This window comes from Myotis daubentonii, chromosome 1 (genome assembly GCF_963259705.1).
Source record: "Myotis daubentonii chromosome 1, mMyoDau2.1, whole genome shotgun sequence".
Lineage (NCBI taxonomy): Eukaryota > Metazoa > Chordata > Mammalia > Chiroptera > Vespertilionidae > Myotis > Myotis daubentonii.
The window spans coordinates 179,497,632-179,568,992 of record NC_081840.1 but is presented as its reverse complement, the minus strand read 5'-3'; the positions used below and the strand labels follow the sequence as shown (position 1 = coordinate 179,568,992).

General features: G+C 43.1%; 2 protein-coding genes across 6 annotated transcripts; one reads left to right on the top strand and one right to left on the bottom strand.

The window, feature by feature from the left end:
* Positions 1-30,111: 30,111 nt before the first annotated feature.
* On the bottom strand, positions 30,112-35,438 carry HNRNPDL (heterogeneous nuclear ribonucleoprotein D like). 3 transcript variants are annotated; one of them, XR_009448867.1, is made up of 9 exons: positions 34,811-35,432; positions 33,848-34,016; positions 33,585-33,746; positions 32,984-33,115; positions 32,771-32,885; positions 31,900-32,070; positions 31,518-31,610; positions 31,045-31,149; positions 30,112-30,370 (listed from the first exon to the last, which is right to left on the bottom strand). XR_009448867.1 is itself a non-coding variant. In XM_059667270.1 (8 exons), exons 1-7 carry the CDS (start codon positions 35,248-35,250, stop codon positions 31,540-31,542), a joined length of 1,260 nt encoding a protein of 419 aa, XP_059523253.1. In that variant the 5' UTR covers positions 35,251-35,432; the 3' UTR covers positions 30,112-30,370; positions 31,518-31,539. The 3 variants fall into 3 exon arrangements, 2 of the variants coding, with proteins under 2 accessions (XP_059523253.1, XP_059523257.1); XM_059667270.1 differs by lacking the exon at positions 31,045-31,149; XM_059667274.1 differs by lacking the exons at positions 31,045-31,149; positions 33,585-33,746 and having other exon boundaries at positions 34,811-35,438.
* A 229-nt stretch (positions 35,439-35,667) lies between these two features.
* On the top strand, positions 35,668-69,123 carry ENOPH1 (enolase-phosphatase 1). 3 transcript variants are annotated; one of them, XM_059667293.1, is made up of 6 exons: positions 35,668-35,810; positions 54,945-55,046; positions 56,268-56,470; positions 57,482-57,614; positions 59,002-59,125; positions 68,049-69,123. In XM_059667293.1, exons 3-6 carry the CDS (start codon positions 56,346-56,348, stop codon positions 68,186-68,188), a joined length of 522 nt encoding a protein of 173 aa, XP_059523276.1. In that variant the 5' UTR covers positions 35,668-35,810; positions 54,945-55,046; positions 56,268-56,345; the 3' UTR covers positions 68,189-69,123. The 3 variants fall into 3 exon arrangements, with proteins under 3 accessions (XP_059523276.1, XP_059523270.1, XP_059523262.1); XM_059667287.1 differs by having other exon boundaries at positions 35,686-35,821; XM_059667279.1 differs by lacking the exon at positions 35,668-35,810 and adding an exon at positions 36,086-36,454.
* The last annotated feature ends 2,238 nt before the right edge of the window (positions 69,124-71,361 follow it).

The window sequence follows — 71,361 nt, the reverse complement described above, 5'->3', positions numbered from 1 at the left end:
TACCCGTGTCCAGCGGGAGTCAAGTACAGAGGGTGCCCAGGGAAGAGCTTGACAGGAAGGGCCAGGACACCCCCTCTCTGGGCCATGCTTGGCTACTGCTTGGCTGCTGGCCTCAGTTTATGGAACATAAAGGAGAGGACTCTGCAGGCACCCCCCGCCCTGCCCCCTGTCTGGAGTCAGGATGAAGGAAACTGTGAGGTGTAAGGAGTGGCCTTCACTGGGCAGTCAATAGCAGGGACCAGCGTGGCACAGGGACTTGCCTGAGGTCACACCACAGAGCTGGGCGATGTTCGCCCCGACTCCCCAAGCTGCTTTTCCTTCGTTGCATGCACACTGGCCGGAGGGGTTTATTTTGTTTTAACTGATTCCTGCCCTTACTGTTTTGGCTGCTGTAGTAAACATTTGCAATTTAGGGTCCTCCAACATCGAGTTTTTCCTCTCTTAGTGATAACATAGGAGAAGCCGACTGGGCTGGCACAGGGAATAGGGACAGCAAGTCAACTAATCAGTTAATTCATCACCCCTGGTCACATCTTTTGGTTTGGGAAGGGCACTAGGCCCAAGTCAGCCAATCACGTTGAAGAGCTTCTCTGACATTTGAGTGAAGAAATATTCTCCTACAGATCGATCATTCGCGAACTGAGACGCATGTAGCTGAGGGAACCACTCAACGGCGGTCGTTTTGCAACAGAAAGATGCCTATGAAATTAGGGATCAAACAGCAATGAGGAGCTACCAAGACATGACGGACAGGATACCAGGTCCTGGTCACATTCCTTAAACTACCAAGTCAATTTCTGCCCACAGTGCTCCCTACCTCGACACAGTTGACTCAGTAAATTCCTTTTATTAGTTAAACCAGTTTGACTTGCCAGTATGTTGCTGATTTTTTATGTGTTTTTATTGACTTTAGAAACAGGAGGGGAGAGAGAGAGAAGTGTCAATCAGTTGCCTCCAGCTCGCACACTGACGGGATCAAACCCATGACCTTTCTGTGCACAGGATGACCCTCAACCAACTGAGCCACACTGGCCAGGGCTTGACTTGCCAATTTATCTCTCAAAATCAAAAGTATTCTATGCTGAATGCTGGTTGTCAGCTTTGCATTACAACCACCCACTTGTACCCTCTTTGCTTTGTACAAAAGAAGCTAGGAACATTTCCCAGAACCCCTTTCCTTTATGGTTCCGAGTTAGACTTTGCCAGTGAGAGGTACTCACAGATTGGGAAGAGAAAAAAAATGTTTTTATTCTCAAGACGTGGCCATGTCACACACTTCTCTTCCCCCAGGAGACTGTGGCCGTTTCCAGCTTGTCAGATCTCGCGACAAGCTCTCTCATTGCAATTGTGACAGCCAAACACAATGGCTTCTGACACTTCTGTGTAAACTCCTGCTTTGTGGTCAAGGTGAGCATAAATGGCAGCTTCTCTGAGTCCTCCACACGCTCTGGCTTCTTATATTTTCCCATGAGTTCTGGCTTCTTCAGTCGGCTCTAGGGCTTCAAGCCAATCATTGTGAATGTGCTCTAAATCTACTGCAGCCCCCAGACCTTTATGCTTCCAGTTTCTCTACATTCACTTAATCCTCAGTCCCTGCATTAAATCTCTTTATTCCAGAATACTTGCAATGGCTTTGATTTCCTCACTAGTCATTGGTGATGGAACTAGTTTCCAGGAAACAGAACTTTAAGGATGGGAATTGGCTCTCTGATCCCATTTGACTTAAAGGACCCTATTGCCAGTGATAATGGTATTAGTAGCCCATGGAATACAGTGGTAAATGATTAATTATCACCGTGGACTACCAAGAAATTGCTGCAATATGATAACATAATGGGAATAAAGGGTACAAGGACTGTGGAGTGGGATGGCTATTTCAGATTACACTAGAGAATTTAGAGAAAGAAAATGATAAACTCATTGTGTAAATTCCTACTTCGCTGTCTAAATAAGGAACCAGAAAGTTTCTTACCTGCCTGGGGGGAGTGAGCGAGATGATTATCCTTACCTGATGTGATCACTGGGTCAAGATTTCTGACAATAAAATCCAAAAAATGAGAACCCCAGAAGTTTGCTTAGTCGTCTTTGCCAGCAAAAACAGCTTTTCCTCTACTGTGGTAGGTACAATAATGGCCCCCAAAGATTCCACATCCTAATCACCCAAGACTGACTATATTACCGTACATGCCAAAAGGGATTGTGCAATTGTGATTAAATTAATGTTTTTTTTTTAATTAAATCTTTATTGTTCAGATTATTACATTTGTTCCTTTCCCCCCCCCCCCATAACTCCCCTCCTCCCAGTTCCCGCCCCACCCTCCGCCCTCACTCCCCACCCACTGTCTTCATCCATAGGTGCACGATTTTTGTCCAGTCTCTTCCCACATCTCCCACACCCCTTTCCCCCCCAAGAATAGTCAGTCCATTCCCTTTCTATGTCCCTGATTCTATTATAATCAACAGTTCATTCTGTTCATCAGATTATTTATTCACTTGATTCTTAGATTCACTTGTTGATAGGTGCATATTTGTTGTTCATAATTTGTATCTTTACCTTTTTCTTCCTCTTCCTCTTCTTAAAGGATACCTTTCAGCATTTCATATAATCCTGGTTTGGTGGTGATGAACTCCTTTAGCTTTTCCTTATCTGTGAAGCTCTTTATCTGACCTTCAATTCTGAATGATAGCTTTGCTGGATAAAGTAATCTTGGTTGTAGGTTCTTGGTATTCATCACTTTGAATATTTCTTGCCACTCCCTTCTGGCCTGCAAAGTTTCTGTTGAGAAATCAGCTGACAGTCGTATGGGTATTCCCTTGTAGGTAACTGAGTTTCTTTCTCTTGCTGTTTTTAAGATTCTCTCTTTATCTTTTGCTCTTGGCATTTTAATTATGATGTGTCTTGGTGTGGTCCTCTTTGGATTCCTTTTGTTTGGGGTTCTCTGAGCTTCTTGGACCTGTAAGTCCATTTCTTTCACCAGGTGGGGGAAGTTTTCTGTCATTATTTCTTCAAATAGGTTTTCAATATCTTGCTCTCTCTCATCTTCTGGCACCCCTATAATTCTGATGTTGGTACGCTTGAAGCTGTCCCAGAGGCTCCTTACACTATCCTCGCATTTTTGGATTCTTTTTTCATTTTGCTTTTCCGGTTGGATGTTTTTTGCTTCCTCGCATTTCAAATCATTGACTTGATTCTTGCGCTTCTCTGGTCTGCTGTCGGGCGTCTGTATAATATTCGTTATTTCAGTCTGTGTGTGCTTAATTTCTAGTTGGTTCCCCAATATAAGATTGAGGGTCTTACTAGTTTTCGTGTAGATCTCATTAAGTTTATCGGCAGCTTCTAAATAGTTCTTGAGAGACCTTAAAAGTGTGGTTCTGAACTCTATTTCTTCCATTGACAATTTTGTCCTGTTTCTTTGTCTCCGCATTTTGTTATGCTTCCTTGGTGCACCCCCTAGTGGTCTTTGTTCGCAGTCTTATAGATAAATCTTGATTGTTGTAGCTAATTCCAGGGAGGGTTTGACCTCCAGGCCAAGTGGCTATGAGAATCAGCTGTGTCAGCAGTGAGAGAACTTCTGTCCTCTAGGGAGGTGCTAATCTAGCCTTTGCCTGAGGCTATCCGGCAAATGCTTTTGCCTGAGGCTATCCGGCAAATGCCTTTGCCTGAGGCTATCCGGCAAATGCCTCTGTGCAGGGCTTGGGCGGGGCGGGTCGCACAGGATCAACAGGGTGGGCCGGAGAGAGCAGTTATGGCGGCTCTCAGTCCTGTCCCAAGGGGCTCTGCCTCTCTGAGTCCCAGCACCCGCTGCAAAGCTCGGAGAGAAAGCTGCACTCGCTCTGACCGAAGCCAGACAGTCCCGCTTCTCCCGTTTGAGTCTGGGTCCCTAAAGACTCGCCCGGATCTGGTGCTCAGAGTCTGCGACTCCCTCCCGATTGAAAACAACAACCGCGCCCTCCGCTGCCAGCCCGCTCCGCGCACTCCGCACCTCAGAATTTGACTTCAGCACTGCGCCTCCTCTGAGTGTCCTTATGCGTTTCTCTTTCCTCCTAGTTGTAGGACTTCCACTCAGCCAGCGTTCCTGTGGTTCTGGGTGATGTCCCTTCCGTTTTTTGGTTTCACTTTTGAAGTAGTTGTTCAAAGCAGCAAACTCCGGCGTTAACCTATGCCGCCATCTTGGTTCTCCCCTCAAATTAATGTTTTTTAAATGGAAAAATTATCCTGGATTATCAGTGTCATCACAAGGGTCCTCGTATGAGGGAGGCAGGAGGGTCAGAGTCAGAAAGAGATTTGGAGGTGATAACCACTGGCTTTGAAGATGAAGAAAGGGGCCCCACACCAAGGAATGAGTGCATGTGGCCTCTAAAGGCAGAAAAAGAAAATAAATTCTCCCTTAGAATCTTCAGAAGGATCACAGGCCTGCTGATGCCTTAAGTTAGCATAATGAGACCTCCAGAACTGTAAGATAATAAATTTGTGTTGTTTTAAGTCTACTAATTTAAATTTCTACTAATTTGTTATAGCAACAATAGGAATCTGGTCCATCTACTTTCTGGAGATTAGCCTACCCTCGCCTGAAGACCCCAACAGAACAAGTACATTGCATAATATTCTGTGGTGTTTACCATAGTTTATCAAATGTGGAAAGCTATTTGTAAAGATTGCTACAACATTTCTCAAAGGTGATACAATACTTGTTCAGTGGATAGAGCATCCACCTACGGACTGAAGGGTCCTGGGTTCGATGCCTGGGTTGTGGGTTCAATCCCCAGTGGGGGGCATGCAGGAGACAACCTACCAATGATTCTCTCTCATCATAGATGTTTCTATCTCTCTCTCCCTCTCGCTTCCTCTCTGAAGTCAATAAAAATATATTTTAAAAAGATAACACTACAGTCATTATCTAGTACCCTCTGGTTTCAAATTCTAAAAAGAAGTTCCTAACTTGGTGAATATGGCTATTTTAAAAAATATATACTTTATTGATTTTTTTTTTTTTTTTTTACAGAGAGGAAGGAAGAGGGATAGAGAGTTAGAAACATCGATGAGAGAGAAACATCGATCCGCTGCCTCCTGAACACCCCCCCACTGGGGATGTGCTCGAAACGAAGGTACATGACCTTGACCGCAATTGAACTTGGGACCTTCCAGTCCGCAGGCCGATGCTCTATCCACTGAGCCAAACGGGTTAGGGCAAATATGGCTATTTTTATTTTTAAAGAGAGTTTCTTTTTTGTAGGGTTGGAAATAATCAGACTTTACCATTTCCTGCATCCCTCAATATTACCATTCAACTTTTTCTTGGACCTATTCTGCATCAATCGCCATTTAATTAATAATTCAGCCTCATAGTTACCCTCATATGAGGAAGGTGTTATTCTTCGTGGTAGCCATAAATGTTAAGGTCACTGGAAAGGAAACATTCCTCAGTCCCTAAAATTGTACATAGCCCAGCTGATGTGGGTCATTGGTTGAGCATCGACACATGCAGTAGGAGGTCACTATTTGATTCCCAGTCAGGGCACATGCCCAAGTTGTAGGCTTGATCCTCAGTAGGGGGTGTGCAGGAGGCAGCAGATCAACTGATTCTCTCTCATCATTGATGTTTCTATCTCCCTGCCTTGCTCTAGATAAAATTATACATGAATACATTAATAACTTGGCATTTGGGTGTATGGTTGTTTTGTGTGTGTGTGTGTGTGTGTGTGTGTTTTTTTTAATAATCCTCGCCTGGGGAACTTTTTTTTATTATTATTATTTTTATTTTAGAGAGAGAGAGAGAAACATTGATTAACTACCTCCCCTACACGCCTTAACCAGGGATCAAACCTGCACCCTTTTTTGTATATGGCCAGACACTCCAACCAACTAAGCCACCCAGCCAGGGTAGCATTTTGGTTTTTGCAGTGGCATTTTGTGTGTTTATACAGTGGCAGAATCTGTACCTAAAAATCTGAAAATCAGATCTTGGTCTGTGGGGGAAATACTAAAGTACTGCAGGCCAACGCTCTTATCCACTGAGCCAAACAGGCCAGGGCTGTACTATCTTCTTCTTTTCAGTTTAAAGCAATATTAAAATGCACAAGTAATATGTGCATACAGCTTCACTTTTAAAATCTAGATAAACAGAAGTATATGCAGTAAAAAAAGAAAGTCCTCTTTAACTCTAACCCACTCCCACTTTCCAAAAATAGACATAAACTTTAGAGTGATACCACCATTCTGTGCCCTTTGGGCATGTCACCCTCAACATGTTGATGTATTCACCAACCAGGAAGCTCCCACTGAGGTTCAGTGTTCAAAGTTTTTCTTTTTTTTTTTTAAATATATATTTTATTGATTTTTTTTACAGAGAGGAAGGGAGAGGGATAGAGAGTTAGAAACATCGATGAGAGAGAAGGATTGATCAGCTGCCTCCTGCACACCCCCCACTGGGGATGTGCCCGCAACCAAGGTACATGCCCTTGACCAGAATCGAACCCAGGACCCTTGAGTCCGCAGGCCGATGCTCCATCCACTGAGCCAAACCAGCTAGGGCAGTGTTCAAAGTTCTTATTGGGGTTTCATTATATAGTCATGATTGAATCATTAGCCAAGTGCAAGAACTCAATTTCCAGCTTCCCTCCCCTCCTCAGATGCCAGAAGTTTGGGCTAATATCACATAGCTCAAAGCCCCAACCCTCTAAGCACATGGCTAGGCACCATCCTGAAGCTATCTACCCATCTACCATGAGTCACCTCTTAGCATAAAATCAGTTGTGATCCAAGGGGCTAATGAAAAACAAAGACACCCTCCCAGGGTCAAAAGCCAATCTTATTAAATAACTAGAGGCCCGGTGCATGGAATTCGTGTACTGTGGGGTGGGGGACTCCCTCAACCCGGCCTGTGCCCTCTCACAGAATGGGACCCCTCGCTCCTTACCGCCTGCCTGCTTGCTGTTCCTTACCGCTCAGCTCACTGCTCCTTAGTGCCGCTGTGGAGACAGGAGAGGCTCCTGCCACCGCCACTGCGCTCCCAGCTGTGAGCTTGGCTTCTGGCTAAGTGGTGCTCCCCCTGTGGGAGCGCACTGACTACCAGGGGGCAGCTCCTGCATTAGCGTCTGCCCCCTGGTGGTCAGTTTGCATCATAGCAACCATTCGTTCTGGTTGTTCTGCCATAACAGTTGCTTAGAATTTTATTATATAGACGAGGGGCCCGGTGCACGAAATTCGTGCACTGGGTGTGTGTGGGGGGGGGTGTCCCTCAGCCCAGCCTTCCCCCTCTCACATACTGGGAGTCCTCAGGCGTTGACCCCCATCACCCTCCAATCGCAGGATCGGCCCCTTGCCCAGGCCTGACGCCTCTGACAGAGGTGTCAGGCCTGGGCAGGGGACCCCCAGACCCCTCCGATTGCTGGCTCTGCCCCTTGCCCAGGCCTGATGCCTCGGCCAGAGGCGTAGACCCCCATCACCCTCCGATCACCTGATCGGCCCCTTGCCCAGGCCTGACGCCTCCGCCAGAGGTCTCAGGCTTGGACAGGGGACCCTCATCTCCCCCTGATCACTGGCTCTGACCCCCGCCAAGGCCTGAGGCCTCTGGCCCAGGAATCATGCCTGGGCAGGAGACTCCCATCTCCTTCTGATCGCTTGCTCCACCCCCCGCCCAAGCCTGACGCCTCTGACCCAGGCTTCAGGCCTGGGCAAGGGGACCATCATATCCCCCCAATCCCCGGCTCCGCCCCGCACCCAGGCCTGATGCCTCTGGCCCAGGAATCATGCCTGGGCAGGGGACCCCCATCTCCCTCTGATCGCTTGCTCCACCCCCCGCCCAAGCCTGATGCCTCTGACCCAGGCTTCAGGCCTGGGCAAGGGGACCATCATATCCCCCCAAACCCCGGCTCCGCCCCCCACCCAGGCCTGATGCCTCGGACAGAGGAGTTGACCCTCATCACCCTCCGATCACCAATCACCGGATCGGCCCCTTGACCAGGCCTGAGGCCTCCGGCAGAGGTGTCAGGCCTGGGCAGGGGATCCCCAGCTCCCCGCGGTTGCAGGCTCTGCCCCTGCCCAGGCCTAACGCCTCTGGCTGAGGCATTAGGCCTGGGCAGGGGACTCCCAGCTCCCCGCGATCTCCCGCTCTGCCCCTGCCCAGGCCTAACACCTCTGGCTGAGGCGTCCGGCTTGGGCAGGGAGGACCCGCAGCTGCAGCGGCCCCGCGATCGTGGGCTCCGCGTTAGGCCCAGGCAAGGGACCCCTAGCTCCCAGGACTGCCAGCTTCGACCCTGCCCAGCTCCCATCGCTGGCTCCACCCCTACTTCCTGCTATCACTGGCCAGGGCGGCAAAGGCGCCTGATTCTCTGATCATGGCTGGGTGGCAGGGCAAAGGCGGCACCAGGGCCGCCTTTGCCCTGCCCCCCAGCTCTTAGCTCCCCCCTGGGTTTCTGATCACTGTCAGTGGCAGGGGGCTTCTTCCTGCTTTCCCTTTCGCCTCCCTGCATTGTGCCTACATATGCAAATTAACCACCATCTTGTTGGCAGTTAACTGCCAATCTTAGTTGGCAGTTAATTTGCATATAGCCCTGATTAGCCAATGAAAAGGGTAGCGCCATATGCCAATTACCATTTTTCTCTTTTATTAGTGTAGACTAGTGGCCCGGTGCACGGATTCATGCACATTGAAAGGAAATTAATTAGAAGAAATATTTTAATATTGCTTATTCACCCTTTCTCTATAATAGCAGTGTCCACCAGATTCATGATCGACAATGACAGATTGAAACACACTCAGGCGATTGGTGCCAGCGAGAGCTTTATATGTATCACGCATGTGCGAGTAAACCTAGCCTTTTATATATATACTAGAGGCCCGGTGCACAAAAATTTGTGCACTCAGCGGGGAGGAGGAGTCCCTCAGCCCGGCCTGTGCCCTCTCGCAGTCTGGGACCCCTCAGGAGATAACGACCTGCTGGCTTAGGCCTGCTCCCGGGTGGCAGAGGGCAGGCCCAATCCCTAGGTGCAGCCCCTGGTCGGGCTCAGAGCAGTGCCGATTGGGGAGTTGGGGTGCCACCCCCTGTCATGCACAGAGCAGGGCGGATTGGGAGGTTGCGATGCCAACCTCACTCACGCTCACGGTACGGCCGATTGGGGGGTTGGGGCACCGCCCCCTGTCATGCACAGAGCAGGGCCCATCAGGGGGGTTGGGGCTCCGTACCCTGTCACGCACAGAGCAGGGCCCATCAGGGGGTTGGGGAGCTCCCCCCTGTCACTCACAGAGTAGGGCCGATAGGGGAGTTGGGGCACCGCCCCCTGTCACACACAGAGCAGGGCAGATCAGGGGGTTGGGACGCCGCACCCTGTCACACTCAGGGCAGGGCCGATGGGGAGGTTATGGCTCTACCCCGTCACACACAGAACAGGGCCCGTGGCAGGAGAGGGAGGTTGGAGCGCCGCCCTCTATCACCCACAGAGCAGGGCCGATCAGTGGGTTGGGGCGCCACCACTGTCACACTCAGGGCAGGGCCGATGGGGAGGTTATGGCTCTACCCTGTCACACACAGAGCAGGGCCGATCAGGGGGGTGGGGCACTGCAGCCTGTCACACACAGAGCTGCAGGGCAATCGGGGTTGGGAAGCTCCCCACTATCAGGCACAGGCACAGAGCTGCAGGGCAATCAGGGGGGTTGGGGCGCCTTCCCCTGTCATGAACAGAGCAGGGCAGATAGGGAGGTTGTGGCCCTGCCCCCTGTCACACACAGAGCCGCAGGGCGATCAGGGGGTTTGGGCGCTGCTCCCTGTCACACTGATCCCGGTGCCGGGAGGCCTCTCGGCTCCGCTGATCCCAGTGCTGGGAGGCATATTACCCTTTTACTATATAGGATAGAGGCCTGGTGCACGGGTGGGGGCCGGCTGGTTTGGCCTGAAGGGTGTCCTGGATCAGGGTGGGGGTCCCCACTGGGGTGCCTGGCCAGCCTGGGTGAGGGGATGATGGCTGTTTGCAGCTGGTCACACACCCTTCAGGGTGGGGGTCCCTACTGGGGTGCATGGCCAGTCTGGGTGAGGGGCTGAGGGCTGTTTTCAGGCTGGGACTGAAGCTCCCAACTGCTCCTTTTTTTCTTTTTCTTTTTTTATTCTGGGCCAGCTTTAGCTCTGAGGCTTGGCTCCAGCAGGTATCTGGTTTGTTTGGGTTCTATAATCGAAACACTGTTTCAACTCCAGCTCTGAGATCCCGGCTGGCTGAAAGCAGGTTTCTGGGGTTTTGTTTAGCTTCTATATTTGTAACAATGTTTCAAGCTGAAGCTCAGAGGCCGGCAGCTGCAGGCAGGGAACTTTGGAGTCCTCCGTCACTGAAGCAAGCAAGCTTCATGTTCGCTTCAAGCTGCCTGGCTGCCAGCCGCGATCTTGACTGGCAGTTAATTTGCATATTGCCCTGATTAACCAATGGGAAGGGTAGCAGATGTACGGCTAATTACCATGTTTCTCTTTTATTAGGTAGGATATATATATTAGGGAAATATACTAATTAACCAGGACGCCGCAATGGGTTGACTGCACAGGAGGAGGTTTCATGCGCAGTGTCAGGGACAGGGTGGCACGCCTGCGCTGGGGGAGGGCCTGATGAGCAGCCACTGGGGCTGCTTCAAGGGCCAGAGAGGGAGGCAGGGCCAGACTGGCAGCAGCCGCGGCTGCTGGGGGGTCTGGGGAGCGAGGCAGGGCCAGACCAGTGACTTGAGTGTGGGAAGTACCGTGTAATTTTGAATTGCGCGCTGGGCTCCTAGTATATATAGAATAAACTTGCTTAATTAAACCTGCTTTCTGATTTAGCTAAACTTTGTCCAGCCCAGTGAAGCACCCCAACTTCTCTTTCAGGTAATTGTCAGCAACACAGCAGTAAATATCAACATGAAGCAGATTATTATTGTAGATCATGAAGTGAGAACAAAGGGTGAAATATTTTATTGCAGCAGTGTTTGGCTATATTCTGCAACAGTGAGAAAACCTGAAGTCATTTTCAAAGCCCACCATTTCTTACTTCTTTTCAATCTGGTCAAGTTTCAAACCTTCCTAAATCTCCATTTTCTGGCTAATGAAAAGAAAATAGGACTCCACCGAATCTCTTATCTATCTACTCTAGGACTTCTGTGAGGGTCAAATGAGATGAGGCACAGGAAAACGCTTCATAGACATTTGGTTAAAGTGTAAAATATTTGCACCTGGCTATAAAGCAAGTCGTGTTCCTGGGCTAAAGAAATGTCAAGGAGGCTAGTTGCTAGCGAGAGGAAGCCTGGCATTGCTATGTGACATCATTACCCGTCGCCCACAGCCACCGTTTGTGGACTGTGCTATGCTGTGGGCTGCATTTTGCACCATGGGGTCTCTCAGTAGTGTCGGCTGCGATTTGGTGGGCTGTTGCTCTGGGGTGGTGGCAGGGCCTGTTTCCCACTTGGGGGAAGCCAAGTGAGTGTTGCTTCTTTGTAAATGGCCAGTGCACATCACAGAAGCTCCTGCATTGAGCATCTGCCCCCTGGTGGTCAGTGGACGTCATGCAACTGATCAGATGGTTGGAGGGACACTTAGCATATTATATATATAGCATTTTATATATATATATATATATATATATATATATATATATACATATACATATATATATAATAACCAAGAAAAAGTAAAACATAAGTCTATACCCAAACTTGTCCCTGAATGCTCAGAGCAATATCTACACTAATAAAAGAGAAACATGCAAATTGGTGTCACTCCGCTACACCCACCAGCCAATCAGAGTGACTATGCAAATTAACCCAACAAAGCTGGCGGTTAATTTGTGTACGCAGGTGCAGAGCAAAGACTGAAGGCTCTGGCTGGAGTGAAGACTGAAGACTGAAGGGGCTTGGCTTCTCTGCTGCCGCCGGAACAAAGGCCTGGGTCCCGGGTGCCGGAGGAAAACCGGTACCAGCAGCCAGGGGAAGGAAGGCCTATTGTGCGAATCTTTGTGCAATGGGCTGCTAGTTAATTATAATAGCCAAAAGGTGAATATAATCTAGATGTCTATCAACTAATAAATGGATAAATAAAATGTATTCATACGTTTCAGGGGTTCTCAAGACCACCCCTATATTCAGTAATTCAAGATTGACTTGGCGTACATTAATTCTTACTGGTTTGGAATATTTAATTGTTATAAACATATGAATGGTTTTGTTAAACTTTTCCACAGGAGTCCAACCTCCAAGCTAGGAAAAAACACCTGAACACAACATTGCAGTGTTGCCTACATAAAAGAACACAGGCTTTCGAGCCAGGCAGGTTTGAATCCTGGCTAACAGGGAAGACATTGGATGAGTTCCCTGTCCTTATAGAGGCTTTCGTCAACATATATTTATTGAGCAAGTTACTCCACACTTTCTAAACTGGATTTCTGTCATCAGGGATATTGTAAGAATTAAGTAGGTTAACAGGTAAATATATTTAGTGCTGTTCCTATCCCCCAAAACATGCTACCCAGAGCATTGAAATGTAAAGGGAAATCTGGATGAGAGGACCCTGGAGTCATTGGCATTCAGAGTTCTAGCGGATGGGTGAAGAAATAATTGCAGCTTAAACAATGAATGGGGTCTGAAGGATAGTCTCTAAGAACCAGAGACATTTGGTATGTTGACTTTTCTTAAATGATCTTTTTTATGGTATAAGATTTCTGAAGTTAGAATACAGCTTAAAGTCTTATATGTAAATTTAATACAGTATTCATGTTATGGCTATTATTTTTTTTTTTAATTTTATTGCATTGCGGTCAGTGACTAGGCCTGGTTTCTGTTTTTCAAATTGTGTAAAAATTTCTTTGTGGCTTAAAATGAAATCATTTTCATAACTATTTCTTTTAATCAAGCTTGTTTATTATATTATTCAAATCGTCAATGGATTTATTTTTTAAATTTGATTTATTGATTTTTCTGAGAAAAATCTATTTATCTATCACCGATTGGCTGCCCCCTGCATGACCCACACCAGGGATAGAGTATTAGTATAACATGGAATATTAGTATAAATTATTCCACATTATCTCTTTTATTTCTTTTTACCTTAAATTCCGTTTTCTCTGTTACCAGTATTGTTAGTATTGTAATACTGTATATTTTCTGATGCCAATATTCTTAACCTTCGCATATCATTTTTTAGGGTATATCTCTTATGAATGGCATATCCCACATTTTGTCTCTATTTTCCCCATTCTGTATTCTGTCAGATAATTCACTCTGTGATTATTGTTATGTTTGAACTTATTCCAGCCACTTGATTTTTTACTTTCAATTTATCATTATTTCTTAGAGTATTATCTTTCTAGTTAACTTACTTTCTAGCTACGGCAGACAAACTCTGAGGTGATGACCCCTCACACCTACCCTTGAGTGTATGGGGGACTTAGTTGCTTCTAATCAATAACAATACAACAAAGGTAATGAGATGTCACAGTCATGATTATCTTACTTGCTTAAGACTCTTGTTATCAACTCATCCAAATATTCTTTTTGCTGTATAAAGAATCCAAGTGGACAATTAGATTAGTGAGGTAGTAAAGCATTGGATATGTAATAATTTTCCCTCCCACTGAGTAATAGTTTTAGGTTAAAAAAAAAACTTGTGTTGTATCCCACAATGTTATTTTATTGGTGGTAAATTGGCCAAGCCTAAGTATGCATCAGTGGGGTAGCAAATGTGTTATGGTACAGCAATATGATGATTTATTTTATAGCCATGAATAAAATCTTGCTTTGAAAAAACTAAGTCACAGAATCCCATAATGTCAGAATGGACTAGAATGCCATATTTCCAATGAATAAAAGGTCTAGTGTGAGAAGAAAACAAATAACAAATAAAAAATAGTTTCCCCCCCCCCCCCGTACATCTACCTAAATTATAGTAGTAAATAAATTTTTGAACTTATTTCACTAAATTGTTATCCGAAAATAAAAAGAAAAGCAGTAACAAATAAAGATTATATTTTCTAACCCATTCAACCTACACACACACACACATCTAATATGAAATTAAGAGTGCTTTTAATACTATGGTTTTAGGATTAGGAAATTTTTCATTACAAGTTTTTTATTAAACACTAGGGGCCCGGTGCACGAAATTCGTGCACTGGGTGTGTGTGTGGGGGAGTGTCCCTCAGCCCAGCCTGCCCCCTCTCACATACTGGGAGCCCTCAGGCGTTGACCCCCATCACCCTCCAATCACAGGATCGGCCCCTTGCCCAGGCCTGACGCTCCTGCCAGAGGCGTAGACCCCCATCACCCTCCGATCGCCTGATCGGCCCCTTGCCCAGGCCTGACGCCTCCGCCAGAGGTGTCAGGCTTGGACAGGGGACCCCCATCTCCCCCCGATCACTGGCTCTGGCCCCAGCTCAGGCCTGAGGCCTCTGGCCCAGGAATCATGCCTGGGCAAGGGGACCATCATATCCCCCCAATCCCCGGCTCCGCCCCCCACCCAGGCCTGATGCCTTGGCCAGAGGAGTTGACCCTCATCACCCTCCGATCACCAATCACCAGATCGGCCCCTTGACCAGGCCTGAGGCCTCCGGCAGAGGTGTCAGGCCTGGGCAGGGGACCCCCAGCTCCCCGCGGTTGCAGGCTCCGCCCGGCTGAGGCATTCGGCCCGGGCAGCGGGGACCCGCAGCTGCAGCGGCCCCGCGATCGTGGGCTCCGCTTTAGGCCCAGGCAAGGGACCCCTAGCTCCCGGGACTGCCAGCTTCAACTGTGCCCAGCTCCCATCGCTGGCTCCACCCCTACTTCCTGCTATCACTGGCCAGGGCGGCAAAGGCGCCTGATTCTCTGATCATGGCTGGGGGGCAGGGCAAAGGCGGCCCCAGGGCCGCCTTTGCCCTGCCCCCCAGCTCTTAGCTCCCCCCTGAGTTTCTGATCACTGTCAGTGGCAGGGGGCTTCTTCCTGCTTTCCCTTTCACCTCCCTGCATTGTGCCTACATATGCAAATTAGCCGCCATCTTGTTGGCAGTTAACTGCCAATCTTAGTTGGCAGTTAACTGCCAATCATAGTTGGCAGTTAATTTGCATATAGCCCTGATTAGCCAATGAAAAGGGTATCGTCGTACGCCAATTACCATTTTTCTCTTTTATTAGATAGGATATTTCAATAGAATGATACATTGATGACTTATCAAATCTTTTATATAGCTAAATGTAATGTAAATTTACGTCTGTTTAATTTTATATGGAGAGCAGTAAATCCATTTCCAATATTTTTCATTTTCTTTTTACTTCTCTGAAATTAATCAGAATCAATTCTTTGTTTTGAAGATTTGGTCCCATTTTACCCATATTTAATTTTACCATTGAAGTCTGCCACTATAGCCCTCGCCGGTTTGGCTCAGTGGATAGAGCGTCAGCCTGCAGACTGAAGGGTCCTGGGTTCAATTCTGGTCAAGGGCACATGCCTGGGTTGCAGGCTCAATCCCAAGTAGGGGGCATGCAGGAGGTAGCCAGTTAATGAGTCCCTTTCATCATTGATGTTTCTATCTCTTCCTCTTCCATCCTCTCTGAAATCAATATATAATATAATAACTGTTCATGCTATGGCTAATACAAAGAATAAATAGTTCTATATAATAAAAGCCTAATATGCTAAGTGTCCAGTCGACCTGTCGGCCATTTAACCAAAGCGTAATATGCTAATTTTATATGCTAAGGCTGTTCAACCATTCGCTATGACATGCACTGACCACCAGGGGGCAGACAGTCGACTGGTCGACCAGTCACTATGATGTGCACTGACCACCAGGGGGCAGATGCTCCAACCGGTAGGTGAGCTTGCTGCTGGGGTCCAGCTGAATGGGACTGAGCAAGATGGGCTGGCCAACCTCCCATGTCCCTCCCCGGCCCCGATCATCCACCGGTGGGGTCCCTCAGCCTGGCCTGCACTCTCTCGCTATCCGGGACCCCTCGGGGGATGTCGGAGAGCTGGTTTCTGCCCGATCAACCAGACCAAGCTGAAGGACCCCACTGGTGCACGAATTCGTACACTGGGCCTCTAGTAGTATATAAAATATTCTGAATGGTCAAAATGTCCTTGTCAAAATATACTGCTTCAGTAACAAACTTACAAGGTAAATAATAAAATTTCTTTTCTATTTTAGGAACTAACTAGTTCAGTCATATTAACATGTAAAGAAAGCACTGAGCCCTGCCTGCGTGGCTCCTTGGTTGAGCATTGACCTGTGAACGAGGAGGTCATGTTCTGATTCCAGATAAGAGCACATGCCCAGGTTGCAGGCTTGAAGGGGGGTGTGCAGGAGGTAGCCAATCAGTGATTCTCTCTCATTGTTGATGTATCTGTTTCTTTCTTCCTCTCCCTTCCTCTCTGAAATAAATTAAAAAAAGAAAAAATATATATATATTTTAAAAAGCACTAAAAGAGTTTTAGCTACCATTACATCATTATATCTCTCTTAAGCTAGGAAGAAGAGAGTAAAGACCAATGTTGACAAGTACAAAAATGTTGTAAATGATATCAGTGTTATTCCAGTCTTGTTTTTCTACCTTTCTTCTTATGCTGTAATACCATATACCATATCATTAGTCTTTTTTAGCAAGCATTATGACAATAAAAATTATACTACTTTGAGAAATGTACAAGAAACAACAACTTCAATCCAAAGGCATAAAGAATTTTGTATAAAGGTACTTATAGTCTCCTTCGTAATAAAACTCTGAAAAACCTAAATCATAACCATGATCTTATAAAAATGATGGAATGTATACAAGAGTATATGCTTCTTTGTGAACACTTCATTTTTTTCAGACAACATTCATTCACATTTTCTCATTTACACTACCTTTTATCATTCCTTTTTTGTATCTCAGGCCTTCTGGGATCACTTAACTTCTACTTTTAGTGTAGGCTTTAGAATTTCCTTTAGTGAAAAATTCCTCATGGTGAAGTGTTTCTTTTTTTCCCCCCAGAAAATATCTTTATTTTTCCTCCAATCTGGGGGGAAAAAAACTGACTGTTAGGGAATCTTTGGTTGCAGTTATTTTCTTTTAGAATATTGAATATAACACTCCACTGTTGACTGGCTTCCATTGTTTTCATTCAGAAGTTAGAAATATCCCTTACTCTTCAGGACCTAGGGAAATAATATTTTCCCCAGTTGCTTGTTATTTTATTTATTTTTCATACTTTCAAATGGAAATTTCCCAATATACACTAGACTAGAACGAACTAATGTACCCATCACCCAATTTAAAAATTATCAATGTTATTCCAGTCTTTTCTACCTTTCTTCTTATGCTGTAATACCTTATACCATATCATTTTAGCATAAGTATTTTTTAAAAATATATTTTATTGATTTTTTTTACAGAGAGGAAGGGAGAGAGGGAGAGTTAGAAACACCAATGAGAGAGAAACATCGATCAGCTGCCTCCTGCACATCCCCTACTGAGGATGTGCCCGCAACCAAGGTACATGCCCTTGACTGGAATTGAACTTGGGACCCTTCAGTCCACAGGATGATGCTCTATCCACTGAGCCAAACCGGTTAGGGCTAGCATAAGTATTTTTGTTTGTGTCTCTGACAAGAACTTTTTTAAAAAGATAATTACATTGTGATGTTCAAATTTCTCTTAATGTGTTTAAAAGTTGTCTTGTTATCGTTGATAGTTTGAATCTCTTTCAAATAAAAGTATACTTTATATTGTATGTATTTCTTTTTATTAACTCACACTTTTAAAGAGATATAATTCACATACCATAAAATTTATATTTTTAAATGTACAATTTAATGGTTTGTAGCACGTTCACAAAGTTGTGCAAACACCACCACTTTTAGAACCTTTTCTTCACCCAATATAGGAATCCTGTACACATTAGCAGTCATTCTCTCCTTCATCTTTTCTTAGCTCCTGGGCAACTATATACTTTCTGTCTGTATAGATTTACATATTTTGGACATTTCACATATATGGAATGCATCTACTAGTAGCTACTTTCACATAGCATGATGTTTTCAAGTTGTAGTATCAGTACTGTATCACTTTTTTTTTTGTATCACTTTTTATGGCCAAATGGTATTGTGCAGATACATCACATTTCATTTATCTATTCATCAGTTAATGAACATTTGTTTTGTTTTTTTAAAAATATATTGTATTGATTTTTTACATAGAGGAAGGGAGAGGGATAGAGAGTTAGAAATATCGATGAGAGAGAAACATTGATCAGCTGCCTCATGCACACCCCCTACTGGGGATGTACCTGCAACCAAGATACATGCCCTTGACCAGAATCGAACCTGGGACCCTTCAGTTCGCAGGCTGACGCTCTATCCACTGAGCCAAACTGGTCAGGGCAGTCAATGAACATTTGTATTATTTCCTCTTTTGAGCTATTATGAATAATGTTACTATGAACGTTTATGTATACATTTCTGTGTGGATCCCTTTTCATGTTTCGTGATATATACCTAAGACTGAAATTGCTGGGTCATATGGTAACTTAAACTCTACATTTAAATTTTTGAGGAAATATCACATTGTTTTCCAAAGTTGTTCCACCATTTGACATTCCAATCAGCAATGTATGAGGGTTCTGTTTTCTCCATATCCTCATCAAAACTTACTGTCTTTGTTTGTGATTTAGCCAGGTTAGTGTGTGTGAAGCAGTATCTCATTGTGGTTTTGCTATTTGCATTTCCCTAATGACTAATGATGGTCAGCATCTTTGTGTACTTTTTGATATATCTTTTTTGGAGAAATATCTATTAGGATTCTTAGCCTATTTTAAAATTGGGTTGTCCTTTTCTGCATTTTAAGAAAAATTACATATATATATTACTTATATATGATGCTAGTTACAAGTCTTATCAGATTTATGTTTTGCAATATGTTTTTTAATTGCTTTCAGAGAAGAAGGGAGAGGAAGAGATAGAAACATCAGTGATGAGATTAAGTCATTGATTGGCTGCCTTCTCCATGCCACACACTGGGGATTGAGCCCACAACCCAGGCATGTGCCCTGGCCAGGAATCGAACTGTGATCTCCTGGTTCATGGATTGATGCTCATCCACCAAGCCACACTGGCTGGTCTGTTTTGCACATTTTCTCCCATTCTGTGGCTTGTCTTTTTAATTACTTGATGGTGTCTTTTGAAGCATAAGCATCTTTAATTTTGATGAAATCCAGTTTATCAATATTTTTTTCTTTTGCACTTGTGCTTTTGGAAAGCGCTAGGCCTAATCCAAGGTCACAGACAGTTACTCCTGTGCATCAATGTTTTTTTCTAAGGATTTTATACTTTGAGCTATTACATTTAGATCTTTCATCCACTTGCAGTTAATTTTTTTAAATATATTTTATTGATCTTTTACAGAGAAGAAGGGAGAGAGATAGAGAGTTAGAAACATGAATGAGAGAGAAACATCGATCAGCTGCCTCCTGCACATCTCCTACTGGGGATGTGCCCGCAACCCAGGTACATGCCCTTGACCGGAATCGAACCCGGGACCTTTCAGTCCGCAGGCCGACGCTCTATCCACTGAGCCAAACCGGTTTCGGCAGCAGTTAATTTTTGTATATGTTATGAGGTAGGTGTCCAACTTTATTTTTTTGCATGTGGCTATCACATTGTTCCAACACTGTTGGAAATGCTCTTCTTCTTCCATTGAATTGTGTTGGCAACCTTATCAAAATTCAATTGATCTTAAATGTAATGATTTATTTACGGTCCCTCAACTCTATTCTATTGGTCTATATATCTATCTTTAGGCCAGTAAAATGCTATCTTGATGACTGTTTTCCAACTTTAGTTGTTCTTTTTCCCCCTAAGGTTGGTTATTCTGGGTCTGTTATATTTCTCAAAGTAATTTTAAAAATGTTTATTTTTTATTTATATCTTTACATTCAATATTATTCTGTATTATTTTCAGATGTACAACATAGTGGTCAGGAAATTATGTACTTTACAGAGTGTTCTCCCCTGTTGTTCTAAGTACCCACCTGGCCCCATATGTAGTTATTATGACACTAGGGGCCCGGTGCACGAAATTCGTGAACTGGGTGGGGGGGGGTGTCCCTCAGCCCAGCCTGCCCCCTCTCACATACTGGGAACCCTCAGGCGTTGACCCCCATCACCCTCCAATCGCAGGATCAGCCCCTTGCCCAGGCCTGACGCCTCTGGCCGAGGCGTCTGGCCCGGGCAGCGGGGATCCGCAGCTGCAGCGGCCCCATGATCGTGGGCTTCGCTTTAGGCCCAGGCAAGGGACCCCTAGCTCCCGGGACTGCCAGCTTCGACCGTGCCCAGCTCCCATTGCTGGCTCCACCTCTATTTCCTGCTATCACTGGCCAGGGCGGAAAAGGCGCCTGATTCTCAGATCATGGCTGGGGGGCAGGACAAAGGCGGCCCCAGGGCCGCCTTTGCCCTGCCCCCCAGCTCTTAGCTCCCCCCTGGGTTTCCAATCACTGTCAGTGGCAGGGGGCTTCTTCCTGCTTTCCCTTTCGCCTCCCTGCATTGTGCCTACATATGCAAATTAACCGCCATCTTGTTGGCAGTTAACTGCCAATCTTAGTTGGCAGTTAATTTGCATATAGCCCTGATTAGCCAATGAAAAGGGTAGCTCGTACGCCAATTACCATTTTTCTCTTTTATTAGTGTTGATTGACTATTCCCTATGCTGTAATTTATATATTTCCATAATAATTTCAAGGTCAGCTTGTCAATATCAGCAGCGTCCAGCTGAGGGTTTGATAGTGATTACATTCAATCTGTAGATCAACTTAGGGACTGTTGCCATTTTAACAATATTAGGCCCCAACCCATGAACATTAGCTATATTTCCACTTACTTAGATTTTCTTTTATTTCTTTCAACCATATTTTATAGTTAACTGTTTTTAAAGTCTTACATTTATTTTGTTAAATTCCTAAGCATTTCATTCTTTTTGAGGCTACTGTAAAAATAATTTTCTTAATTTCCTTTTTGGATTGTTCATTGCTAGTGTATAGAAATAAAATTTGATTTTTGTATTTTGATCTTATACCCTGCAGCCTTGCTAAACTCAATTATTCTATTGTTTTTGTGGATTCTTTACTATTTTCTATATACAATATCATGTCATCTAAATAGTGATTGTTTTATACTTCTTCCTTTTCAATCTAGATACCTTTCATTTCTGTTTCTTGCCTAACTGGCCTGGCTAGAACCTTCAGTACTATGTTGAACATTAATTATAAGGGTTGATATCCTTGTCTGCTTCCTCATCTTAGGAGCAAAGCATTCAATCTCTCATCATTAAGTATGATGTTGGTTGTAAGGTTTTTTTAAACAGTTTTTATCAGGTTAAGGAATTTCCCTTCTACATTTGTCTTGTCAGGCTGCCATAACCAAATACTGAAAACTGGGTGGTTTAAATAATGGACTTTTATTTTTTCACAGTTCTGGATGCCAGAAAGCCAAGATCAAGGTGCCAGCAGGATTAGATTATAGTGAGGCCTCTTTTTTTTGACTTACTAATGGCCTCCTTCTTGCTGTGTCCTGACATGAACTTTTACTTGGTGTGTGTGGGTAGATAGAGATTGATCTCTGATGTCTTTTTTCTTATAAGGACACCAGTTCTATCAGATTAGGCCTAGGGTCTTACCCTATTACTTCATTTAACCTTAATTACCTCCTTAAATATCCCAGTTCCAAATAAGTCACATTTGGGGTTAGGGCTTTAACATATCAACTGGGGAGGGCACAATTTAGTCCATAATAATTTTTAATCCTAGTTTGTTGAATGTTTTTGTGGGGTTTTTAAATCCTGAAAAGGTGTTGGATTTTGTTAAGTAGTTTTTCTGTATCTATTCAGGTTATGTGATTTTTGTTCTTAAGTATATTAATATATTGTATGTTACATTGTGATTATTAGATATTAAAACCAACCTTGCATTCCTGAGATAAATTCCACTTAGTCATAGTGTATAATCCTTTTTATATGTTGCTGGATTCTGTTTCCTGGATTTTTCTTTTTCTTTTTTCTTTTTTTTAAGTATTTGTGTGGCCTAACCTGGTAGCTCAGTTGGTTAGAGTGTCATCCCAATAGGCCAAGGTCATGGGTTCGATCCCTGGTCAAGGCACCTATAAGAATCAACCAATGAATGTATACATAAATGGAACAACAAATCAATGTTTCTCTCTCTCACCCTGATACCCTTTTCTCTCTCTCTCTCAAATAAATAAAATTTGAAAAACAAGGTATTTGTGTGTATATATTCATAAGAATATTGGTCTGCAGTTTGCTTGCTTTATCTATGTCAGATTTTGATAACAGGGTAATACTGGCCTCATAGAATGAGTTGAGACCTGTTCCCTCCTCTTTTGTTTCTTAGAAAAGTTTGTGAAGGATTGGTGTTAATTCTTTAAATGTTTTGGTCAAATTCACCAGTGAAGCATCTAGCCCTGGATTTTTCTTTATGAAAAGTTTAAAAAAATTTAATCTCTGTTATTTGTTCAGTTGTTTTATTTCCTATTGAGATAGTTTCAGTAGTTTTTATCTTTCTAGGACTTTGCCTATTTCACCTCGGTTATCTAATTTGTTGGTATACAATAGTTTATTGTATTCCCTTATGGGGAAGTTACAGTGTCACAAAGCTCACTTTTGTGAGGTTGTCATTAAAAAAAAAAATGCTTCTTGGATTGTTGCAAGACTTTATTTTATAGAGTTCTGAAAAACATTGATTTTGACAATTTTTGTTACTATTCTCATTGATTTTAGTAGAGAAGTGAAATTTTGGGTGTCCTCACTCTGCCATTCTGGAAGTGCTTCTGATTAATATGTCTATATATCCATTCCATACTCTTAGATATTTTGTGGTTTTTTTTCCTGAGCTAAAAGTTAATTTAATAATGGTGATTTAGTAACTCAACTCTCCAAGAGAGTTGGAAAGCCACTCTTGGGAACTCTCATCCAGAAACCATTTCTAAAATCATAGGACTGGCTCCATAAAAACCGTTTCTGCTGCTGCTGCTCCTGCTGTACACCAATGCTGCTGCTTTCAATTTGACATTACCAACGCAAGACACTGGATTTTGCTGCTAGAACCACTGCCCCTTTGAAAAAGTACCTGCCACCATGGTTACCACCTGTTCTAGCATTGAATCCACTAAATCAATTTGATTCACTAGCTTCTGTCTCAAAGTGTAATATAGAATTCCAACTGATATAGTTGAGATCACATATTTGTGCTCTGTTAGTAATTACCCAGTTAACTGCCACACATCCAAAACGGAAACCATCCCCATACGCCAAGATATTTTGAATTTAATTTAAAAAAATCAATTTACAATGAATATTATAAAAATATTACTCACAGTTCGGGTGTTCTTGAATATTTTCAGCTGAAAATTCACACGAAAATGGTTTGAAAGTTGGTCAGGGCTGCCACTTAGGGAAAACTTTTTTTTTTTTTATCGATGCGCTTGGCGTGTGGGGAAGGTCCGCCGCTTGTGTCTAAGACGCTTATGGCATACAATGGGGTAAGGGAACTTGGGAAAGTGATTTTTACATTTCCATGTGTTAGAAAACAATCTTTGTAGAAACAACTAGAAATCAAGGGTGAAGAAACGATTTTCATCCAAGTATTAGAGGCCCCATTCCTTTCTAGGACTATCTTAAATTCTGAGAGAGGTTCCCTTAACCTCCTAGGTGAGGAACCTGTATTATTTCGTTTTAAGAGTGTAGCCTTTCAGAAGCCCTTTTATGGAGCAATTGGGCTATCGGAGTCTGCACCTAGGGTGGTTGTAATTACACTTTGACTTCCATGTCCTTTGTCCCACAAGGCCATCAAAACCCAGCTTTGAGCAGTAGGCTTGCTTTTCTAGGTTTTAACCTCTTAAGATTTTAACAAAGTGAATTTCCCTTTTCTTTCTTTTTCTTTCCCCCTTTTCCTTTTCCTTCCCCCTCCCCTCCCTTCCCCTCCCCTTTTTTTCCTTCTCTCCTCTCGAGTTTTTTTTTTTTTTTTTGAGAACTTAAGGAAAATTTAATTTAATACTTGCAATATTATTCTGTATTTGTTTCAGGGCTTTTTAGTTTTTCTAGAGAAGATTTAAATTTTTTTTTCATCCTGCTTGTCTTTAGAAGGATTAGTTTGATTACTCAGGTCATCCATTTTTGCTGAAAGTAGAAAAATACCTTTTGAAAAATTGTGTACCTTCTATCTTATGTAGGTGTATGTGTACACCCGAGTATGTACTCTTACAGTATATGTAGAACTTTGCTAATGCACGGAAGTGAATACGTAACATGAAATAAAGAACAGAATATGATTTTAGGAGCAATTTATGGACCTTGAGAGAGCTTGTTTGGAGGTTCTAGCAGGGGAGCGCAGCTACTGGTATACCCTTGACCGAAGACAGAAGACAGGTCCTCTCCTGGGGGGCGGGGGAGGGGGGGGGCGGAAAGGTCGTCCTCTTCAACCCAGCACGCAGCTTCGGGAGGGACGCACATGGATCGGTGAGGGAGGAGGGGGACACCCGCCTAGCCAGCCAGATCAGCCGAATCAACCCTGGCGATCAATGGGGTGACAGATGTCGCAGCCAGATCGCCCTCACATCCAGGAGCAATTTATGGAATAATGAATTTGAGAACCTTTGACATTTTCATGTAATGCCTTTTCCCTTCTTGTGGCAACAAATGGAGTTCAATAAACTATTGTTCCTAAGTTATACTAAGAGTTTGTATACCTTTTCTAGAACTGTCAAGAATAAAGTAATTAATGCCTGTATATTTTCTGGTTAAGAGTGCTTGATTGTTTCTATGATAGGCAGGAAGAAATTTGCCACTTGGTATCCTTTTTATTTTAACCTCATCCCAGGATGCATTTATATTGTTTTTAGAGAGAGAAGGGAGAGAGAGCATGAAGCATCAGTTGCTGCTCTTACACGAGATCGAACCTAGAATCTAGTTATGTGACCTGACTTGGGAATTAAACCTGGAACCTTTTGATATATGGGACAACACTCCAACCAACTGAGCCACCTAGCCAGGGCCTCCTTGGTATCCTTAATGAAGAATTTCACTTCAACAAGGAGCAAATTTTACACCCAGAATTTAAAAAGGATAATTCAGATAAAAAAGAAAAGTCTGGTAATACTGTGGTTCTTTTTTTTTTTTAATAATATATTTATTGATTTCAGAGAGGGAGAGATAAACATCAATTAGAATCATTTATTGGCTGCCTCCTGCATGCCCCTCACTAAGGACTGACCCTGCAACCCAGACACATGCCCTTGACCCTTCAGTTTGCAGCCGATGTTCTATCCACTGACCAGCCATGTCAATAGTGTGGTTAAGTGTGAATCATTGCAACTCTGTACCTGCCACCAACACCAAGACAACCCTCCTTCCTTGGGATTTAAAAAAAAAAAAAAAAAAAAAAAATTCCAGTCAGCAGAAAACCAGAAATGGAATGGTACTTTGAATTTTTCATTGTTTTGGATGGGAAATACAGGGAAATAACCCTTTTGCTAGCGTCTATATATTGGTGTCTAAAACATCATGCTAAGAGCAACTAAAATGACTATATAAAAATAAGAGAAGACGTAGGCCAAAGTAGAACTAGTTTTGATAGGCTCTAAGCCCTGTTTACATGGATTATAACTAAAAAATATATGAAAAAAAGTTTTAAATGAGACGAAAGGTATAATTTGTTTTATTCCAAATGCAAAATTTTAAAAATTATATCCATATCACAAGTATTTAAAAATACCACTTTTCCCAGATTATGAAAACAATGCATACTCAAAAAAGTTTTTTAAAAAAATCTCCAACAATGTGGTAAGTATAGTTCTAAGTTCTAGACGTTCCCCTGTCTCTGAGGGGTGTATATTTCAAGACACCCCCAGTTGAGTCTGAAACTGTAGATAGTACCTAACCTGATAATTTAAGTATGTTTTTCTACACATACGTATTTATGATGAAGTTTAATGTATAAATTAGGCCTGGTAAGAGATTAACAATAACTAATGATACAATAGCAGAATTATAACTATCTACTGTAACAAAAGTTATGTGAATGTCTCAGCAAACTGGAAATTTTTTAAAATATATTTTTATTGACTTCAGAGAGGGAGAGGGAGAGATAGAAACATCAACGATGAGAATCATTGATTGGCTGTTTCCTGTACACCCCCGACTGGCAATCGAGCCCACAACTAGAATTGAACCCAGGCTGCCCTTGACTAGAATTAAACCCAGGACCCTCTAGTCCACAGGCCAATGCTCTATCCATTGAGCCAAACCAGCTAGGGCTGGAATTTTTTTTTCCTTCATTGTTTCACACAAACTCTGTATACAACTTTTTTCTTTCCTTATTAAGTAGAACTTTCACCTTTTCACTTAAAGGAATTCTCAGAATCACAGCTCTTGAGCTTTGGGGTCATCGTTATTTGAACACAAGCACTGAAATACCACGACAGTTGATCCAATAACTGAGATAGCCATTAAATATAATAGACAGGAGTGTATACTGCCTGGACAACCTGGACAATGGGATGATTCATATCCCAGGTGGGACAGAGCAGGACAGCTCGAGATTTTATCATACTACCTAAAATGGTGCACAATTTAAAACTTAGTAATTGTTTCTTTCTGGAGTTTTCCATTTAATATTTTTGGATGGTGGTCCACTGTGGTAACAAAATATGGAAAGCAAAACTGCAGATAAGGTTAACTACTGTAGTAATGAAAAGTCTTGAACCTATTTTCAAACTCTACCTCAGTCCCACCACCCTGAGATTATGATAGGCCTTTCCCAAGTGGTATACCTCTGAAATAAGTGCTAATAGAGTAAAACCAGAGATTAAACTGTTATTTAAAGGAATACAAATTAAGTCTTCAGAATGTTCAGCTTTATCCTGTAATCCCCAGATCATTGTATTTTCCTCGTTTATAAAAAGTGGTTGAGAAATATGAATTTTTATTGTTATTCAATCAAAACTTGCTGAAATTCCACATCCAACTTAACTATTTCAAGACAAAAATATATAAAATCCCAATCAATCCCAAAAGAACAGCCCATATTTTTATGGCTAATACACTTTTGAATGGTAATATTAAAGTTGCATGCTTTTGCTCAAAAAGTTGAGACCACAGCAAATGGCAGTTATATTAGCTTGGAAAATCTGAGGAGTCTTCTATAATAAAAGCCTAATGTGCAAATTGACTGAACAGCAGAGCCACCAGTAGAACCACCAGTCGCTATGACACACACAGACCACCAAACACAGACCACCAAAGGGGCACACACTCAATGCAGGAGCTGCTCCCAGGCCAGCCAAGGCTGGTGCCGGAAGGGGCCTCCTGATCACCCTGCCCGTTGTCCAACAGATCGGCTCTGATCACCGGCCAGGCCTAGGGATCCTACCCATTCACAAATTTCATGGACCAGGCCTCTAGTGCTTTAACATCCCCTGATTTTGCTTAGTGCTAGAATCAGTTGAAATGATATGAACACACACTCATCTCCTGCAACTAAAAATTTATATACCTGCAGTGTTCTGAATTACCTTTTCAACTAGTGAAAGTTAGCATCTTGTGGTCAACATTCTATCAAATCTTGGTAGTGATGAATTTTTCAGATGTCCCTGTATTACAATTAATAAAGATTAGTGAAGGGTTTCCTCCGTCACCATTATAAAAAAGATATATGAAGAGAATGAAATAAAGCTCTGCTTACCACCCTGGCTGGTGCTGCACAGTAGTTAGAATGGGGTCAGTTCGATTCCTGGTCAGAGGCACATACCTGGGTTGGAGGTTTGATCCCAGCCCTGGTTGGGGCACATGCAGGAAGGCAGCCAGTTGAGATGTTTCTCCCTCCCACTCTAAAAATCAATGGTGGTTTGGCCCAGTGGATAGTGTGTTGGCACTCAGACGGAAGGGTCCTGGGTTTGATTCTAGTCAAGGGCTTGTCTTTTTGCAGGCTTAATACCCATCACATGTGGGAGGCAACCAATCAACTTGCCTCTCATATCCATGTTTCCATTCCTCCCCTCCCTTCCACTCTAAAATAAAAATCAATGGGAAAATACCCTTAGGGGAGGACCGAAAAAGAAACAGGTTTTGCTTACCCATGTTTAGCATCCCAATTGACATCTTAATTCTTAATATTCCTAACTTTATAAACATAGCTAGGAGACTATGGAACAGTAATGTTAATCAACAAAATTGCTAATAAGATTTGTTAGGATGAGTAACACTACACAGAATTTGGTTAAAAATCAGGAAGCATATTTCAAAAAGATATACAAGCTAGTAGTTTATCATAGGTACTTCAGAATTAACCCCTTCAATTAACTTGTCAAATCACTTTGCTTAGTTGTAAGTACTTCAGAATGAAACCTTAATACCAACTTTATTTACTGTTCATCCTAACAGACGTGTCTGGAAGCACTTATCCTTAGCATATTTATTTCAAATTTATGTGCTGGCACTTAAAGAGCCTAAAATCAGAATTAAGCAAAGTCCAAAGCACCTTGGACAAGTGCAAAACACAAGGACATATACTCATCCCCCCCCCCCTTCTTTGTAAAAGATTTTAGTCATTTCTAGATGTAGTGTATTTCTTAAGTCATATATATTAAGACTTGATTGGAGAGTTTGGATTTTGTTTAAAAAACCTTTATTCATTGTTGATCAGGGAAAGGACAATCTCAATGTCAACTTGTCACCTAATCATAAACTTGAACTTACAGGATTCACTGCCCTAAAGACACCACACCTATTGACTGACAACATAACTTAAAATGAAAATATCCCTTCTGTTCCCTAGGGGTGTACGTTTAAACAGAATCCCTTGCAATAGCCAACACTGGTACTTAGCCTAGGTGTAAGGTCAAAATAGGAAAACAGGAGCAAAACAAGGCCAAGAGTTCTGCAACTTGATAGCCCAGCAAATACAAACATCATACGAACAAAGTTGCAGGCACCAAATAAAAAACGGCAGGTTCATCAATGTAAGTTTATACTTTAAGGTGAGGTCAACTATTCCACATACGAATGTATCCCAATCCCCAATGGCTAACATGGAATCATAAAAACAAAATTCAAAAAACCTGAAGTCCAATAACTATACTTAATATAAAATTCAAAGCTTGGATTTACCCAGGAAATCCTCCCAAAATCTAGAGCTAAAGCTTTTTAATAATGCACCAAGATTGTTCTAATGACATGACCTGGTCACACTTAAGATTTGCATTTAAGTTAACACTCAAGCAGTTTCCCTATTTCTTCCTGTCTGAATATGGATATGCGTAGCTACTTGGCCCATGCACTAATTGCATTAAAAATGAGCTACTAACATGGCTTTTACTAAGAGTTCACACATTAACAGTTAACACCCAATATAGCTTCCTAAGAATGCCCCAAAACAGCTGTTTGCTGCTTACTGTGACATACCAACTAAAACTAATTCAGTCACTACCTTTAAATACCTTAACTTTTGCTCTAGTTCTAATAACCTCAAACTTATCTGCCAAAATCTTTGTAATAATTTAACTATTTTTGATAGCCTCAAACTATAGCTCCCACTAGTTCAACAGTGCTTTATTCCTGGGTACATCTGGACTTTTTATCGAGAACAATTAAAGTCATGGTATTATGATTACTCAAAGGTCTTTCTAACAAACCACTTAAGTTAAAATATTTAACAGATCACGACAAATGGCTTTCCAGAGACAGGAACAAATCAAAATCTTTCCCATTCATAAAAGGAGCAACCAACATGCTTTGTGCCATTAAAGGGGCACTTTTCTTCAGAGTATAATCATTGGAAGATTCATGGTCTACTAGAAAGCTTCCACTAATTACAACACTATGACTATGACATGGAAACTTCCATGACAAGGTCTCCAGATACACACAGAGGAAACATTTTGAAATGTGGCGAAAGCCTGTTAACAGGGAAATGAAGAGTGGGAGCACAGAATACAGCTAACAAAAATGGGAGCAGGGTGACACTGTAGCTGGCTGTTCATAAGGGCCAGTTTCTCCTTACAGACCAATACTCCTTACAAAATAAACTGTGCCTTAATTATTGCTTATTTAAAATCACCCTTTTTTACAGAGCTATTTAGTACCTGACGCAGAAAAACAATCACATAAGGAAGCATTTATTTGAGGTTTAACATGAAATCATACAAATAAAATTTGTATAAACACAAATCCACATTGAATCATAACACAGATAGCAAAAGGCAAAGTAAAAACAAAGAAAACTAAATGGCGGCTATATACAGTTGGACACAGTTGTGTCTTATACACTAGAAAGTCTTTTACAAAATAATCATCTTAGAGCAAGAGAAGATCAATCTTCAATGGCGTCCTGACAGATGGGTTACTTTAGCAATCTCCTCCTAAAAACAAAAACAAAATAGCAATTAGATTTGTGCAACGCTGACAAGCTTTCAAAGGTCCACTTTCATGAATTGTTTTAAGTCCTCACTTTATTCTTTTCTTCAATAATTAAAGATCACATGCATATTCATTGGCAAATGTGGTTTGGGTAGTTAGTAAATTTACCCGGTTTCCCAAATGACACCAAATTTAAGTCTATTTAGAAAAGAATCTGGGAATAAACTTTCCCATATCCACAGGATAAACTGTGCTAGATTAGTCTACTAGAAGTATCTCTAGTAAACCAAGTAAAATGACTTTATGACGAATTTCTTAATAAGATTATTGTATTTCAAGAAAAATTGTTGTGTGCATATGATCTTTAATTTATATCCCAGATTTTAAAGTTCTTGTTTTGGTTTGTAGATTTCACTATTAGCTATAAAAAGAAAAAGCAAGCATTAAATCTTAAAGAATGAACACTTAAAATGAGGCTCCACAATTGAAATACAACACTAAACAGAAGACCAAAATGAGTAAGCTGTAAAAAGGCATTTATGTACTTTAACTCCTGTAAAAAACCATTTAAGTTAAGTTTAGACACTTAATCTCCAAAAAGATTAAAAAGAAGCCAAAGTCTGAAGTTTTCCACTTTAATCTTTACGCTGGTACATGAAGTTGGAAGAGACCATACCACAGGACAGCGTTTTCTGGTGTATGCCTTGCGCTCTGCCCGCAACGTGCGACCCCCAGAGATAGACGTGGTCAGGGTGACACACGGCCTGCAATGAAGTTCCCGCTGGCGGGTACAAACAAGGTATAATGTCAGAGTTAGAAGACAACATTCGTGTTTTCCTTAAGTTTGTACCCATTTCAGTACTTTACCTGTTAATAGTTCTAAAAATGTTTAATTATTCCTCTAGATCACCTGGTACACAAAGCAAACAGAAAAACTTTTAAGTTTTTCTGTAATACTAAAGAAAGTGAAGTGAAACTTTAAAGTTAAAGATCTATAGACACTTTAGGCAAAACAGGCTCATAAAGCAATTAAAATTTAACAACTTAGTAAAAAAAAGGCTATACAATGTTTTACTTGTTTTTATTTTGTCTATTGATCTTTAAATTAAATCAGACATTTCCACTGGTGTCTCATACTCTTATACACACCTGTTTTCTCCAATGTCCTCCTTTAGTATGGCTGATAATTATTTTGGTGATTGCCTCCCCCTCGAGACGCCTTGCCATAAGTGCTCTGTTGGCCTATTTTGTAAGACAAAAAATTATATCAGGATAGTTTTTATGTAATGATTATATAAGTATACTTAAAGATTAAATGTATAAAACTATATGGCAAGTATGAAATAAGATTGTAACAGCCATTATAAACTAGTCATATATCACATATTCTTGAACATTTATAACCAGAATTTTATGTTAACATAACTCCAAACATCTCAATGAAGGGGAAACCCACAATTTTAGAATGGGCTAATAACTTAACACTGAATTTTAATACCATTGGTTATAAAATTAAGTTAAATATTCTTACCACTGTAGTCTGCATATCCCTGTCCATATCCATAGTTCCCATAGTTATACCCAGTATAATCATAGCCGCCATAGCCACTATAGTTTTGATCACCACCATAGGCACTATTGTAATTTCCATATCCTTGATCATAATAGTTATTAAATCCTTGGTTCCAGTTTTGGCCCTGACCTGAAACAATGCACAATGATTGTTAGGAAACAACTTTTGGACCAACCCCCACACTCCCCAATCCTAACATAAAATAATACATTCTCTTACTCTGCAAATCTTAAGCAGAATGGATATCTATACTGCTGACTGAAAATTACAAAAAGGGGGAAGGGGGCAAGTCCACTTGTGCTAGTATCATGCTTCCTAAACTGAATGGAAAATCAGGACAAAGGTGAAGAGAGGTAGACCCATCTACTTTAAAGCAAGAACTCCTAGGCCCTGGCCAGGTAGTTCAGTTGGTTAGAGCCAAGGTTGCAGGTTGCGGGTTTCAACCAGCCAGGGCACATACAAGAACCAAACAATGGATGAATAAATACATGAATGTGTGGAACAAACAGGTCAATGTTTCTATCTTGTTCAATTTAAAAAAATTTAAAGCAAGAACTCCTGCCCAAGCAGACATATCACACCATGGTGTAACAGTGTAATTTTCACTACATTTAATAGTATCATTTTTCCATCAGTGATGACACTGTCTCACAGTGGCCATTCTTTGAAAAGGTGAAACCAGTAAATAATACAACCAAAAACCCACCCACTCAACTGAGCATTTTCCTGAAACAATTTATATCTGGCTTTACTTTCTCATGCCTTAGTTTTTCACATTTAGCAGTTTATAGCTTAAAACATTATCAACTCATTTCTCAAGAATTCTCACCTCGGCCTCGACCCCTAGTACCACCTCTTCCACCAGCTGCAGCACCTCTTCCTCCCTTTTGTTGTTGCTGCTGTTGCCTATATACCTCTTTGGGTTGGGCAACTTTGATTTCACACTATAGACAAATTTTAAAAAGCAAACAAGATTGAGAAACCACTTCACTAATAAAAAGAAACTCAAAATCCTCACTTAATATAATTAAAATGGCTTTACCTTCCCAGAACCAATTTGATGATATCTGCTTTCTAACAATTTCTTTACTGGCTCCTCATCTGTATATGTGATAAAACAAAAACCTCTTCTTTCATTTGTTTTTGTATCCATGGGAAGTTCAATATTTTCAATCTGAAACCAAGAAGCACACTCAAGATCATGCAGTAATGGCAAAAAGCTACCAAAAGGTCTTAGAATACCACAGGTCCTTTGCAAACTTCAACATAACATGGTATTCTAATCAGATGACTTCTGTCTAAAGACTACTACTACTTACTATCAACATCAAACTATGTGTTTATCTGTTAAGTAAACATTTAGGAGAGCAAAGCTTCCTTTATTTAAGATCCTCCTATACCCTACAGGTGTCACTAGTTACCAAGTCCAAATACTGACCACATCAAAGCATCCATGTTTCCTTCAAAATAAATTAGAAATTGGTTTGCATTACAGCACAGAAAACAGTGATTAAAGTATGGTGACTGGAAGGACCCCAAGCAGTAATTTAATCCCACCCTCACCTGACATATGAATTTATTCTGTAAGAAGTAGGTCAGAGATGAATATTATATAAACACACATAAATAATCACACACCGCACCTCTCCAAAGGCTCCAAAATATTCTTTAATTTGTTCTTCAGAAGTATCTGGGCTCAATCCACCCACAAAAACCTTTTTGGGGGGCTCCTTCCCTTTTAAAGCTTTGGCCCTTTTGGGATCTATCAATTTGCCATCCAGTTTGTGTTCCTTCAGTTCCAAAACCTAGGAGACATATTTATTTAATCTGACAGCAATATACAACCAATCCCCGAACCATTTGCAAAAGGCACACAAAAGTATCATCATGCAAAACACATTCCTACCTTATCAACACTAGCAGCATCTTTGAAAAGCACAAATCCAAATCCTCTTGATCGTCCAGTGACTGGATCTGTTTTAATGGTGCAGTCTACAACTTCCCCAAATCGAGACAAGTATTCAGTCAGATCTTTCTTGCTTGTGTCCCAGCTCAAGCCTCCAATAAACATTTTACTAAAAATAAAAGCGTTGTTTTTTTTTAAAGGTTAGCAGCGGCCGAAACGATCACTCCAATTCTGGGGTTATGTTTTTAAGGGTGAAGTGAGTACGGGACGTTTAATGCCAAGTGCAAGTAATTTAATCCATGTTTTCAGATACTCATTATCAACAGACCGCAAAGATTCCAAAGTCCCATGGAGGTCGCTTCCTCACAACACCTTACAGCTTGCTCTCCCGCACCGCATAACGCGAAGTTTAAACGAGGACGAGCACATCAAAACGTTAAGCATTGTTCCACTTGAGAACATCCAACTTCCTAACCTAACCCCTCACAACGGAGGTCCGCCGTCTCCCTCAGCTACCAGGCCAACGTTCTACCTGCAGAACCCCGCACGATGATTTCCGGGGCTCTGCGCACCGGCGCTCGCCGGCCCCCACACCCAGAGTTCTCTAAACTCCCCCCGGGAACGCCGCGCGGGGCCCCAACAGACACAATGAAGAGGCGGCGGCAGCTGCAGCATGTGGCGCAGCGAGGCGGCCCCTCCCCCACGGCCCACGCGGCGCCTGCGCACTCGGGGCCCGGACGCCGCCGCCCTCCGCCTCCAACCCCTGCGCCCTTCCCCCACCGCCGCGGGCCTCTCGAGTCCTCCCCTCCCGTCTCCTACTTTCCTCTTCTCTCCAAGCTAGCGGGGCCCCGCGGGCACGCGAGGAATCGACTCCGGGCAAGAATGTGGGCAGCGCGGGGCTCTCGAGGAACCAAGGGCGCGCGCGGGGGGGTGGGGGGGAAGAAGAGGAGCAGCGTGCGGTACCCGTCATCCTGCTGATTCTTGCTCGCGTTGATCTTGGATCCCTCTGCGAACTCCTCCGTATTGCTGTACTCGTTCACGTCCTCCATGGCGGCGGCGTTGTCAGCCGGCGGGTGCTGGCGCGCAGTTCGAGTCGCGGCCGCGGCGGCGGAGCGTTGTATGGAGCCGGATTTAAAATGGCGGCGGAAGAGGTCCGGGCGCCGCCTGCGCCCTCCCTTTATAGCCGCCCCGCCCGCCAATCGGGAGGGCTGCTGGGCGGTGACGTGGCGCGGGCCCCGGCGCGCCCCCTGCCGGGCGGTGCCGGCAGCGAGCGAAGGGAGCAGCGGCGCCAGCTGCCGCGGCGGCCGCGGCCGCCAATGGGAGAGGCTGCGGGAGGCTAAAGTAGCGGGCGCGGAGGGGAACAATGGCGGCGGCACATGGGAGAGCCGGGGCGGGACCTCCATCACGGCCCTCCGGTGAGGAGCGGGGTCGCGGGCTCGGGATGAGAGAAGCGTCGGAAGAGAAAAACGAAGGGGCGAGAAGTCCTGGGTTCACCAATCCCGAGCAGCGCCGTCGCAGGTCCGAGTCCCTCTTGCGTGGAGAGCCTTTGTCTCTGGCGTCCGGTCCAGCCCACTCCTAGCCACAGCCGACCACCCTGCCTTCCTCCTCCCTCGGTCTCCCCGTGCGGAACTGTGGCGGGGGCGGCGGCGACCGATGAGCTCCGCAGCCGGCCCGCTCCAGAAAAGGCGTCTTGCGCCCGGCACCGGCGGATGAGGCGGCGAGCGCGCCTGCCGTCGCCGCGCGCAAGCGTGCTGGGTCCCCGCGCCGGCTGGAACCCGCCGACAGGAAGCGGCGCGGCGGCCCCTGCGGGCAGCGGCACCTCTTCCGCTCCTGCTACCGGCGCGGGCCGAGAGGGGGCGGCGGGCCTCTCGAGCCGGTCGGCCGGAACCACCGCAGTCAGACCCACCGGGACGCCGCGCGGCCTCTTTAGCTGACCGAGGACGGGAGGAGGGGCGCAGGCCCGGTTAGATGACAGTAAATATACAAACGCGGTGGCGGCGGGCGGGGACGGGGAGGGGGACTAGGTGTCGTAGAGGGCAGGGGGCACTCACGTCCCCGGCGCGCCACTCGCGGGGTTCCCGTCGGCACGTGCCCCGGCCTCTCCGGCTCGCCTAACCTGTGCTGGGAGCGCGCGCCCGCGCACTCGGCTCCCGCGCTCGCTTTGTTCCCGCCCCCGCGAGCCCCGACTTGACGGATGGGTCCGTGGCCCTCTGGCGGCCAGTCGGCATCGCTGCCTTTGCTTGCCCCGCCCCCTCAGAGCCCCGCCGGCCCGCCTCTTTCCCGACCCACGTGGTCTCGGCCTCCGGCCCCGGGCAGCTCCCTAGTTCAGGTCCCTTACTCGGTTGCCTTCTCCACTCTCAGTGGCGTGGAGGTGGCCTCTTCCCCTCGTGCTTCAGGCCGCACGTGGCTGACCGCTCCGAGGTTCCCGCGGAGCTTTCGGAAGCCCAGGACGGTGCTGGGGGTGCAGTCGGCGCCGCCCTCCCGTCCAGTAGGCCGATTTCCGTGATAGCATCCGGTAGGGAAATGGTCGTGCTTTCGGTGCCAGCCGAAGTCACTGTGATCCTGTTAGATATCGAAGGTACCACCACCCCGATTGCTTTCGTGAAGGTGAGGGGCTAAAGGGACCCGGGAAGTGTTTGTGCTTTAAAACAATTTTAAAGTGTTGTAGACCTTGCACTAGAGACAGGAGAGGTGGGAGAGGCGGTGTGGCTTTGCACCCACTGTGGGATGGGAGTAGAAAGGCTGCCCTGGGTTGCAGGGTTGCTTGTTCTCAGCACCATGTCACCCTACCCCGTCCCTGCCCTTGGCTAGATGCAGGTGGGTGGGAAGGGATGGAGGTGGCGGCGGAAAAGGGCGGAGGAGGGAATGGTCCGATCCGCCGCTGCTGAGCGAGGCGAAGTGTGCTCCGCCTGCGGGGCAGGTGAACGCTTGCCTTTTGCTTGATTCCACCTGGTGTGGCGGATTAGTATGATATTGCAGGTATCCCTGATTTTCATGTGCTTTGTCCTATAACCTATTAATTGCTTTTATTAATGGTAAATATTAATCGGATACGATATTAACTTGTTATACATTAATTTATCAAAATCAATGTTTCTGAAGTATTTTCAACCAAAAGTATGTCCAGAAGAACATTAGGTCTGTCTGTTTATACTAACTATGCAAAAAAGGATTCCATTATTTAAATGCATTTTTGGGAAATGCTCTGTGCATGTTGAACCAGCTTTATTTAAATACTATTATAGAGCCTTTATATCATACACATCTACACACATATATGCTTTGTGAGTCTTCAAGAGAGCATTTCATAAATTTAGCAAAATAGTTCTGTCTTTTGAACACCTTTTACATTCTTCTTGAACCTCTGAACATGGAGCTTGGAATTGGGGATTAGTCATAGTAGGTGTGTGAACTTGCACTATTTCCTGTGGAATATGAAAGGATACAGTACTGTATACATGTGACTTGTACACTTGACTCATCCTCAGAAGTCTGTGAGGTGTGTGCAGCTGTTCCCATTTTACTGATGGGAAACTAAGGCTCTGAAAGACTGAACAAAATGCCTGGCATTTGAACCTGTATTGTCTGGCTCAAAACTCTTTTTCCATTATTGCACTTGATTTCTGAAATGAGAACTGCAGTTCTTGTTCTGTCTTTGTTTGGCTGCTGTGTATGTTAAATGACACTGTTATATGACAGCACTTTAAACAGTATGAAGTACCATAAAAGCATATTGTAACAAATTTCACTAACATTATTATAATGAGTCTTACTTTACTTGGAGGTTAGGTTCTACTCTCGGTGTATACTGTGAAAGTTGACTATTGTCAAAAATTGTCCTTGAAATATCCTTAGGAAGCCAGTCCTCTTTGGAGGCTGATTTCCGTCTTTCAGTAAGTCACATGCAGCCATTTTTCCTTTAGGGTTGAAATAATCCCTGCTTCTTCCCTTGAGCACCAGAGAAAGTAGTTTGTTTATGATCAGGTGATGTAAGAGAGACTGGAGAAATGAGAGTGTCCCAGGGAATAGAACACCCTCATTTTAGTGGAATGGCAGACAGATTGACAGCACTGGTTATGGTTATGTTTCTCTCTCTCTCTCTCTCTCTCTCTCTCTCTTTGTCTTTTTCTCTTTGCTGAGCAATTACACTTGATTAGTTTAACTATATAAGATAACACTAACAATCTAGCTAAGAACTCTTAAAGAATTCTATAGAGCCCTAGTCATTTTGGCTCAGTGGATAGAGCATCAGCCTACGGACTGAAGGGTCCCAGGTTCGATTCCGGTCAAGGGCACATGCCCGGGTTGCGGGCTCGATCCCCAGTAGGGGATGTACAGAAGGCAGCGATCAATGATTCTCTCTCATCATTTGATATTTCTCTCTCTCCCTCTTCCTTCCTCTCTAAAATCAACAAAAATACATTTTTAAAAAATCTTAAAAAAAAAAAAGTATTCCATTGAATCCTCCCAGTCTGGGAAGTGGTATTCTGGGGACAGTCTGTTGCTGTATCAGTGCATGCCTCAGCCTTTAGACCCCAGGCAACAGCACACAGTTGTTTTACTTACTAGCTATTATGTCTTTTTCACTGAATCATAGAATTGTCAAATTTCTAGAGCAGGAAGGCCAGCTAGCTCAGATTGTCCGGTGAGTGTTACAACCAGCTAATTTCTTCCATGAGTTAATTGATGCCTGTAGGAATGGCCTGTGTGAGGATCATCACAACTTGGGGCAGAGCAGCAGTAGAACCCAGATTACCATAGATGTTCTCAGTGCATCTGAGTCCTCAAAGCCCAGCTTTTCCCTTCACTGCAGCACATGTGCTCCTGGAATTTGTTTTGAGTTACTCACTCTGATCCTCTACAGGGGTGATCTCCCAACTTCTTTTGATCTTGTACATCAGCAGAAATGGAACAGGCACTACCAGTCACATTTATAAATTGTGTATACATATTTTACTATTACTGAGTTATAAAATAAATTGGAATTTAAAGATGAAATTAATAAGTATAGATAAATGTTATACAGTGGGGCCTTGACTTACGAGTTTAATTCGTTCCGTGACGGAGCTCGTAACTCAAATTACTCTTATGTCAAATCAAAAAGTGAACGAGTGAGACACGTGATGCTGGGCTGATGTTATGGCGTTCACTGTGACTTCCGCTGCGCCAACTAGCAGTGGGGTATCTGAAGCTGGCTCGTAACCTGAATTTTAGCTCGCAACTCAAAGCAAAAAATCGGCTGAGAGATGGCTCGTATCTCAAAAAACTCGTTAGTCGGGACACTCGTAAGTCAAGGTCCCACTGTATTCTCTTTCCTTACCCCGTTGATTCATTTGCATGCCCCTGGGGTATATGCACCCCTTGGAGCCACCTCTTGATCTTTGTGGTGAGGTAATACTCATTTTCTAACTTTGTGCATTGCATTATTCTAATGTTTTTAGTCTGTTTGCTATGAAATAACACTATCATCAGTCCCTGTGGTTATCCTGTCAGAAACCTACAACTACTGTTTGACTTGGGGGTAAATGATCTGTTCCAGAAAATGGTCTATAATTTGGTGGCATTCCTGTTGCTACATGTTGAGTTGGTACATGTGACAACAGTTGAAGTAGTTATGTTCTGTGAAGTCACTGAGAACACTATGTTAGCAAATACTGAATTGTTGTCTGTAGAAAAAATACAAGGTTAGGTTCCTGTGAGTTTCTGGTCACATTTCCATCAACTGATCAATACATAACCTTATTCTATGTGTTTCTGTTTACCTTGTTTTATATATGTTCTTAATTCATTAACATTGAACTGATAGCCAATGGCACTGTAACTTATGCTTTAACAAAGCTTATCCAACATGTATTTTCTACATAAGGCACAACATCAAAGCTTTCTTCCACTTAGGAACACTAGACAGTGCTTGGCCAATTTTAAACTGCACAATCACCAATAAAAGGCACAATATATAAAAACTAGAGGCCCAGTGCACAAATTTGTGCACCAGTGGGGTCCCTTGGCCTGGCCTGCAGGGATCAGTGGACCTCCTTGCTGTCACAGCCTGGCCTTACCCTCTAGCTCAGGGGTGGGCAAACTTTTTGACTCGAGGGCCACAATGGGTTCTTTTTTTTTTTACATTTAAAAAAATATTTTTATTGATTTCAGAGAGAAAGGAAAAGGGAGAGATAGACATATCAATGATGAGAGAGAATCATTGATCGGCTGCCTCCTGCATGCCCTCAACTGGGGATAAAGCCCGCAACCCTGGCATGTGCCCTTGACTGGAATTGAAACTGGGACCCTTCAGTCCACAGGCCAACCCTCTATCCACTGAGCCAAACTGGGTAGGGCGTACATTCTTAATGCTGGTAATGTTGTTTTTTTTTTGTTTCTTTTTAATTAAATCTTTATTGTTCAGATTATTACATTTGTTCCTCTTTTTTTTCCCCCCCATAACTCCCCTCCTCCCAGTTCCCGCCCCACCCTCCGCCCTCACTCCCCACCCACTGTCCTCATCCATAGGTGCACGATTTTTGTCCAGTCTCTTCCCACATCTCCCACACCCCTTTCCCCCCCAAGAATAGTCAGTCCATTCCCTTTCTATGTCCCTGATTCTATTATAATCACCAGTTCATTCTGTTCATCAGATTATTTATTCACTTGATTCTTAGATTCACTTGTTGATAGATGCATATTTGTTGTTCATAATTTGTATCTTTACCTTTTTCTTCCTCTTCCTCTTCTTAAAGGATACCTTTCAGCATTTCATATAATCCTGGTTTGGTGGTGATGAACTCCTTTAGCTTTTCCTTATCTGTGAAGCTCTTTATCTGACCTTCAGTTCTGAATGATAGCTTTGCTGGATAAAGTAATCTTGGTTGTAGGTTCTTGGTATTCATCACTTTGAATATTTCTTGCCACTCCCTTCTGGCCTGCAAAGTTTCTGTTGAGAAATCAGCTGACAGTCGTATGGGTATTCCCTTGTAGGTAACTGAGTTTCTTTCTCTTGCTGTTTTTAAGATTCTTTCTTTATCCTTTGCTCTTGGCATTTTAATTATGATGTGTCTTGGTGTGGTCCTCTTTGGATTCCTTTTGTTTGGGGTTCTCCGCGCTTCTTGGACCTGTAAGTCCATTTCTTTCACCAGGTGGGGGAAGTTTTCTGTCATTATTTCTTCAAATAGGTTTTCAATATCTTGCTCTCTCTCATCTTCTGGCACCCCTATAATTCTGATGTTGGTACGCTTGAAGCTGTCCCAGAGGCTCCTTACACTATCCTCGCATTTTTGGATTCTTTTTTCATTTTGCTTTTCCGGTTGGATGTTTTTTGCTTCCTCGCATTTCAAATCATTGACTTGATTCTTGCGCTTCTCTGGTCTGCTGTCGGGCGTCTGTATAATATTCGTTATTTCAGTCCGTGTGTGCTTAATTTCTAGTTGGTTCCCCAATATAAGATCGAGGGTCTTATTAGTTTTCGTGTAGATCTCATTAAGTTTATCGGCAGCTTCTAAACAGTTCTTGAGAGACCTTAAAAGTGTGGTTCTGAACTCTATTTCTTCCATTGACAATTTTGTCCTGTTTCTTTGTCTCTGCATTTTTTATGCTTCCTTGGTGCACCCCCTAGTGGTCTTTGTTCGCAGTCTTATAGATAAATCTTGATTGTTGTAGCTAATTCCAGGGAGGGTTTGACCTCCAGGCCAAGTGGCTATGAGAATCAGCTGTGTCAGCAGTGAGAGAACTTACTAGCTAGGTGCTAATCTAGCCTTTGCCTGAGGCTATCCGGCAAATGCCTCTGTGCAGGGCTTGGGCGGGGCGGGTCGCACAGGATCAACAGGGTGGGCCGGAGAGAGCAGTTATGGCGGCTCTCAGTCCTGTCCCAAGGGGCTCTGCCTCTCTGAGTCCCAGCACCCGCTGCAAAGCTCGGAGAGAAAGCTGCACTCGCTCTGACCGAAGCCAGACAGTCCCGCTTCTCCCGTTTGAGTCTGGGTCCCTAAAGACTCGCCCGGATCTGGTGCTCAGAGTCTGCGACTCCCTCCCGATTGAAAACAACAACCGCGCCCTCCGCCGCCAGCCCTCTCCGCGCACTCCGCACCTCAGAATTTGACTTCAGCACTGAGCCTCCTCTGAGTGTCCGTATGCGTTTCTCTTTCCTCCTAGTTGTAGGACTTCCACTCAGCCAGCGTTCCTGTGGTTCTGGGTGATGTCCCTTCCGTTTTTTGGTTTCACTTTTGAAGTAGTTGTTCAAAGCAGCAAACTCCGGCGTTAACCTATGCCGCCATCTTGGTTCTCCACAATGGGTTCTTAAACTGGACCGGAGGACCGGAACAAAAGCATGGATGGAGTGTTTGTGTGAACTAATATAAATTCAAAGTAAACATCATTACATAAAAGGGTACGGTCTTTTTTTTTTTTTTTTTTTAGTTTTATTCATTTCAAACAGGCCGGATTCGGCCCGCGGGCTGTAGTTTGCCCATGGCTGCTCTAGCTTGTCGGGCTCTGTCCATGTCGATCCCGCAGAGCACGAAGTAGTGCGGGAAGCAGCAGGCGTCAGGGAGGAGCCCGAGCCCATGCTGGCTCTGCACTGCTCCTGCTCATCCCGGCCCTGCTGCGCCTGCCGCTTGGGTGCACAGGGGGAGTGTCCGCAGGCAGTGGCGGCATCTGGTGCCCGTCTGTCACCTGAGTGGTGCTCCTGCTGTGGGAGTGCACTGACCACCAGGGGGCAGCTCCTGCGTTGAGCATCTGCCCCCTGGTGGTCAGTATGCATCATAGCCACCGGCCGGTCATTTGCTCGCTTAGGCTTTTATATATATACTAGAGGCCCAGTGCACGAATTCATGCACAGATGGGGTCTGGCCAGCCCAGCCCCAATCAGGGCGGATCGGGACTGAGCCTGTCAGGAGGAGGAGATGGTGGGAGGTTGTCCAGCCGGCCCGCCTGGATCGGGGCCCAATTAGGGCTCTCGATCAGGGCCGGGCCGGCTGGGAGAAGGGGCTACGGGTGATTAGCTGGTGGACCCCGCCCTCGATTAGAGTTGGGGGGCGATTGGGCCAGGGCCGGCCATGGGGAGGGGCTGCGGGCCGATCAGGGTGGTGGAGGCCCATTGGGGGCGTGGCCAACCAGGGGGAGGGGCTGCAGGAGGTTGGCCACCAGCCCTATCCCCTGATCTCGCTGTTTCCCTGTTCACAGTGGGTGTCATAGCGACCAGTTGTTAGGTCGTTATGGCCGTTACAGTAGCTGCCTTTATATATAGGTAGATAGATAGATAAATAGATAGATAGATGTGGCAATAAATAGACTCTGAGCCTAACTGGTTTGGGTCAGTGGATAGAGCGTTGGCCTGTGGACTGAAAGGTCCCAGGTTCGATTCCGGTCAAGGGCATGCACCTTGGTTGTGGGCACATCCCCAGTAGGAGGTGTGCAGGAGGCAGCTGATCAATGTTTCTCTCCCATCGATGTTTCTAACTCTATCCCTCTCCCTTCCTCTCTATAAAAAAATCAATAAAATATATTTTAAAAAAAGATTTAAAGACAAATAGACTCTGAAAGGGACACATTTAAAAGATGGAGAGGTGAAATCACCTTTTGTTAAGAATGTATACATCTGGTGTTTCAAAATTATTTCTTTAAAGGTTTTTTTTTTAATATATTTTTGTTGATTTCAGAGAGGAAGGGAGAGGAAGAGAGAGAGAAACATCAATGATGAGAGGGAATCATTGATTGGCTGCCTCCTGCACACCCCCTGCTGGGGACTGAGCTCGCAACCTGGGCATGTGCCCTTGGCCAGAATCGAACCTGGGACCCTTGAGTCCGCAGGCCAACGCTCTATACACTGAGCCAAACTGGCTAGGGCTAAAGTTTTTATTTATTTTTAATGTATTTATTGGGTCACCTTGGTTAATAAAATTATAGGATTCAAGTGTACAATTCTGTAATACATCGTCTGTATATTGTGTTGTGTGTTCACCACACCAAGTCAAGTTACCTTTCATCACCATTTATCATTCCCGCCCCTTACCCTATTCTATCTTTCCCTTTCTCTTTGGTAATCAACATACTGTTGTTTGTGAGTTTTGTTTGTTCTTTGATTAATCTCTTCACCAGCTCCCTCCCTCTGACAACTGTCAATCTGTTCTCTATCAATTAGTCTTTCCATTTTATTTGTTAGTTTATTTTATTCATTAGATTCTGCATATGTGAAATAATATGGTACTTACCTTTCTCTGACTAGCTTATTTCACTTAGCATATTACTATGCAGGGACATCCATGCTGTTGCAAAAGGTAAGATTTCCTTTTTTACTGCTGAGTAGTATTCCATTGCTTAAATGTACCACAGCTTTTTTATCCACTCTTCTACTAATGGACATTTGGGATGCTTTCAAATCTTGGCTATCCTATATAATAAAGAGCTAATATGCAAATGGTTGTCACACCTTCCTGCCCTCACTGGAACTGCTGAGACACTCAACACTGGGGTGAGAGGTATGGGGACCAGCAAGGCTGTGGCCTGGGAGAGAGAGAAGCCACCCGCCCCATGGTCTTGGGCGCCAGTGGCAGCGCCTGTAGCCCAGGAAAGGGACAAGCTGCCTGCCCTGCGGTCCCAGGTGCCAGTGGCTGCAGCTGCGCCTGTGCCTGCGGCCCAGGAGAGGGACAAGCCGCCCTCCCCGTGGTCCTGGGCACCTGTGGCTGTGGCCTGGGCGAAGCTGCCCGCGCACGGTCCCCTACGGCTGTGGCTGGCCCAGGCAAAGCTGGCCCAGGTCCCGGGTGCCTGCGACCAGCTGGAGGAGGGAATCCTAGGTCCCGGGTGCAGGGCGAGGCAGAGGCGGTTGGTGGCAAGATCAGGCCAGCAGGGGAAGGCAGTTGGTGGCAAGATCAGGCCAGCAGGGGAGGGCAGTTGGGGGCTTTAGGCAGGCAGGCAGGTGAGTGGTTAGGAGTCAGTGGTCCTGGATTGTGAGAGGGATGTCTGACTGCTGGTTTAGGACCAATCCCACAAGCAGGCAGATAGCCCCCGAGGGGTCCCAGATTGGAGAGAGTGCAGGCTGGGCTGAGGTGTACACCTCCCCCCTGCCCCCGTTCAAATTTCAGAGAGAGGAAGGGAGAAGGATATAGAGAAACATCAAGGATGGGAGAGAATCATTGATCTGTCGCCTCCTATATGCCCCACACGGGATCGAGCCCACAACCCAGGCATGTACCCTGACCAGGAATTGAACCATGACTTCCTGATTCATAGGTAGATGCCCAACTACTGAGCCACGCCAGCTGGGCTCAGCTGGGCTGGGCTTTCTTAGTAAGCTAAATAGATCTCTTCAATGAGGAAAATCAGGTGTAGGTATCTAACTGTTCAAACTAAAAAAGTAAAAAAGACCTGATAAACTGTAATCATACTTCACTAATTTATTCTTAACCTATACCTCTGTAAAATGGAGAAAATAATAGCACTTGTTTCATACAGTTATGAGAATTGAAATTTGATCATTCAAGCCATTTATTAATCAACTAATTGAGTGAATTTGGAGTGCTTGGTAGCAGGAGCTACCAAGATTAAAATATAGATTCTAGTTATATTTTGAAGGTAGGACTGAATTTGCAGATGGATTGATTGGACCTGGGAGTGTGAGAGAAAGGGGAGTCAAAGATGACTGATTCTCAGGTATTTGGCCTGAGCATCTGGAAAGTTGAAACTACTGCTTACTCAGAAATAAGAAGTAGATGCAGCCCTAGCTGGTTTGGCTTGGTGGAGAGAGTGTCGGCCCACAAACTGAAGGGTCTCAGGTTCGAGTCTCGTCAAGGGCACATAACTTGGTTGCAGGCTCTATCTCCTGCCAGTTGGGACACCAGTCAATGTGTCCCTCTCACATCGCTGTTTCTCTCTCTGTCTCTTCCCCTCCCTTCCACTCTCTAAAAATCAATGGAAAAATATTCTCAGGTGAGAATTAAAAAAAAAAAAGAAGTAGAAGCAGGAGTTTGGTTTTAGACATCAAAGTGGAGATTTGGGGTAGGCATTCAAATTCAGGGAAGGAGGTCCAAGCTAAAGCTGTGAATTTGAAGGTCATTAGCAATAATAGATGATATTTAAAAACATGGGATCAGATGAGATCACTAAGGATTGTGTATAGATAGAGAGGTGCCTGGAATAGTAAGGGCAATGTTGGCAGCTTCTCCTACTATTACTACAACTATTCATATTGTTATTACTCTCTATTAAACATGTTATAAAACTGCCAGGTGAACCCAAATCTCTCGTTTTCTTAATACAAATCTCTCTGAGAAACCAAAACTATATTAGAAATGTCTGTAGAGAATATGTTATCAGGATCGAGGGCGTTGAGTGATCTTAGTACGTGTGCTCCCATGCACCGACAAGCTGGATGGACTCAGGCATTGGAGTTTGAGTCCTGGCTTTACTTTGTACCAGCAGTAAAACCTTTCTGAACTTCAGCTTCTTCATCTGTTCAAAAGGGTCACCTTGTAGGGATGGTAGTTGGATTCCAGGAGATAAATGTCAATTCCTTCCCTTTCCCCTCCTCAGTTAGGGTCTAGGACTCTGGGCCAATCAGGTTTTCCTCTCTGGAACATGAGATACTAATATTTTGTCTCTTCTTAGCTGCTTCTTCTTTTTTTTTTTTAAATCCTTACCCAAGGAGATTTTTTTATATTGATTTCTAGAGAGAGTGGGATGGAGGAGAGACAGACAGACAGACATGAGAGACACATCGGTTGGTTGCCTCCTGCACAGGCCCCTACTGGAGCTGGAGAAACTGCAACCAAGTTAAGTGCCCTTGACTGGAATTGATCCTGCAACACTTTTGTCCATGGACTGATGCTGTAACCACTGAGAAAATCAGCCAGAGGTCTGCTTCTTTTTTAAAAATATCCCAACACTACTCCTTTATAATTATAATCTTCCCTTGTGCAATGTGATTCATTACAATTAATTAGATCATTGTTTATTGTTCTTTAATTACAGTTTAATATCCTTAATGGGATTTAGAAGACACTGTTGCCTTACCAGCAACACATTTATTAATTTATTTTGAATGCAAATAATGAAATCTAATAGTTTTTCCTAAAGGCTTCAGCTTTCAAAAGAGAATGGTGCCCTAACCGGTTTGGCTCAGTGGATAGAGCGTCAGCCTGCAGACTGAAGAGTCCCAGGTTCGATTCTGGTCAAGGGCATGTACCTTGGTCGTGGGCACATCCCCAGTAGGAGGTGTGCAGGAGGCAGCTGATAGATGTTTCTCTCTCATCGATGTTTCTAACTCTCTATCTCTCTCCCTTCTTCTCTGTAAAAAAAATCAATAAAATATATTAAAAAAAAATAGAGAGAGAGAGAATGGTTATGCCCCTGATTACTCCATGAAGGTAGGGACAGCAAAGTGTGGCACTGTGTAGCACTTCTCTTGATAGATTTTAGTATGGTTTCGGGAAGTTTTTTTAAGGAGCAGTTCTAATATAACTGCTCCAGCTGTCTGACAAATGTCATGGACCACTCATTCCAAGAAGTAGTAAATTCCCATAATTAGAAATGTTCAAGCAGTTATAAACTTGTAGTTATAAAATAAATAAGTCCTGGGGATGTAATGTAATGGTGACTACAGTTACTAATACTGGGTTGTATATGGGAAAGTTGTTAAGAGAGTAGATGTTAAAAGTTCTCGTTACAAGAAAAAAAAAATTAAAACTATGATGACAGATATTAAATAGGCTTACTGTGATCATTTAGCAATATATACAACTATTGATGTATATTACATCAATAGTATTATCCATTCCTTCTTTATTTTATTATTGAATTTATTAGGGTGGCATCTACACTAATAAAAGAGAAACATGGAAATTGGTGTCACTCCGCTACTCCCACCAGCCAATCAGAGCAACTATGCAAATTAACCCAACAAAGAGGGCAGTTAATTTGCATATGCAGGCGCAGAGTGAAGACTGAAGACTGGAGAAGCCAAGCCTTGCTGTGGCCGCTGTGACCGGACCAAAGGCCTGGGTCCCGGAGGAAAACTGATGCCAGCAGCCAGGGGAAGGAAGGCCTATTGCGTGAATCTTCGTGCAACGGGCTTCTAGTTGGTTAATAAAATTATGTAGGGTTCAGGTGTACAATTCTATAATACATCATCTGTATATTGTATTGTGTGTTTATCACCCCAAGTCAAGTCTCCTTCCAGCACCATTTACCCTTTCTATCATCATTTACCCCCTTTACCTTTTCCTACTTCCCCACACTTTCCTTCATCTGGTGATCACCATACTGTTGTATGTTTGTGAGTTGTTTGTTTTTCTTTGCTTAATCCCTTCACCCTTTTCACCAAGCCCCACACCTCCTCCCCTCTAACAGCCATCAGTCTGTTCTCTGTATGAATCTGTTTCTATTTTGTTTGTTTATTTTGTTCATTAGATTCCACATATATGAAATTGTATGGTACTTGTCTTTCTCTGACTGACTTATTTCACTTAGCATAACAACACTGGGCTACTTCCAAATCTTAGCTATTATAAATGATGGTGTAATGAACATAGGGCCCATTACCTTTTTATATACACATTTTCTTTAAAGGAGACGAGTAAATATTATAACAACAGTTTTATTTTTATTGATTCCATGACCTTTCTATTAAAACAACTGCATAACCGCAAAGCAAATCCATATTTGTACTTCAAGCATTTATGAGGCAACTTCTTTAATTAGATCTTCTGAAATTTTGTGGCCCTTAATGGAGCTTTCAGAAAGCTGCCATTGAATTTTATAGAGTAGGATAGATTGCTGCTTGCATAGTATCTCTTTTAACATTTAGCAGAATTTAATCATAGTCCCCTGGAAGACAGATACTCTCATTTATTTCTATAGTCTTTTGCTATATATACTATTAAATCATAACAACCCCTTACAGCGGTTCTCAACCTGTGGGTCGCGAACAATGAAAATACATCCTGCATATCAGATATTTGCATTATGATTCATAACAGTAGCAAAATTACAGTTATGAAGTAGCAATGAAAATAATTTTTTGGTTGGGGGTCACCACAACATGAGGAACTGTATTAAAGGGTCGCAGCATTAGGAAGGTTGAGAACCACTGCCTTAGTATCTGGTGGACTAAAAATAATCACACATTTGTAGAATCCTGGGTTTATTGCTGCATTACTTTGTACTATGATATTTTAAAATTATCTATAAATTGATTATAGCTGAAGTTAAAACACTTAATCTCATTTACTTGTGAAATTACTTTTAAAGCCTGAACATTTTCAGTGGGCAGGGTTGGGCAATAAGCACTAGTTCTAAAAAGCCTATTTTTAGAGCTTTCTTATATGGTATCATAGCACGTCTCAGACTGATGTAATTACTGGCTTTTTAAAATAAGCACCTTGAAGACATTTTATTTATTTTACATAATAGATGATCAATAAGTATGTTGAAAGGATAGATAAAATTTTCACAATTTAGTTACTGTACTTTTATGTTACACAATAATACTTTTTCAGTAAAATAGAACAGTCTGCTAACATGCCTCCCCCAGGTAATATGATATCCCAGGTGTTACACTAAGTTCTAGCTTCATTGCCTAGTTTGGTGTTTACTCAGAGCAGAGGAGTGTTTTATGTATAGAGGTAAGGGGCAAATAGGATGATCAGGAATTCCAAAGTAATCTCTAACTTCTAAAGCTTTTCCTAAATGTTTGGAATTGTTGGGAATCTTGCACCTTTTATTTCTGGGAGTTCTCTGAGGAGAGGGTCGTGGTTTATAACACCATTATTAGAAGTACCTGCATTCAGTAGATCCTCACTCAGTAAATATTGAACAAACTAGAGGCCCGGTGCATGAAATTCGTGCACTGAGGGGGGGTTCCCCCTTTAGCCCGGCCTGCGCCCTCTCGCAGTCCCGGGACCGTGGGGGGGCGGGGATCAGGCCTAAGCTGGCAGTTGGACATCCCCCTCATAATCCAGGATTCCTCGCTCCTTATTGCCTGCGTGTTCACTTCTTACCACTCTGCTCGCTGCTCCTTAGCCCTGCCACGGAGGCGGGAGAGGTTCCTGCCACCACAGCTGCATTTGCCAGCCATGAGCCCGCTTCTGGCTGAGTGGTGCTTCCCCTGTGGGAGCGCACTGACCACCAGGGGGCAGCTCCTGCTTTGAGCATCTGCTCCCTGGTGGTCAGTGCGCATCATAGTGACTGATCGTTCTGATCGTTCCGTGTAACGGTCACTTAGGCTTTTATTAGACAGATGACTTGTTTGTGTTTATGATTTATCCTCCAGAAACTTTTCTGCTATTATTTATCACTGAATTTGGATCAAAAGTGATTCTTGCCCAGTTTAAATATTTGTCTGGCCCTGGCTGGTGTGGCTCAGTTGGTTGAGTGTCATCACATGCACTGAAAGGGCACTGATTTGATTCCCAGCCAGGCACATGCCCAGGTTTCAGGTTAAGTCCCCAGTCAGGGTGCATATAGAAAGCAATCAGTGAATATTTCTCTCTCACATACATGTTTCTCTCTCTATAAAATTAATTTTAAAAAATTTTGTTGGAGAATATAACAAGTGGTAGAAAGTGCTTTCTATTTATCTCTTTCTCTAATTACTGCAATGCCTTTGCTTGGTATTATTATTCCCATATAGCAGATGAGAAAACTGAGGCTCAGAGAGGATGAGTTACTTGAGCACAGCTAGAGGTAGGACCCTGGCCTCACATGCTGCCTGGATTCTGTATTCATCTCCTGTATTCTTTCCCACAGAGGTCAAGGAGCTGGGCTCTCAGCATTTACAATTCATTTCATGAATTTTAGTTGGTACCAGTAAAACTGGATATAGGAGATAGGAACTTGAGAAGCACCAAATGGTATAGAACTGCATGCATTTTATAACTTTTGGTACTTCAACTCTTCAGTTACTAGGAGGTCCTCGATCTAACCAACAGTTTCCCCCAGGAATATTTCTCATTGCTTGAGAGTTGGGGAATACTGGAGTCAGGACACTGGAGGAGGATGACCAAGAGAGAAAGAAGCAGTTATAGGTAGGATAAGGGATCAAACTTGGCTTGCTTGTTTTTTAATAGTGAAACAATTAAAATAATCAGGAAGAAAGATTAATGTAATTACCATGCACCCACCATGAAGCTAATTTTTGTTATTATGTTTGTTTCAGATCTTAAAAAAAGAATTAGAGATATAACAGGCCCTGAGTACATCTAATTTTGTTTTTTGTGTCTTCAAAAATTTATATATATATCTCAGAAAGGGAGAGAGAGATAGAAACATCAGTGATGTCAGAGAATCATCGATCGGCTGCCTCCTGCATGCCCCACACTGGGGACTGAGCCCACAACCCGGGCATGTGCCCTGACCAGGAATCGAACCATGATCTGGTTCATGGGTCAATGCTCAACCACTGAGCCAAATCAGCCAGGCCATTTCATTTTGCATTAGAACTTTATTCATATGTTAGAGTTTATGTTCATATTGATAAATATAATTTTAGTACATTAATATTCAGCTGCTTTATAATCTTTTAGAGTATGAATATACCCATTTGCCAGAGGCTAAAACCAACAGTACTTAGCATATTAAAGCAAAAAGACCCTTTGGAAGGCCAATGGACTTTGATATTTAGCAGGGCTGAAAATCAGCATACTATGGCCCTGTTGTGGGCTCAGTGGCTGAAGGCAATTCCCTAACCTGATAATCCTTTTATTATTTACCAAACTTTACCTTTGATATGCCTGTATGCATTGCTAAAGGGCAAATGTGTATTCAAGTAAATAAAAAGCAGACCGCCCGGAAGTCGGTGTGCCTCTCCCAGAGAGAGGTTTCCACCTGGCCTCCCATGCTTTCTAAATTCATATTTCTTGTCTAGTGTTTTCATTTGCGCATCAGGCCCTTCCTCAGATCCTGAACCCTAGCCGTGCAGGTTGTGGCTCCCATTTACCTATTTTCTAGCTGATAAAGATTTAGGTTGTTTTCAGTTATTTTGCAATTATACCCAGTGCTGCAATAAACATTTTTTCCCTTTCCTCTTTGGGTGCACATGTGTTAGTTTCTCTATGGTATATGTATATGCCCAGGAGAGAAACGGCTTGTGTATCTTCAATTTTTACTACATCATCTCAGCTGGCATTCTCAAGTCGGGGGCCACTTTGCAGCCTTACCCCAGTACGTGAGTGGAGGAGAGACATTCGGTAGATAAAGGAAGGGCTAAGGAGGGGCATGATGGGAAAACTAAGTAATTTAAAGAAAATCAAATATATCAGTAGGGTAAAAGGAATCTCTTGGAAAAGAAAGCTGTCAATCTTAGCTCTTCATTTTTCTTCTTTTAGATCAAGAATGAGTTTTCATTGAGCTTAAACAAGGCTTTTCTGTCAAGTATGCTGAAAAATTTGATGAATGATCCATTACTTACCAAAGGAGAACAAGCAAAATTGAATGACTCCTTTATTTTTTCTAGGGCAGGTGAAATTTGAATAACGTATTATGAAGAGAGATTCAGTCCTACCATTTTTAAAAAAGCCATAATCTTGTGTTGTGTATTTTCATTTGGAACTGCAGTTTAATTTGAACTTGGGTCTTCTTAAATATTAAACAATCCTAATTATGTAGCCAAATCTTTGTACCAGCCAGGGAAACACTATGCATACTAAAAAAACACATAGTTTTGTTCATATGGACCTTTTTTTTTTTTTTTTAAATATATTTTATTGATTTTTTACAGAGAGGAAGGGAGAGAGATAGAGAGTTAGGAACATCGATGAGAGAGAAACACAGAGCAGATGCCTCCTGCATATCCCCTACTGGGGATGCGCCTGCAACCCAGGTACATGCCCTTGACCGGAATCGAACCCGGGACCTTTCAGTCCGCAGGCCGACGCTCTATCCACTGAGCCAAACCGGTTTCGGCTCATATGGATCTTTTAACTATGTCCTAGTCACATCATCCCTCAGTTTCCTGCCAGTTTCTTTCACCTCTTTTGTCCTTGTTCACTGTCTTATAATATTTAGGAAAATGTAATGGCCCAGAAGCTTGTAACAAGGAAGAGGTCCAAGGGAAGAGAGAGAAAGCACGGATCAGTAGTTTTAAGATGTTCCCTACATCCCACAAAGCTGGGCTGAGGGCCGGTTCTGATTAATATTAATCAGAAGAGGTAGGTGCTGTGTTTGGCACAGATGCCCTGTGATAGATAGCACTTGCAGCAGCTTCAGGAATTGGAGCCCGTTCTTAATTACACTTAGTGAGCCCTCTTTTAAGAGAATAGGATCACTTATCTTCAGGGCCTTTTGCACACCTTAAGTGGTATGGAAACATTTGAAAACCCTTGCCTTTTATCTCTGGCTTATACACTCCATAGATGAGGTGACTCTATCAAGAACCTTTCCTTCACCCCACCATTCCCTCTGTTTGGAACATCCTCTCTGATCTTCTCTGGGTTAATCCTATTCATCTTGTGGTTCTCAGACTTTTTGTTTTCAGGATTCCTTTATACTCTTCAAATTACTGAGGAACCAAAGAACTTTTATTTGTATGGATTATATTGATTAATATTTACCGTATTAGAAATTAAAACAGTAATTTAAAAATATTCATTTTAAACAACAATAAATCGCATTACTTTGTTAATATAAATAATATATTTTTCACAAAATACTTTTTTTATTTTGGAAAATGTGATTAGAAGAGGCATTGTTTCACATTTTTTGCGTGCCTCTTCAATGGCTAGCTATTGAAGACAGCTAGATTCTCTTATCTGCATAGGATCTCTTGTGATATCACACATTATCTAGCCTCTGGAAAATTATTGTACACTCCTGAAGAGATGAAACTGAAAAAGGCAAATAACAACTAAGTATTCTCATGAAAAGATTTTGACCCTACGGGACCCCTAAAAAGACGTGTTTCTACTCCTTGCGATTAGAGATCATGTGTGGATGTGTGGTTTTTGTCCTAATTATATTTCCAGCTCTTAGCACAAGGCCTGCCCTGTATTGGACATTGAGTTAATGTTTGAATGAATGAGTTTGGATTAACAGACTTCTTGAATTCAACTTGATTGTGGATTTTTCTTAAAATGTAAGGCCTTTTCTGAATTATGTTCTTGGGGCCTATACTCACAGCATGTTGGTTTTAGGCTCTGGCTATATCCTAAGACTTGCAGAGCCATTACTCTCTGGATCCACACAGCGTTCTGCCTGTACTCTTGTCTTATCCATCGTACCCCATTATAATTCTTTGTTTACCTTCCACCTCCCACCCCAGGTTCTTAAACTTACTGAGAATAGGAACTGTGACTCATTTATCTTTTGAATCCTTTTCTTCATGCCCAACTCTGGGACTAGCATATCTTGGCATATAGTGGACACTAAAGCAATTGCTGAAAGTGGCACATTTTTTTTTTTAAGATACATATGCTACAATTGCAAGTAAATGTAAAAACTTTGACCTAAGAGAGATCATATTCCCAATGCATGAATTACTGACAGGTTATCTATTTCTGAATTGTTTTGCACATCACTTTCGTATAGGGTATTCTTAAGTAGTCTGATGACCAAGAATCATGGTGCTCAGGTGTTTTTTTTTAAAAAAAGAGTTGTCATGCATGGACACTTTTCGGCAGATATTTGAGTTATATACATGTGCCAAGTACTGTGGTATGCATTGAGGTTATAGCTGTGAACAACATATACTTGATCCCTGCCCTCAAGGACATATGGTCTAGCAATCTAGTTCTGGAGTCAGCAGACTTTCTGTAAAGGGCTGAATGGTAAATGTTTAGACTTTGTGGGCAATATGATCTTGGTTATAAATACTCAGCTCTGCCATTGTGGCCCCAAAGTAGCCATCGACACTATGTAAACATGAATGTGGCTATGTTCCAGTGAACTTCATATACAAAAACAAGATGTAGAACAGATTTGGGCTGAGGGCCATGGTTTACTGATTCTTGATCTTTTTATTTGTTTATTGGTCTATGTCTCTCACTCATATATCCACAACTGCAATTTTCATATTTTCAGTGGCTTATTTGCTACAGTTAGCTAAGGTGAGATTGTTGAAGAACTTGACCTCATGCACACGACTAAAGCTAATAGTTGATATTTTCTTTTACTCTTTTACCAGGACATTTTATTTCCTTACATCAAAGAAAATGTTAAAGAGTATTTGCAGACACATTGGGAAGAAGAGGAATGCCAGCAGGATGTCAGTCTTTTGAGGAAACAGGTTGGGACATTCTATTCCATTGCTTCCACATTCCCAAGTGTCTTAGAAATAATGATGCTTAGAGACTCATGCTCAAGCCCTTCCTGCATGGAATGCAGACGGTTTTGCACTGTCTTTTCACATTGTTCATTAAAGTCTCCAAGGGATAGTACCTCATCACCTCATTCTCTACTCTCTTCTGCCTCCTGGCATGAGCCCCCTCTGAGCCCTGCACAAGTGCTTGTGGGCCCTCACATCTGCACACCGCCTCCAGACCTCTTACCCCAGCTCGCACTTGGCCCAGCCCTCATACCTGCCTCTTGTGCTCTGTTCTCTGTCCAGTTTTCAATCTCTATTTTCCCCTTACACATTGTGTGCAGTGGCACTCTTTTTTTTTTTTTCTTAATTAAAATTGCTTCAGTGGCAAAGTTCTTACATACTGTGCAGAGCTAACTCTGTGGCACTTATTTTCTATTTAATTTTCTACTTTAAACAATGTGGAATGCTCTCTGAAATTTCTAAGGTTAAAAGTTAGGATTGGAAATGTAATCATATTCTTTGGGACATGGAGTATTTGAGTTTGTTAGATTTTCTAGATAACTCCAGGTTAGTCTGAAACACCTCCCCTTACCTTTTTTGTTGTCTCAACTCTTGTTGAACCATATGTACATATATATCCTTGCTGTAGGATGTATATCATCGAGTCTTTAGAGTTTGGACATAGGCGTTCTCACATTGTCAGTGTTTCAAATAGCTGTTAGAGTTTTTATAAGATATGAGAGATGGCAGGAGACTGAATATGAAGCAACCCCAGACATTACTTCACTAGCTTCTTTTCATTGAATTCCAGACATGAACTGATTTAAAGGTTTTCTTGTGTGTTTTTTTTCTTTAGTTACAGTTCAGAGAAAATTATCAGATTTCATTGAGTCCTAGTTTGTTCATCCTAATAAGTGAATCAACAAACCAGGTCTTAACTGTATCATTTTATCATGTGCTGTCTCTCTTCCTACAAAGATGCCTCTCAGTTTAAATTTTAACTTTAGCAATATAGGGAAGATCGTGTAAGTTATTAATTATAATCCATTTCTTTTAGGAATCATTCAGATCAGCACCAAAAATGTAGGATCCTTTAATTTGTAACAGTGCTTGGTGCTAATGATAGTTGGAGAAAATTGGTAGGCTTGGTTTTCAGGTCTCATTTTAAGGACTCTTTTTTCAAAAAATGTTTATGACTTGAAGGCTGAAGAGGACTCCCACCTGGATGGGGCTGTTCCAATCCCTGCTGCACCTGAGAATGGAGCAGATGACCTGCAACTGATGATCCAGGCCGTGGTAGATAATGTGTGCTGGCAGATGTCTCTGGACCGAAAGACTACAGCACTGAAACAGCTGCAGGGCCACATGTGGAGGGCAGCATTCACAACAGGGCATGTGAAAGCAGAGTATGTAGCTGCTCATGGGACTCTGAACATTTCATCAGCCCCCAAACCAAATACATTTTCACTAGTCCTCTTCTCCAGTGTTGCATGATTAGTACAATAGGTAAAATCAAATTCTTTTAATTCTAACAAGTGAGTGTTTTATTTTTTCGAAGCTGGGATAAAGCACTTCACCCAGCTAAATTCCCCAAACCTGATGTTTGGCTTGGTGGGATGGTTAAAGAACTTTTAATTCCAGTTTGAAAATAGCTTCCTGGGAAATGGTGACTTTCTTGGACTAAGTCAGATCTGATCCTTTGCTAAGAGTAACAGCATGTTGAGCTGCTTCCTAGGACCATTCGATTATCTGTTTCTCTTCTGTTAGAGAAGTAAAATTATGCTCCCCGTCGCTTTGGGGATTACTCAGTGTCAGCAGTGCCACTCTTCTCTGTGCTCTTTGTCTTGGTTGTGGAGTTCCTAAGAACACTCCTGCTAAAGAAGACTTATGAGTCCTGCTTTGCTAAAAAATTCTTAAGATACTGCTGCTAAGTATTTTAGCAGCACTTCCCTGATATAAACCCTAAGATCCAAGACTGTTTCCAGCTGCCTATGAGAGGAAGGGAGACAGAAAGATAGAAACATCAATGATGAGAGAGACTCACTGATAGGCTGCCTCCCACACACCCTACATTGGGGATCAAGCCTGTAACCTGGGTGTGTGCCCTGACTGGGAATCGAACCATGACCTCCTGGTTCATAGGTCAGCGCTCAACCACTGACCCACACCAGCCAGACTGTAATCACTTTTGATTATCATAGTGGGGCTGTCAAAAACTATTTTTCTCCCCACTCAAATTATTGTTTCTGATCTGTGTGATCCTGGAACTCCGTGACACTCTTACTAGATCTGCAGATAGAGTCCCTTCTCATGATGACAATTTGGGCACAAATAGAGAAACTTGTGACAACTATTTTGATTGGTTTTCATCTGGCAACATAATGTATTCCTGCATTTTAACTTGATTTTCTGTCTAGGTTCTTTGAAGATGTAGTTCCAGCAGTCAGGAAGTGGAGAGAGGCTGGAATGAAGGTGTATATTTATTCTTCAGGGAGTGTAGAAGCACAGAAACTATTATTCGGGTATTCTACAGAGGGAGATATTCTTGAGGTAGGTTACATGATAACTTTGTTCTTTGACATTATCAAAGCATGAAATAATGAATGTTACAGGAATATGGTACAGTTATAAGCTAAATCCCCATTCAGATAATTGCATTTATATATGCCAAGCATGTTGTAAAGGGAAGTGGGAAAACTGGGGAAATACATTATAAGCAAGAGTTAACTGTTTCTGTGTTAACCAGTCTTTATATATCAAAGGTTCTTAAACTTTGTTGTGCATAAGGATCACCTGGGGAGTCTGTTAAAAATGTAGATCCCTGGGCCCTGCTTCTGAGCAAATCTGAATCGGCAGGCCTGGAGTGGGGAGTCAGGAGTCTGCATTTTTAAACATTCACCCTAAGTGGTTCTGTGATATAAAATACAGCTAAAAGACATGAGCTAGCTTGTAAATGAGCTATCTTGCCAGTATTAGCAAGTTGTCAACCGAAAGGAAACTGATGGCATGCTTCTTTTGGTTGTTTAAAGTAGAGCAGGTAAGATGTAAAGTAGTGATACTAGCCACCATCAAAAAAAAAAAGAAAAAAACGGACTTCTTGACTGGAGCAGAGTACAAGGTGGATTAATTGTTTCTGGTACTTTGGAGAGATACAGATTTTACTTTAGCAGAGCCAGCATTCTTATGTAAGAGAACTGGGTACATCATTAAACAATTAAAAGTTAAGGCCACCTATTAAATTTCTTGTCCATGAAAAAATTGTTGTTAGCCCCTCTGTCCTAGCATCCCTATGCCCCCTGGAGGACAGGGTGGTCATTGGAAAGGATTCACTTAAGGGATTTAAAAAGAAATGCTAATTCAGTATACACTGAACTTAGTGGTACACTATAGGTCACTCAGCTAACTAGTTTTAAAATAAATACTTATTGAGCAGCAAGGATATATACTAGTTCTTGGGTAGAATCTCAGAATGTTTTAATCAGAAAATGAAAGTAAAATAACAACTTACTAATGAGGTAGGGTAAAGAAATCTGTTTATTCTGGGGTCGAAAGGAGTGAAACTTTCGTCAGTAGTGAAACTCACTCTACTAAGTAGTTTGAGTACAAATAGTATTTTAAGGGTAGAAAGTAGGTCATGTAGATTTTAAAAGATTTTGTATAAAAAATTAATGCTAAAGAAAGCAAAGCAAGTAGATTGTAAAATTATCTTATATATGTTGATTTGGTAGTTTTCTCCTTTCAAATGTTTATTGCTATAAAATCTTTGTATGTACTTTTTGTAGTCATCTCAAAGTTCTCTTGTATGTAGATTTTTCAGTTACATATTGAGTGAATGAAGTCACTATGATTGTATATTTCAGAGATAAGGGATAGAGACAAAGTGGTCCAGGTTACTAGTATAATTACAACATCAGTATTTCCCCTTCTCTTTTTTCAGCTTGTTGATGGTCACTTTGATACCAAGATTGGACACAAAGTAGAGAGTGAGAGTTATCGAAAGATTGCAAACAGCATTGGGTGCTCAACCAACAACATCTTGTTTCTGACAGACGTTACTCTAGGTGAGGAATCTGACTTCTTATTCCAGGATGGGATCTGAGCCCAGCACTACAGACACATTGCCTCTTTAAAGAAAGTTTATGGGTGGACCTTTGAAAAATGAAAGTTTTATAAAAAGAAACAGTGAACCGGCCAACTCACCTTTCTCTCCATTGGGGGTTGTGTATGGGGAAGTGGCATTGGAAAAACTTATTTTCTCTCATTTTAACTCCTTATCCTTGGTTGCATACGCATCCCTCTGTACTTACACACACAGGTGAAATGGGAAAATAAGAAAGGATGACTTACAGGGTATCGTTGTGGAAATGAGCATGCAGGCAAGAATATGATGGTAGGTGCATGGCTAGGTAAGGACAATAAAGTCACAGTGCATCTGCATCAAACATATTTAGCAGCAGTGAGATCACATAACACACTCAGCCGATAAAAGAGAACTCTAGTTTGAGTGACTTTGCCTTACAGTCCATTCAATTGGTGAACACTGCCCTGGCTTGACTAGGAGCCTCATCCCCACCTTCCCGAAGACCGTCTTATTAGTTCCCAGGCCTTCAAGATTCACCTGTTTAAAGACAGCATCTTCTTTACCCAGCATGGCCCTCTTTATTTCAAACTAGGGGCCCAGTGCATGAATTCATGCACCTTAAAAGGAACTGTGGGCCACGAGGCTGCAGTGGGCACAGGGGCGGGTCTTGCCCATCCTCCGAGACCCTGCCTGGCCCCTCCTGCCGTGGCCCCTGGTCCCCTGTCTGCCAGCAGCCCCGCTCCTACCACTGTTGCTTCCACATGCTGACAGCACCGGCCCCACTTGCACCCGCTGACAGCACAGAGTGATTAGGGCCGGCGCTGTCAGCAGTGCAAGCGGTGGTGGCTGCCCCGATTGCCCCTCAGAAGCAGGGGGAGGTGGAGAAGCCCTCAGGGGCAATCGGGGCTGGCAGCAGGTGCAAGCGCCCAGCGGGACATGGCACACGGGAGCAAAGAATTTTCATTTTCAGTAACCACCAGAGGCTCGCCCTGATGACAGTGACCCATGTCCCGCCTTGGTCTGGTGCCGCCCACCTGCTCCACCATCCTGCCGCAGTGATGCCTGTCATGTTCCGCACTCTGCCGCCTGCTGCCGACGCCCGCCATGTTTCTGGTGGTCAGCGCACGTCATAGCGACCGGTGGTTCGGTTGTTCCGCCTTTTGGTCTATTTGCATATGAGGGTTTTATATATATAGATGGTATATTAGCAGATGCATTATTACTTTAAGGATCGAATGCACAAAGCAATGTATACTGTTCTTCATTGGCAATTTAAGTGATTTCAGGAGTGGTTTTGACCAAATGTAAAATACATACCCAAGTACGTTTGTAAGACTGTGAGTCCTCTATGAAATGATAGAGGGAAATGGTAGCCAATAAGGAAACAGGCAGCAGTAGGCAAAGGCGGGGTTTGGGGAGATGGGGTGTTGGGTGTCCCTGCTGTTCTTACTTGAATGTCCCTGGTTGGTGAGGCTTTCCCATACTCCCCAGCCTGGCCTTAGCCCTGGCCCTTGATTTTATGGTTATTCTCCTTAGAGTTGTGCATCTCCCCAGGGGCTACCTTGGTGTGTTTATAATTGCACTTGTATTTGAGGGTAGTTCTATATATTTTTGTTTCTTCCACTCACCTTGGGTTATAAGTTTCACCCTCTGTTTACCCCAGAGCAGGGCTTTGTGCACTGCGCAGCTGCTCCAGCACCCTGACTGCCGCACGCTGGGGAAGGCGTTTGGGGGAGAGACAGAGGGCAGGGAGATGCTCTCTTGCCTAGTCAGCTCCACGTGGCTCCTGGGCCCCTTGGGGGCAGCTTCAGCACCTACAGGCAATATTCCTCCCTTCAGCCCTCTGTCTATTGTCACAGAACTAAAGTCACCCAGTCATTAGGACTTGCAGAGATGGGGCCCAAAGGCAAATCCGGTCTGCTGGCAGTGGCATCTTACCTGTGGTAGTGCGTATATTTTTTCTACTGCTGACCCTTGACCTTTTGGCCTCTTGTGTTAGGGAGGAGTTGTAGGTATATAATAACACAGACTAATTTGCTAAGTGGATTTGGAAAAAATCTCAACCAGCATAGATCATCCAGAAGCTAGATGCCTTCAAGAAGCTATAATATGTTTTTTGGAGAAAGGGGTAAAACGGGCTTAATTTCACTTGACATACCAAAGAATTCAGTAATTGTGATTACCTTTGTTAAATTTCACACCTTGATGCATCTAGACTGGAACTTTTGACCTAGTTAGACAGTATTTAGTGGGGATCAGCACCTGTCCTGGCTTGGCTCAGCTTGAGTCTAAGGGTTTCTACAAATGGTGTCTCATTTTCCCACATCTTGGAAAGCTTTACATTTGGCATATCTGACTGCACTGAAGTGAGACTGACAGATGCACAGACACACTGCTTTAGGGTTCAAGGTGTAACTAGGTAGCCAGGCCACTTAAATGTGCCATCAACAAACATTTCACCTGGCCTTTACTTTGAACTGTAAATGTTTGCCTATCAAACATTTTACTGCTTTGAAGCTCATTATACCCTCTTTGGTTTTTGTGGGACTTTGAGTGTTGAGGTGGGAGGTCGCTTTGTTGTCCATATAGGTTAGGGATGCACCAGCAGTTTCTGTGAGGAATGATAAATTTACTCCTTATGGAAAGGAGACAGGCCTTGTCCTGGTGAGTTTGTCTGGTTTAATCTGTGAATTGTTTTTCTTTAATCATTCACATAAAGGGGACTGTTGAAGATGAAAATTTGTGGTTTGTCGTATATTTAATTTCCTTAGCACTTTGAATGGTTAAGTTCCTGCAGGCTTAGGGATCTGATTTGTGGCTGGGGCTCTCCATAAAGTCAGCCTGTCCCAAGCATTCTGTGATCCCCAGACCCAATGTTTCTCTCCATCCTCCACCTTTTGGTTACTATTAATAATTACAAATTCTGCTCTAAGATCACGTATGGTTTCTTCATAGTCTTGTTTTCAGCTACATTTTTTTGTCTAGTTGCCATAGTAGTACATCTATAATTTCAGGTCTTTCTTGCCGGGGTCCAACCCCAGCAGGTCCAGGGGTCCCCAAAGGTGTGGTCGGAGTTGGCGAAGAAGGAATGACACAGGGACTTGTCCAGCCAGGTTTGGTCACCAGATTCTAGTCAGGTTCTCTTGCCAATTTCTGTAGTCAGGTTCAGTCCAGGATCTTTTGCCATGTTCTCTCGCCAGGCTCCGCCTCCAGGCTCTGAGGCCAGTCCCTGTCCAGGATCCTCCGGCATGCTCTCGCCAGCGAAGTTCTTCTGTCTCTAGAGAACGTTCTGTGTAGGTTCTGTGCCTAGGCTCTGTCTCTCTTGGTCCTGTCTTCCAAGCCCTGTGTCCTTAGTTCTGTGTTCTGAGTTCTGTCTGCTTCTGTCTTCTGAATTCTGTCTGTTGTTGTCTTGTTGCATCTGTATTTATACCAGTTGATTCTAATCCTGTCAATTTCTATTACAAAGGTTAGGGCGTTTCTTATCTCCATTCCAGGGAGTAAAGATTATGTAGCTTAAGCATGATTGTTTGTAGTTAAATTGATTAACTACCCGCCTGGCACTTAGTTAAGGAGTTTTATTCCCTCCCTAACTTCAGGGGAAAATCCCTACCTGGGGATTCAACCTTTCTCGGAGAGGTGACCTTGGTTAAAACACAGCGCCAAGAAGGTGAGCAAACATATTAAGAACCGTATGCTATATATGCCAGGTCCCTTGAAACAGCAAGGATGGACCGGCTCCTGGCACTTTCTTTTTCCCTTAAGCCATTTCCTTTCCTTAGGGTGCAGTCCCAAAAATTTTTCTTACTCTTTTTACAGATTAGAGATGATCCCCAGTTTGGCCTCACAATGAAATTGATTCCCTCAGAGTCCTCACAAAGAGGTTTTATTCCTGCCCCTAGACTTCTGCCAGCTCCACACCCGGTAGTAAGGCCAGAACTGGGTCCATCTGTAGCTGGGATGGGGCCAGGCAGCTGGCTGCCTGCCTCACTCTTGTCTATTATCTCTGATCCTGTGTTTTGGTATCACATGCCCAGACTTTTATTGCCAAGGCAGAGTGGAGGACTAAATGATATCCCAAATAACACCCAAGCATAAAAGAGAACTGAGCCTGGCCTGTGTTTCTCAGTGGTTAGAGTGCCAGCCTGTGCACGGAAGGGTTGCGGGTTCAATTCCCAGTCAAGGGCGTGTACCAAGGTTTCAGGTTCAATCCCCCACCCTGGTTGGAGCATGTGTAGGAGGCAACCAATTGATGTGTTTCTCACATGAATGTTTCTCTCTCCTTCCCTCCTTTCCCTTTCTCTTCCTCCCTCCCTCTCCTTCTCTCTCTTTTCCACTCTCTCTAAAAAGAAAGAGAGAGAGAGAGAGAACTGAATGACTTTTTCCCTTTTGAGGAAAGGAAAGAGGTCCAGTGTTTTAAGTATTAGTGTCTCAGTATTGTATGAATAGAGCAAATAGATGCTTAGGAACTGAACTTGCCCATGGTGATGTAGGTAAGATGATGAATGTGGAACAATTAGCTAGTGTCAGGTGGATCGTGGATCATGATGGCTCAGCTTGGTGGAGACCCCAGATTGCTCGTTAGGAGGAAAGCTTGACTTGAGGCATTCAGGCTCAGAACTGGCGGGGAGTAGGAGGGAGCTGCCTCTTCTGCTGGGATGAATGGCATCTGCAGAGTTTACCTGAGGAGAGGATTGTTTAGCACTTTTTTCACCTTGGGAAGGGGACAGCCCTTTCAAAGGGAGAGGAGAAAGACACCTGAGGTAGGTAGGAGGAAGAGACAGCCTGTCCCACTTCTCACTGGGATCTTATCTCTCAACACCACTGCTCTTTAATCCATTCAGATGTTGCAACTGTTTTCCAAAGAGAAACTACTGAGGTGTTTTTTAATCCTCACCCAAGGACATGCTTGTGTGTGTGTGTGTGTGTACATTTTTAAACTGATTTTAGAGAGAGGAAGGGAGAGAAACATCGATGTAAGAGAGAAACATCAGTCAATTGCCCTCCCCCGTAGGCACCCCAACTTGATATCGAATCCGCAACCTAGCTATGTGCCCTGACCAGGAATAGAACCTGCAGGTGTACGGGACAACACTCCAATCAACTGAGCCACCTGGCCAGGGCCCACTGAGGTTTTTTATACCAAACCTAAATTCCATACAGCGTGTTTCAGATTATTCCCCAGTTTTGCTCTGTCTATCCAAGTATGCCCCATCTTTCCGAACTGTGTCCTACCTCCCACCCTGACTTGCTCCATTCTCCCAATATTTACACATGTATTATGTTTGCCTACAGTGCCTCCTGCATCAAATGCCTCCTCTTTTGCCAACTTTCTTTCCTTCAACTTTCTGATCAAAGCTCACCCTCTGCAGAGGCATCATTTGTTAAATTGCAAGTCCTAATTCAGTAGTTCCATGCTGGGGACCTGAGATTCCAGGTGATTCCCACACTGCTGGTCCATGGACCACACTCGAGTAGTAGCACTGTAGACCAGGAGCCGGCACACTTGTTCTGGACAGGGCCAGGTAGAACATACGTTAGGCTTTGCAGGACACTCAGCCTCTGTTTACAAAAACAAGTGTCAGGCCATATGTAACTTGCTGACCCTTGTTCTAGAGCACAGACCACAGAGTCAGAGTAACAATTTCAAACTTTAGTTCTACCTCCCTAGCTCTCAGTTTCCATATCTGTGGAAAGGGGTTAGTAATAGTAACTACCTCAAGGTTATTGTAAAGATTTAGATGAGAATGGAGCTCCATGAAGGTGGGAGCCTTGTTTTGTTCTCTGTTTCTAGAACAGTACCTGGTATATTAGGTGCTAAATTAAAAGCTGTTACCTTTCAGATGGAAACAAGATGAAGAGATACATAACCCAAGGCATTTTAGAGATATTTCCTGTAATGTCTAGTTTTATTTTACTAATCCTGTTATTATTTTACCCACTATGCAATCACAGATCACAATCTATTGAGGAAGGAGAGTGACAACAGATAATAACTGTCACTTCATGTTGTTGCAATAGAGCTAAAATACAGGGTGTTGAAGGAACACATAGGATGCCCTTAATAGAGCTTCTGGAAGATGAGATATTTAAATTGAATTCTAAAGACTAGGAATTTACCAGGCAAAAAAGATGGGTATTCTAGTCAAGGGTTGTGATACGTTTGGGCTCAGGTTGTGAGAGCAGGTATTTCAGCTTTATTAGGTCCTAGGATTCTATTTTTCTCATCTCTTCTTAATTGGTGTTTTCCCCAGCAGGCTGCCCTTTGGGGATACAGCTCAGTTCTCTGTAGGACTAATGGGAGGGAATGGAACAAAGGTGTGGCCAGAACATGGCTCTGTCCTGCATTCACTGTCCTGCATTCACATGTACTTAATAAAACTCAGTTCTGGGAAAACCAAGATGACGGCATAGGTAAACACCGGAGATTGCTGCCTCGCACAACCACTTCAAAAATACAACTAAAAGATGGAACAGACATCATCCAGAACCACAGGAAGGCTGGCTGAGTGGAAATTCTACAACTAGAAGGAAAGAGAAAAGCATACCGAGACTCAGAGGAGGTGCGGTGCGGAAGTAAAATACAAAGATGTGGAGGTGCATGTGGAGAGGGCTGGCGGCTGAGGACACGGTTGTCTTTTTCAATCGGGAGGAAGTCTCAAGCTCTGAGCTCCAGTTCTGGGCGAGTCTCTGGGGACCCAGATTCATATGGGAGAAACGGGACTGTCTGGCATCAGTCGGTACTCAAGGGCAGCTTTCTCTCGGAGGAGCTCGCAGCGATAGCTGGGACACTGAGAAGCGGGGCCTCTGAGGGCAGGACTGAGAGCAGCCATAACTGCTCGCTCTGCCCACCCTGTTGATCCTCTGGGACCCCGCCCCGCCCAAGCCTTGCACAGAGCCTTTTGCATATGAAAGGCCCGGCCCTTTGCAATCTGAAAATTACTTAACAAACTGCAGCTTGCCCAAGGCCCCAGGGCAACTTGCATTGCTTCACAGCTGAGCTTCTGCTGGGTAGCCTCAGGCAGAGGCTAGATTAGCACCTCCTTAGAGATCCAGGAGCCAGTGTGCCTGGTGGTCAGAGTGGGACCATCCAGATTGCAGCTCCTCGGATCCATAAAGGACAAACTCAGGGGGCAGACTCAGTGAGCACCAAAGCCCCACTGAAGCAAGTCTTGTCCCGGAGCAGTGTCTCTAGCACCGAAGTTCTCCCACTGCAGGCACAGCTGATTCTCACAGCCAATTGGCCTGGAGGTCAAATCCTCCCAGTGTTACCTACAACAATCAAGGCTTAACTACAATAAGACTGTGCCCAAAGCCCACAAGGGGGTGCACCAAGAGTGTCTACCTCAAGTAATTGGGGAGGCTGAGCCACTGGGCTCTATAGGACACTTAGCACAGAAAGCCACTCTATCGACACAGCGAAGCATAAAAAATGCCGAGACAAAGAAACAGGTCACTAATGACAGAAATGGAGGAAAGCAAACTATTGGATATAGAGTTCAAAACCACACTTTTAAGGTTTTTCAAGAATTTTCTAGAAACCGCCGATAAACTTAATGAGACCCTCAAGAAATCTAGTGAGACCCTCGAGGTTGTGATAAAGGACCAACTAGAAATTAAGCATACACTGACTGAAATAAAGAATATTATACAGACTCCCAACAGCAGACCAGAGGAGCGCAAGAATCAAGGCAAAGATTTGAAATGCGAAGAAGCAAAAAACACCCAACCAGAAAAGCAAAATGAAAAAAGAATTCAAAAACATGAAGATAGTGTAAGGAGCCTCTGGGACAGCTTCAAGCATGCCAACATCCAAATAATAGGGGTGCCAGAAGAAGAGAGAGAGCAAGATATTGAAAACCTATTTGAAGAAATAATGACAGAAAACTTCCCCCACCTGGTGAAAGAAATAGACTTACAAGTCCAGGAAGCGCAGAGAACCCCAAACAAAAGGAATCCAAAGAGGACCACACCAAGACACATCATAATTAAAATGCCAAGAGCAAAAGACAAGAGAGAATCTTAAAAGCAGCAAGAGAAAGACAGACAATTACCTACAAGGGAGTACTCATACGACTGTCAGCTGATTTCTCAACAGAAACTTTGCAGGCCAGAACGGAGTGGCAAGAAATATTCCAAGTGATGAATAGCAGGAACCTGCAACCAAGATTACTCTATCCAGCAAAGCTATCATTCAGAATTGAAGGTCAGATAAAGAGCTTCACAGATAAGGAAAAGCTAAAGGAGTTCATCACCACCAAACCAGTATTATATGAAATGCTGAAAGGTATCCTTTAAGAAGAGGAAGAAGAAGAAAAAGCTAAAGATACAAATTATGAACAACAAATACACATCTATCAACAAGTGAATCTAAAAATCAAGTGAATAAATAATCTGATGAACAGAATAAACTGGTGATTATAATAGAATCAGGGGCATAGAAAGGGAGTGGACTATTCTTGGGGGGGAAAGGGCTGTGGGGGATGCGGGAAGAGACTGGACAAAAATCGTGCACCTATTGATGAGGACGGGGGGCGGGGGTGAGGGTGGAGGGTGGGAGGGGAACCAGGTGGAGGGGAGCTATGGGAGGAAAAAAGGAACAACTGTAATAATCTGAACAATAAAGATTAAAAAAAACCCAAAAAAACCCACAAAACTCAGAAGTCTGGATAGTTGCCATTATAGCCTGTCATGTACAATTATATTAAAAAAATTTTTATTACAGAAAAATTAAAATGATGTGATAAAAGGGAATAATATAGTCAGCACCTATGTACCCTTCTAGCTTCAGATGTTATCAGATCAGGGTCAAACCTGTTTTTTACATTCCCATATCACCCTGATTACTTTGAAGTAAATCTCAGATCATATTTTTAAGTTTCTGGCATTCATTTTGATTTTCACAGAGGCCAGTGCTGCTGAGGAAGCAGATGTACATGTAGCTGTGGTGGTGAGACCTGGCAATGCAGGACTAACAGATGATGAAAAGACTTACTACAGCCTCATCACGTCCTTCAGCGAACTGTACCTGCCTTCTTCCACCTAGAGGATTTCCGAGGAAGACCAAACTGTCTCCACAGAGTCAGTCGCCCTGTAGTCTAGTTTTTTCTAGTGGTAAAAGTAACTTACTTTTAAATGTACATATAAACACACGTATGTATGCATGCAAGTATATATGTGTGTGTTCAAATTACCTTCATAGGCACAAAAGTTGGGGGGAAATCTCAGTTCAGTGAAAAGGAAACTAATTTAAAGGTGCTTTATATGTAGAAATGGTTTGAAACCACAACTCTCTCACCCTTATTGAGGGTAAAATGTAGTTGATAGAAGAAATTACTACAATACAGATCTAATGTGTTACAGTTATCACATTATGGACCAAAATGGAAAGATAGGTTTGAGAAGTTATTCAGAAGCCTTGGTGTTTTAAAAACTGGAAATATTTTAAAGACTTATCCCTAATAGTAATTCATCCTCCCTTTTAATTATGATTTAAAAGATTATTAGCAGCTGAATTTAAAAATATTAGCTTCCTTACGTACAGAAGATAACGTTATTTATTTCTGCTCCAAAAGAGACAAAATTGGGAAAGGAAGCTAGTTGAATCCTGATCAAACAAACATCTATTACTTAAGAAACTTGCTAATCATTGTAGTACCCCCAGCAAGCAGCTGCTTTATCAGTGAAAAAGGTGCACTGATGTAACAGGTAAAATTACAAAACAGTTGTAATCACTAGATTTTATAGTTGCCCTTCTCCTTCTTAGCACGGTTTGAGAATATATGTTATTGCTGTTTACTATTAAAAAAAAAGTTTACTGTAATCAGTTTATAAGACTAGAAGAGCCCTACTATGTCCTATTTTCCTCAAAATGAATGTGAGAAATGTTAATTTTATAACAGCATTATTTATCCTGGTTTAGTCCTAATGGGATGTCATGTTAATTTCACATTGTGATTAATAAAAACATTTTTTCTTTCAGTTTTATGTAGATCCCTGAACTATACCACATATTGCCATAATCAAAAGAGAAACTAGAGATTTAGAAAAATTAGAACTTCATTTTAGTTTTTGCTTTATCATATGCCAGAACCGGTTTGGCTATGTGTGTGTTTTAATGGAATGCCATTGGAAATCTGACTGTGAGTTATGTATACATATATGGTTAACCTCATTGGTTATTTTATTTGGATAGTAAGCATTCAAGATATGAGTGGGTTTCTTAGATTTTTTTTAAAAATATATTTTATTGATTTTTTACAGAGAGGAAGGGAGAGAGAGAGAGAGTCAGAAACATCGGTGAGAGAGAAACATCGATCAGCTGCCTCCTGCACATCTCCCACTGGGGATATGCCCGCAACCCAGGCACATGCCTCTGACCGGAATCGAACCTGGGACCCTTCAGTCCGCAGGCCGACGTTCCATCCACTGAGCCAAACCGGCTTCCACGGTTTCTTAGATTTTTGAGACTTATATTTTAGGTACCTAGGATAATGCTTGAAGGAGGCAGTTATTCTAATTAATCAAGAAAAACTAATGAATCCTGAAGGAATGATTTTTGGGAGTGCTCTGAATAAGGAAAAGGAAGTAACCTTGCAAATATGAAAGAATAGGGACTATAAAAGATCTTTTATGTTGACAATTTTTATCTTCTAGTAGCTAATTAAGAAACCTAATGATTATGGAAATACAGAGGAGTAGTAAAAGGGAAATGAATTTATAGGAGTGAGTTGTAAATGATGGTAAAACCACAAATGTTAATAAAGGTTGAACTTCATACAATTTCTGAAAAAGCTCATGAAAAGGTGACAGAAAAGGCATCTCTTACAGAAAATAAAGGAATAATTGGAAAAGTAAGGAAGAAATGAGAGAAAATTATACACTATTATCTGGACTAGAAACGAGTTTAGCCAATGGAGAATGGAGGTGGAGAGGTGTCTTAGTGGATTCAGATTGCTATAGCAAAATACCAGAGATAGGGTAGCTTATAAATGAAATTTTCTTTCTTTTTTTTTTTTATATACTTTTATTGATTTAAAGAGGAAGGGAGAGAGAGAGAGAAACATCAATGATGAGAGAGAATCATTGATCGGCTGCCTCCTGCACTCCTACTGGGGATTGAGCCTGCAATCTGGGCATGTGTTCCTGACCGGAATTGAACCCAGGACCCCTCAGTCCACAGGCCAATGCTCTATCCACTGAGCCAAACCAGCTAGGACCAAAATTTTATTTCTTAACAGTTCTGAAGGCTGGGTCCAAGATCATGCTGCTGGCAAATTTAATGTCTGATGAGAGCCGTTTGCTCAGAACAGTTTTCTCTTTGTAACTTCACATGGTGGAAGGGACGAAAGAGCTTTCTTGGGCTTCTTTTTATAAGGGCACTAATCCCTTAATGAGGGTTCTGCCAAGGCCTCCCAAAGTCCCACTTCCAAATGCATAAGTATGTGTGTGTGTGTGGGGGTGGGGGTGGGGGGGGCTGGTTAGATTTCAGTATATGACTGTGGGGGACACAAACATTTAGTCTACAGCAGCAGTCACTTTCCATGGTAAGGGTACCAGAAAAACTAGTTTATATTGAATAGTTGATGACGGAAATAGATTCGAAAATTGCAATATCCAATTCTGTTTGTCAAAGAGGTGTGGGAAAGGTGAGGGGACTATTTCTTAGGTCCTAAGAAACTCATTTACAATATGATAGGAAAGGATCTTTGGAAGACCCTTGAGTTGTAAAGGAGACTGGTCACGAAGGAAGAAAATGCCTAGAAGGTGGGTTGTGAGCTAGGAGGTAAATCCAGATAAATTTGTGGTGCTGAGTAAGGAAAGGAGGAAAAATCTTACCTGTAATTTCCAAAACAGGACAAAGGCACTAAATTTTCTCAGCATCTTGTTTGCAGAGCATACGAGGAACAGAGGCCTCTTGAAGTTGTGGCCCTTATCATTTCCCTTTGTCAATCCAGATCTACCTCAGTTGTGCTCTTTCCCAAACCCAAGTTGGTTTCTTAGAAGAGAAGCCTCAGTCAAAGGGACTTCTCTAATCTTATCAGCAACTCTGGAGTAGCAGAGCTTTCTGTTTGGCCTTCTGGAAGGCTGGGCCTTTGTGCTAAGCTTAACTGGTGTCCACTTTAGAGTTTCAGAAGGAAAGGAAGGTAAAGAACCATTGTTCTAGACAGGTGCACAGCAGCCTTTGCCCAGCAGATGGTGCTGTTTCTCCAGAGACCT

What these genes read in the sequence shown, in the direction of transcription:
- HNRNPDL (XM_059667270.1), bottom strand. Translation starts at nt 35,250, where the DNA reads ATGGAGGTCCCGCCCCGGCTCTCCCATGTGCCGCCGCCATTGTTCCCC. An exon ending in ATGCTGCTAGTGTTGATAAG is followed by an intron (nt 33,747 to 33,847) that starts GTAGGAATGTGT and finishes TATGTCTCCTAG; the next exon opens with GTTTTGGAACTGAAGGAACA. An exon ending in ATTTTGGAGCCTTTGGAGAG is followed by an intron (nt 33,116 to 33,584) that starts GTGCGGTGTGTG and finishes TCTTGGTTTCAG; the next exon opens with ATTGAAAATATTGAACTTCC.
- ENOPH1 (XM_059667279.1), top strand. Translation starts at nt 36,371, where the DNA reads ATGGTCGTGCTTTCGGTGCCAGCCGAAGTCACTGTGATCCTGTTAGAT. An exon ending in TCAGTCTTTTGAGGAAACAG is followed by an intron (nt 55,047 to 56,267) that starts GTTGGGACATTC and finishes TATGACTTGAAG; the next exon opens with GCTGAAGAGGACTCCCACCT. An exon ending in CAGAGGGAGATATTCTTGAG is followed by an intron (nt 57,615 to 59,001) that starts GTAGGTTACATG and finishes CTCTTTTTTCAG; the next exon opens with CTTGTTGATGGTCACTTTGA.